This window comes from Perognathus longimembris, chromosome 3, assembly GCF_023159225.1.
Source record: "Perognathus longimembris pacificus isolate PPM17 chromosome 3, ASM2315922v1, whole genome shotgun sequence".
In the NCBI taxonomy this organism is placed as follows: Eukaryota; Metazoa; Chordata; class Mammalia; order Rodentia; family Heteromyidae; genus Perognathus; species Perognathus longimembris.
In genome coordinates, this window is record NC_063163.1 from 41,763,859 (window position 1) to 41,835,947 (window position 72,089).

The following is a 72,089-nucleotide window of genomic DNA, read 5'->3' on the forward strand; positions in this document are numbered from 1 at the left end:
TTGAAAAATAAGAGCCTTTAGATTGTGAGTATCTGCTCATACTTCATAGCTCCTGAAGCATGTTATAAAATCCTTCTTGGTGCTATAAAATGTACATAGGTTGATGTTAAGGATTAAATGAGATAATGTGGGGTAGAAGACATACTTAATGAATATCAGGTAGATATTAGTATGTGTGTGTAATCACTTTAATTTCAGTACTTTAGGAAGTCTGGCAACTGTACCCAGGAAGGCTCCAGAGAGAAGACAATGGATATAAAGGGATGAGAGGTAGATGGAGCTGTCACAGGATACCTTCTATGATACTTGGTTGGGGTAACTATTAGAGGAACTACATCAAAACAGGCTAGAGTCAAAATTGATTGGGGTTGACAGCAGACAGACAGACAGACAGACACACACACACACAGAGAAATAGAGAGAGAGAGAAAGAGAGAGAGAGAGAGAGAACAAATGGCACTCTTACTGCATCTGGCAATTACTTGAACTTCTGACTCATCAGTATGTCATTTTAGGTGTTTGGATTATAAAAGCAGTACGAAACCCTGCCATCAAAAACAGGATGTTTCATTGTAAATTAAAGGTCTCCACTGAGTAGGTAACATCTCTAAGCTATTTGTAGCTAGCACACACTAAAATAAGATATCTGCCCCTGAATAGATTCTGCTTCTACTCCGTGACTTTAATTGGACAGCAAGGGCATGTACAACATCTTGAATTTTATTTACTAGTCCTAAATCAAGGAGGAAAGTTTCCGGAAACACAGAGACAAGTTGAATAAGCAAGCCTGCTCTAGAAGTGCACTGTATTGACTCAGTGCTAAAACACAACTGAAGAGTTTTACTAAAACATGTCTGTTTAATCAGCTCTGAAGAGGATTGTGAAAGTGATAGAAAGTCTGTACAGTTGTACTTCTTGAATCAAAGACCTCTATTTGCAGTTTGGATAGCTTGGGTTGCATGGGAAAATCTTGATTTGTTGGAATTCCTTGTGCACTCTTGCAGGAGAATATTCACAGGAGAGATTTAGTACCAATAAATTATTCATTGAAAATGCAAGGTGTAAAGCATATGACATGGAGCCTTTTCCACATCTCTCGAATGTACCAACTGAACATTGCAACAATCCTCTAGGACCAGCAAGAGCTCCTGTAACTGCAGAATAATCTTAGTTTCCCTTTTTCTTTTCTATATACAAAGAAAGGAATGTAGAGTAATAAATTAGAGAAGGGCCTTCCTCCCCCAAACAAGTGCGTAAATTTAAAGAAAACAAAATGCATTTTCTAATTTCTATCACATTAAGATGACTAATTGAGTCTCTCCTTGAGTGATGTTTGAACATCTCATTCAAGAATATGAACATTACACATGAGTACATTCTGAAAGCCCTCTGCAGAAGAAACACAAGTTATAGTTAATTACACAATGCTCTATTGTTTGCCATATATATCCCAGCCTTATCACAACTGAAGAATTCTTAGGGGAGCTGCATGTACAGTAGGGCCGAACTACAAAGCCTGCACAGGACAGAAACAGAGAGTAAGGGAACAGGGACCCTCCTCAAGGAATAGGGATAAAGAATAGGTTGGGATGCTCTTGCAGGGAGAAGTGTGTGCAGAATTTTCTCTCTCTCCTCTCTTTCTCTCCTCCCTCTCCTCTCTCTTCTCCCCCCCCCCCACCTCCTTTCCTGCACAGGTTTAGGAGACTGGGAGGAAAGCATCAACTGAGTTGAAGCTTTACTTCCTAGGTCCTCCTTTCCGTGAATGATCCATGAGAGACAGGACAGAAGGTCGAGAAAAAGAAAAGCTATAAACTCAGGCTCAGTGTAAGTGACAAGGATAAAAGGGATCATGAGGTCAGTATAGGAATGGTAGTTGGAGCTCAAAGCCAGAGGCCATCTAATTCCATAGTTCACAGCTGGAAGTCACCTCAATATGCCAGATAAAGAAATGAATAATGGAGAAAGGAAGAGGGAGGAGATTTATTATATGGCCTGGGCATACCCTGAGAAGAGGGAAAGTAAGCACTTTGCCCATCATTAGGGCATAGACATGAGCTTCTGGTTTAAATAGAGGAAATGGAACTTGAGCCTGGGGAAGAGAAATATGCATAAGTTAACAGTCCCAGGCAAAGTCTGGTCTGGCTGATCATTATCTCAGCTCTGGTTCAGTAGGGGTTCCAGAGGAGTTGTCATTGCCTTCATCACTTGAGGGGAGCAGTCTGGTTCCCAGGAGATAATGACTCCTGCCCAAGGATGCAGCCTTATTATCATAGATAACTATCAGTATTTGTGGGGTGGTCTCTCTTGAGAAGCTCTGCTGTTTCTTTCCTTAGTCATAGTTTTGCTTCCTTGTCATGAAAATATTATTGGTAACTCTTGTCCTTCTACAACCAGAGTTGAGCAGCAGAGAGAGAGAGAGAGAGAGAGAGAGAGAGAGACTCAGAGCAAGGGAAATATGCAAAACAAAGGCAGGGTTGTCAGGTTTGCTTCCTGCTCTTAGTAACTTTTAGGCCCTAGTTAGGAGTCAATTTTTTAAAATAACACTACTTTTTAAGTATCTACTATAGAACTGGATGAGTTTGTTAGCTATGAGAACATGGAGCTACTTGAGTATCCAGGAATTAAACTTGCCTAATGGGCCCCTAAATTAACTAAGGGTCTCGTGACAAATTTTATTTTCTCTGGCATCTGTTTTAGTCTTATCTAAACCACCCTTGCTATACTAGCCTGTAGAGTTGACTGTGGTCAATTTTAGAGAAAAGAAAAAGAAAAAGAAGTCAAGTGTTGGTGGTATATGCCTGTAATTCTAGATACTCAGGAGGCTGAGATGTAAGAATCATAGTTCTAAACCAGTCCCAGTACTGACACATATCCATGCATAAACCACCCCCCGCCCCAAGAAAAAGCCAGAAAACCTTATAGTCTATCCAGGAAAATGAACTCCACGTGTAATATTTAATTTTGCTTTCCAAATATCTGACCTTTGAAACAAACCATTTTTTTTTTTTTTTTTTTTTTTTTGGCCAGTCCTGGGCCTTCGACTCAGGGCCTGAGCACTGTCCCTGGCTTCTTCCCGCTCAAGGGTAGCACTCTGCCACTTGAGCCACAGTGCCGCTTCTGGCCGTTTTCTGTATATGTGGTGCTGGGGAACCGAACCTAGGGCCTCATGTATCCGAGGCAGGCACTCTTGCCACTAGGCTATATCCCCAGCCCGAAACAAACCATTTTTAAGTTGGAGTTGTAATGAGCTAACTATATTATATGCACAAATAGATTGGTCTCCTGTTTCTATCAAACCTTAAGCATATCACCTTTGGGAAATATGCTTCCAAAAAATTAGATCTGCTTGATTTCATTCTGCACCACCTGATTACTGCTTGCATGACTCAGACTTATCTTTGGAGACACATCAGAGCATTGGCGATCATTGGCAAACAGAGTTGTGTCTTTATATTTTGGTAACTGCTTATTGGTTTTGCTCAGTGAGCTTCATTTCTAATCTAGTCTTATGAAATATGTAGAGGAAGGGGTACTATAGCTTAATGTATGTGGCATACTTTTGTATGAAGAACTAAGGCCCAGATGGGTTAATCAGCCTGGCCAACATTACTTGAAAAGTTATCGTCATTACTTTTGGGCATTATTAATTTGAACCACAGCCCTTTTGAACCAAAAGGGGGTTAGGAGACTGTTTTCTTTTCTTTTTTCTTTCTTCCTTTCTTTTCTTTTTCCTTTTTTTTTTTTTGGCCAGTTCTGGGCCTTGAACTCAGGGCCTGAGTACTGTCCCTGGCTCCCCTTTTTGCTCAAGGCTAGCACTCTACCATTTGAGCCACAGCGCCACTTCCAGCCGTTTTCTATATATGTGGTGCTTAGGAATCAAACCTACGGTTTCATGTATATGAGGCAAGCACTCTTGCCACTAGGCCATATTCCCAGCCCCGAGACTGTTTTCTAAAAGTACTTCTCACAGAAAAGAAATCTGAGGTTATCAAGGTCACACAGCCAACTGTTGACAGTGTCTACACACACACACACACACACACACACACACACACACACAATTCACACTCCTCAGGAGCTGGTGGCAATTGTTTTACTCAATGAACAGGGAATGATGGACATTGGTACATATTAGGAAGGGATCTATGGGCTAGTTCTAATATTCAAATTATTGGGCACATGTCTACCCTTTAGGAAAACAGGTCCTTCCAGTTTGTAATTGGAAATAAATTGTAATGATAGTTTGTAATTATAATCAAAGTACAAGAACTTCTTTTAAAAAAAGCTTTCAATAATTACCAAAAAAATCTTGATGGTTTATAAAACCAGCAAATTTTGACAGAAAGAAGAGTGTTCACTCTTCCACCAGGGAACACGGAAGATGGACTAGCTGTGTGAGAAAATAAATACCAGACTGGCAGGAGCAACTGTCCTTTCTGTCTTTTGGATGTAGTCATAAGAGCATTTTGTCTGAGCAGAGGCAGCTATCTTATAATCATGAGAAGCCAAGCCTGAGATAACTATGCTAAGGACACAGAGAGAGAAAAATGCAGGATGACTTGAGTCTTTGATGACATTGTTTTATCACCAAATTTACACCCTCCCAGTTATTGATTTCTTGACACGTGACATGCTGGAATCAGCTCTTATGGTGAGAACTGATTATGTATCTCCTAATTTTACATTTAGTTGCTATGGCTTGTAGCATGGAATTATCCACAGAAGGTATAGATATACCCTGGAAAATGCAAATACCAGAAATCAGAGCTTTGTAAGCCACATTAAGTTGTAGGGGCTGCAACTAGCAATTGAGAGCACCTTAATTGATACAGTAGCCTGGTCTTGAAGAGCTTATCTCTGCCACTCTTAACAGTAGCTCCAATCATCCCATGGAATTAATCACCCCAGGTGGCTGCCACTCTGTGGTGCATTGCAATTAAAGACCCATGTCTCACACTGCCATCAGAGCCAGATGATTCAAGGCTATCTCCTTCAGTTGGGGCTTCCCCACTCTCTATTGGCCCGATAGCTTCAGGATTTAGGAATGCATCCTAATGTTGGTAGGTGTACAGTAAGAGAAAAGACGAGAGAGCTCTGTGAGAAAAGGACTTCCAAAGATGAGTGGTATCCACAGTGTAGGAGGTTTAGAAGAGAACCAGCAACTCTGGGTTCAAGAGCTCTGTGTTCCCTGAACAAGACCAGGAACATCCTAAAAGTCCTGCAGGGCTGTGCTGATTACAGCATGTGGGACATTGACCTTCAAGTTGCTCATGGGCACAAAGGGTTGGGACTATACTATGCTTCTCTTCTCCTTTCACAGGATGATGACACTCAGTCAGGTACAAGGAAGGCCTGAGGTAAGCAACCTACATAGGCATAAGAGCCAGATGCTTAGTTTCTGCAAGCCACAATTCCAGCCTTGTTTTGTATTGTGTGAATCATTCAAATTATTTGTCTCTTGTGGTATTTTTTAATTGTAAAGGTGATATACAGAGGGTTACAGTTACATAACTAAAGTGAGGAGTACATTTCATAGTCAACTATTTTTTAAGTAATCCTTTCATTGGTGAAGATGCTTATATAATTCCATAAAGTAAGTTATCACTTTTGTTTATTCCATGAGTGATGAATGGTATCTGCATAGTGTACAAGTTTTCATGTGGATATATGAAAGCACTTTCATAGGATAGGCACTATTGTACCTGGGTACCTCCTCTCTTACTTGTGAAGTGGCAGAGTGATATGTGCATAGCCCATATGCTTGCAGAAGTGACTAAGATAAGATAGTTCCTAATATTTTTATCTTGTTTGAAAGGTTTCATTATAAGTATCAGTATCTCTACTCTCAGAATATTTGTCATTTTGGGGCTGCTCAGGATCTACCTATATCCCTTACCGTCTTCACCTACAGCTTGCTAAGTTCCCTCTGAAGAGAACGCTCCATGAAAATTAGTCTTAGAAGAAGAGTGCTTGTTGGTGCTAGCCACTCCCATGGCTGCCTCCTCCTGCCTCACTTAAGGAATCTGATGGAGCTTGGCTGGCTAAGCAGATATTCCTGTCAGGGACTTCAAATCTCTGACTATATAGCAATGCAGTCAAAGTAGCAGTGAAAATATGGAGGCTAGTTCCCACATAAAGGCCCACAGAATCACGTGATCCCTGCCCTGGGTCTAGGGCTGTTGCTTCTAATACTTGGCATCTAGGATTCCCTTAGCTTTCTGATTGTGTTGTTTTACTTGTGGGATAAGTAAGGTCTTTCCAACACTTTCAAAGCATGTCCTCACCAATAAAATGATGGTGTTGGTCATGAACCTTTCATGCCTACCTTGGAAAATAAAGTTGGAACTGTAAAGACAAATATAAAGCTTTGGGGAACAAGTGGGATGATTAATACATATTCAGAACAATCTAAGGAAGATTGTTTGAAGTTCGATGTTAACTGGAAAACTGTTGGCTCTTGTGAGTTATTCTCGGGAACATGGAGGCTCAGGGTTTCTAAGCATGCCATGAAAACATGCCATAGACATTCTCTGGAGACAAGGGAGAAGTTCTGTGTATCATAAGCATGAGAGGCTTCAGCTTCAGGTTTTTATAGGTATAGGTGCAAGACCAATTGTCTTTGCCAGGCAGGTGTTACCAATAAACTTTGATGTGAGACTTTAACAAAGTCTTAGGAACCTAGCATTCAAATTCTCTATTTGTGGCTCTTGGCAGTGGAAAGTTCTGTCTCTAACAGAAACTATGCTGTCTTTTATCTACCAAGGTGAATCATCTGTCTACCCCAAGCATGTTTTATTGATTGAGTGTTTAACATCATTTGCTAGGAAACAATCAGTGGGCTAGGATGACATTCTGTATTGAATTTTAAGTGTAAAGGACATCATGTTATTTACTCAGGGGCAATATGGCCAAACTGTATTTAGTTTCACATTATTTATTTCTAATGCTTTTTCAGTACTGGTTTTAAAATTGGACAAAGGTTGCATACTGCCTGAGATAGCAGGATCGAGGAGTTATACCCTCACATTGATATCAAACTCTTCTTCCCAAGATCTTGTAGTTCAGGATATGAATAATATCAACAAACTAGGAAGAAAAGGAATTATAAAATGTGACACGTGTAGCCATCATTTCGAACCTAACAGCAAGTTGGGTGCCCTTGTTATTTATAATTCATAGAGGAATGGTTAACACTCAGAAGGGTTAAGAGATACCTTCAGGTTCACAGAATCTTTAAGTGATTTGGGTTATATCTTTCTACCATGTTAGTGTCAGGAACTAACTTTCACATCCCACCAGCGCTGAGACCTCCTGTTTCATCTATGTGACAGAGCAAATAGTGCTTTGCCATTGCTTGTAGGAAAGCTATGTTGTAAACTTGACTTCTAAGTGTTGGAAATAGTTTTCCAATGACTATGTCTTCCTTGGCAATCTGTGTGTCATTGCCAAGAATAAAGAGACCAAAGGTAAGTTAAAATCCCCTATTCCCCATAGTATCATTGCCCCAAGTGGACAATTTAGGGAAAGAGCAGCATATATAAGCAACACCAAACTTCACAAAACCCCTGATAATTCAGGGCTTAAAAAGAGACTGTAGACAAATCTTGATTTTCCAGAACACACCTTCTCCCCAACTTTAACTGTGTGTCCTGTGCTCTATCAATTGCAGTCATCAAGCAAATCTAATATCCAACAGTACTGCTGCTATCAAAGCACAGGATAAGAAATGTAAGTCTAGAAAAATACTTGGGAATAACTGTATTTAATTTCTCTAGAACTGCCTTTATTCTATGTCATTTGATAAGCAGTGTGATTCATTCAAACGTTGTCACAGTCAAAATACACAGTCAAAACTTCATATATGCCACTATAACATTTTAAAGCAATGACTAGCATGGGATATATTCATCCACTTTAAAATTCTTTTTTTATGATTCTGTGGTGTCCACTATACTAACAGCTGTGAATCCATCATTAGTACCCTCATTTTAGAAAGTTTCATCACTGAAAGGGAAGTCCATACCAATAAACTGTCATTTTCTCTTCCTTACTTCTAAGACCCTAGGCAAGCCTCAGTTCTCTTCATTCTTAATAGATCTATCTATTCTACACATTTTATCTAAATGGAATCACAAAATGTGTCATATTGTGTGACTACTTTATTTTACTAAATGTTTTCAAAGCTCATCCATATTTTAGCATGAACTGGTACTTCGTTCTTTTTTTAAAAAATCATTATTTCATGAAATGGATATACCATGTTTTATTCATCCATTCATATACTGATGATATCCAGATTTGCTTATACTTGCTGGTTTATTCTTGTTGGACTAATATTGCTGCAAAAACCCACATACAAAATTTTGTGCATTTTAATTTCTTTTGGTCACATATAAAGGAGTGGAATTTCTGGGTCATGTTGTGACCGTCTTTTAAAAATTATTTTTAAATTATTGTTACGTAGTTCTACAAAGGAGTTACCTTCCAAAACTCACTTCATGAGTACAATACACCATGATCAATGTCACAATTTATGTATATATATATATATATATTTTATTATCAAACTGAATTACAGAGAGGTTACAGTTTCATACATTAGGCATTGGATACATTTCTTGTACTGTTTGTTACCTCGTCCCTCATTCCCCCCTCCCCACTTCCCCTTTCCCTCCCCCGCCATGAGCTGTTCAGTTCATTTCCACCAAACAGTTTTGCAAGTATTGCTTTTGTAGTTGTTTGTCTTTTTTTACCCTGTGTCTCTCGATTTTGGTATTCCCTTCCAATTTCCTAGTTCTAATGCCAGTATACCTGGTTTCCAATATACTCAGATAAGATACAGAGACCATTTTTATCATTCTTTCCTATGCCTCCCTATACTTCCCCTCCCCTCAATTTTCTCAGTCTTGTAGGATGTGCATTGAATTTTATGACTTCATTCTCTTCATGTGTCTATTTCTCCACCCATCCCCCATTTTCCTGGTAATGATTTTGTTGGACTGAGTTGGCCTTTCTAAAGAATGACACTGAATTCTTTTCTGAACATACCATGTTTCAGTAAATACATTTGTTTACATTTGTGTACAGCCCCAAACTGTTTTCTAGTACATAAATTAGTTCTAACTTCCACATATGAGAGAAAATATTTGTTCTCCATATAATGACAGTCCTTTTAACTCTTTAAGTAGCTGCCAGACTGTTTTACAAAGTGGCTGCAACATGTGACTCCATACTTTGAAGGTGTAAGAGTTTTGATTTCTCCACATTTAAACTAACCCACTCCTATAGGCACCCTATCCTCCTTTCCCTGGGGTTACTGTTATGATAATCCTAACAGAAATGAAGTAAGTGGTCGCTCTCACTGGGGTTTTGATTAGCATGCCCCTAACACTTGGCCATTTATATAACTTCTTTTGAGTGTCTATATTCAAATTAATTGCAGAGTTTAAAAAGTGGGTTGTCTAGCATGTGCAGTGGCTCAAGCCTGTAGTCCTATCTACTCGGGAGGAAGAGATCAGAGTGTCATGGTTCAAGGCCAGCTAGGGCAAAATCAAGTTCATGAGTCTCAATTTCAACCAGTGGATGGGCACAGTAGCTGGGCACAGTGCTGCTCCCTGTCACCTCCAGCAAGACAAGGAAGCACAAATAAGAGGACTGCAGCCTGTCCTGGTGTAAGCATAAAGTGAGAACCTAGTTTCAAAGAAAAAAATGCAAAAAGGAGCTGGAGGCAGAGTTCCATAGCCAGGCACCTTGTGACAGGAGGAGGCCCTGAATTCAATCCCTAGAAAAGAAAAGAGAAAGGGAGAGGAAAGGGAGAAGAAGAGGAAGGGAAGGGGAAGAGAAAGAGAGGAAGTTTCCTTATCTATAGTTTGGACTCTTATATTTAGATCTGTGATTAGCTTTGAATTAATTTTTATGTGGACATGGGTAAGGTCCAATTTGTTCTGTACATTTGTTGAAAAAAAATACTTTCTTAATTGACTTGTGTATTCATTTCCTAAGGCTCCTCTACCAAAATGCCACAAACAGTGTGGCTGAAACCACACATATTCATTGATATGGAGTTAGATGGCAGAACCAGAGGTGCTGTCAGTGCTAGGGTCCTTCTGAAATCCTTAGAAAATCCTTCTTTGGAGTTCATAGCTCCTGGTGTTTGCAGGAAACCGTGGGTATCCCTTGTAAATGCATTGCTCCAATCTCTGTCTCTCTTGTCCTATAATGTCTTTTCCCTGTGGATCTCTCTTCCTGTAAGGCCACTAGTCCTATCAAACTAAAGTCCCCCCTGCCCCAGGATAACTTTTATTAATGAATTACAACAGAAATAAACCAAATTCCAAATAAGGTAGTACACTGAAGTAGTGAGGGTTAAGACCTAAATATGACCTTTGAGGAGGAACACCATTCAGTTCTTGTCAGTGCTGTGTTTTCCCCCAATTCACATAATTTTCATGAGAAAAATAATGTCACCACAACTTAATATCCACATGAGTATTAGCCATTCTGGTATCAACTGTGGTATCAATAACTCAAAGTCCCAACTCATCATCTGAACAATCTAAGTGAGCTGTGAATGAGACTCAATGTATGATACATGCTAGAGAAAAACCTCTGGGAACCTAAAAACCAGACAAAAAGCAAGCTGCTTTTAAAATGCAATGGTAGGACCACCATGGAGAGAAAAGAAAGGTTCACAAGTGGGAAGCCCATCCTTTTCTTTCAGCTGCATTCCTTCTCTCTCCCCTGTCTAAAATCCTCACAATTGTACAGGTTGGAATACACTATTTCCTATTGTCCTACAGCTTTTGAAGGCTGTTAATTTGCTCAATTTTTCTTTCAGTTGAATACTATCAATGCACCATTCACTGATTTTTTTTTTGGCTACTTACAGTCACTGCTGAAGAAGGCTAACATATTTTTTTTAATTTGAGCTATTAGATTTTTATCTGAGGAATTTGTATTAAATTGTGTTAAAAGTAATTTCTATTTCATTTTTAGGAATATCAGTTGCCTCTATTTTATGAACACTTTTTTCTCTGTTTAGTATCCTGTCATATATAAGTCATTGGCTTCTGGCACTAAATAAAGCTTTAGAAAAACATAAATTCAATTTAGTACTGTTACCTCTGATACTTTTCCTCCTCTATCTGGACACCTAAAGAATTATTTTTTCCTAAGTTTGTTTTGGGTATGCCTTGTGATGCAAATTCACTTACAATTTTCTTATAATACAATGTGCTGTTTACAATACTCACATGCCCACGTTTCCTTCTTATTCATTTTAAAAATGTTTTTTGGTAAAATCTAAATCATTATTTATATTGCTTTTTAATATCTCTGCTTTAGGAACATCGGTTATCCCTATTGTAGTTCATTCCATCTTTTTTCAATACTGACAGGCTTCTCTTTGGTTGCATGATCTTTAAGATTTTAAAAATTCCCTTTTATTTTATCTGACTTGTGCAAGATTTTTTTTCTATGCCAGTAGTTCCATTTTCAGAAATGTCTCTTCACAGACTGTTTCTGTTTTAGCTTCATGTAGTTCATAAATTTTATAACCTACTTTAAAATTTTATTTTCTTGCTTAAAATCTTATCCATTAACTTTCACTTTATTGATTTTAATTTCATCATGAAGCTCTTGCTTTATTGAATATTCTAAGAGCTTCCCTTGTTGCTCTAATTATGGAATATTCACTTCCCATTTGAGAAATTCTTTCTCCCAGACTGTGTACTTTAGGTTTTGTATATGCTTACTTGCTGTCTTTTTTGGCTCTAGAATAATTATATGATTCTATGTTTTTCTGTTCATCAATTTTCTTCCATTGTGCTCAGCTATCTTATTTTCTTTTAAACATGAATGACTCCTTGCATCTCTTGTTAATTTGTTGTTTTCCTCTGAGCTAGAATTCAAGGCCTAAGTATTAGTTTCCTGATCAATGCAGGTTAGTGAACTCTGTTTCACACATACTCTCAGGTTTTTCTATGTCATTCCCTGGTTTCCAGTACTACTGTGATCCAGGAAGAGAGAGACCACAGATAATCCATACCTGTTCCCCAGTGTTTTAGCAGATAAAAGACATGTGTCAGTGATGTTAAAACACCCTTGATCAGAAGTGACATATGACTTCAATATAACCACCTTAGAACTTGGAGGCTATAGGAATACTTATGGATAATTACTGTCTTTTCAGTAGCACTTAGTGTATAGTCACAAGAATAGGATTTTCTGTTTTGGAGTACATTTCTGTCTTTTATATTGACTTTCCTATCAAATGTACCCTTCCCAAGAGAGGACTAATACAAATCCATTCTTACTTCTACCTGTGTAGTTAGCCCATTGCTGAGAGAGGTTCTTTGGCCAATGGTTCTAATATATCCCCTGAGACATATATGATCAGTGTGATTTGGGTCCCTTCTACCTCACTCAAATACTTGTGGTCTTGGGAATAGAGTGTTATGATTGGCTAAGCCTAGGTGCCAGTTCTTCTAGAGCTGAAAATATCAGTCACATGCCCATCACAGGGATACAGGTGTTAGACAACTGGGATGATGTCATCAGAGAAAATGGAAGGGAAACTGTGCTTTAAATTAGAACATATTATTACGTGTTTATTTTGTTGAATTTTGACTTTGCCTTTCTAAGGAATTACACTACAATTAAAGCTACCATTTTTCAGTTAATACATTTGTATATAATTGCATATTAACTAATGCATTTACTTATAAGTTTATTAACTAATTCTAGCTTCTACATATAAGGGAAAGCATGCATCCTTTGTCTCTCTGGGCCTGACTTACTTAACTTAATGTATTTTCCCCCTAGGTCTTTCCATTTTTTTTTTTTTTTGGCCAGTCCTGGGCCTTGAACTCAGGGCCTGAGCACTGTCCCTGGCTTCTTCCCGCTCAAGGCTAGCACTCTGCCACTTGATCCACAGCGCTGCTTCTGGCCGTTTTCTGTATATGTGGTGCTGGGGAATCGAACCTAGGGCCTCGTGTATCCGAGGCAGGCACTCTTGCCACTAGGCTATATCCCCAGCCCCCATTATTTATTTTTTTTACAAATGATACAATGTTATTCTTTTTAAATCCTCAAACAATAACCCAACTACTAAATGGGCTTATGAGCTAGAGTCTTGTTAAAAGAAGAAGTAATTAAGATTTCCATTAAAAATAAGGACTCCTCAGAAAGCTAAAATATTTGAGTACAATAAAATGTATTATTTTTTTTTCTTCTTTTGTGTTAATACTGCTATTACTGGGGCTTGAACCCAGTGCCTGGGCATTCTCCCCTCACCCCACCCCATTTTTTGTTCAAGGATGGTGCTCTAGCATTTTTGGGCTTTTTTGCTGGTTAACTGGAGATAAAATACTCAAGGTCTTTTCTGCTTTGGCTGGCTTCAAACCATCATTCTGAGCAGTTAGGATTCTAAATGTGAGCCACTAGCTCTTGGACATTGTACTTTTGTAGTTGGGAAGAAGTTCCATCAGGATTGCAAGAAATGGCTCATCACACACTTTATGGTTTTGTCCTTTTGTAATGTGAATTATAAGAGGTCTTGCTTGTCTGAAACATAAGGTAGCAAGTACCTAGATCTTGACACACCTCATATTCTCCATGCTTATAAACTAATATTCAAACATAGTAGCTTATTACTAGATTATCCTTAGATTTGAACATGACAGTTTAATTGTATATTGTCTCTAAAAGTGGAACAGTTTTAGGCGGGTTACAGCTTTTGTAGAGTAGAGATTTTTGTTAGAAATTGTTCACAGTGTCTTGGAATCTATAGGAACCCTAAATCTTAATGTCACTATTAAATGAATTTATTCTAATGTACTTGAAGAATAAAACCAATAGGTTCACAAACAGCACTCATCACTAAATAGTTAATATATAATACAAAAAAATCTTATGTATATTCATGTTCTAAAAACTGCAGCAATCTGAAAAGTTGTCAAGGAAATATGTTTTTAAAATGCCAACTGTCATGAGTTGAATTGTACCCCTTCAAAGAAGATAAATTGAAATCCTATTGCCCAGGACCACAGGATGTGCCCTTATTTGGAAACAGTAACAATGCACATAGATAAAGTTAAAATCAGGTCAGATTAGGTTAGGGAGAATTCATCATATTAAATATGATGGTATTATGATAAGAAGGCTGCCCTGTAAAGAGAGGATGAGAATGCTATGTGACAACAAAGGCAGAAAATAGAGTTGCACAACTTCAGATCAAGGAATTTCAAGGATTTCTGACTAACAGATGCCAAGAAGTGGTCAAGTTTCTCCCATAGACAGTATGATCTTCCTTTGGAATTTGAGTGGAAGCCTCAGGATACCAGGTCTCTTAGATTCTGCATGCCTACAAAACCAGTTTCATGTAGATAATGTCAAAGTCTGTTACACATTAATTATTATCCATACCCCCATGGATTAAGACTAAAGCAGTTGGAGTGCTAACCTTGTATAGATGAACCCAGGAAAACACTTTTCTAGGCAGCCTTGTGTTTCATCATAACATCCCTCAAATGTCTATACGGCAGCAAATTAATATTTGTACCATATATTGCTTTCTTATTCCTGCTTCTCACCCTTTTCTTTATCTTCCCACCCCCCAAGCAGTCTCTGTTTTTCCTACATAGTCTTGGTTGTTTTGTTTCCTAGTATATTCTACAACTTTGAGAAAAGATTGATACACTTGTCTTTGTGAGGATATCTTAGTTTACTGAACACAATGCTCTTCATTTCCATTTGTTTCCCAGAAAAGGGCATCATCATTTAATTCTTCTAAAAATTAAAATTCCCTGTGTTTATAAACCACATTTTCTTTGTTTATATCCATGGGCATCTAAGTTGATTCCCTAATTTGGCTGTAATGAACAGTGCAAAAAAAAAATCCCCACAGGTACACAGGCATCTCTGTTTAGGTGACCTTTATTCTTTGGGTTAGATATGAGAAATGGTATCACTGGCTCCTGTGGAACCTCTATGTTTATGAGGAACTGCCAAAGTGATTTCCATAGTGGATGGACTGATTTACATTCCCACCAGTAATGAGTATTTATTCCTTTCTCCTGTACATCCTTGACAGCATTTGTTATTTTCTTGATAATAGTGATTCTGAATGGTGAATCCCAACACAGTTTTGATTTAAATTTCCCAGAGGTTAAGGATATTAGGAATTTTTAAAATACATTTTCATTATCTTTAAGTAGTTGTACAAAGGAATTGCCTTTCAACAATGCAGTATTTTTCACTTTCCCATTGATTGTTTGACCTTTTTTTTTTCAAATTTTTATTATCAAACTGATGTACAAAGAGGTTATAGTTTCATACGTTAGGCATTGGATACATTTCTTGTACTGTTTGTTACCTTGTCCCTCATACCTCCCTCCCTTCTCCCCCTTTCCCTCCCCCCCCCCAGGTGTTCAGTTCACTTACACCAAACAGTTTTGCAAGTATTGCTTTTGTAGTTGTTTGTCTTTTTTTACCCTGTGTCTCTCAAATTTGGTATTCCCTTTCAATTTCCTACTTCCAATACCAGTATACACGGTTTCCAATATACTCAGATAAGATTACAGAGATAGTGTAGGTACAACCACAGGAAGGTGATACAAGAACATCATCAATAATAGAAGCTACAGATACACATAGGACGTTGAAAGTAGTTACAACTGTTTCCATAACATGGAGTTCATTTCACTTAGCATCATCTTATGTGTTCATAAGGTTATAGCTATTGGGCCTTGTGATGCTCTGCTATGACTTGCCTAAACCTGTACTAATTATTCCCAATAAGGGAGACCATAGAGTCCATGTTTCTTTGGGTCTGGCTCACTTCACTTAGAATAATTTTTTCCAAGTCCTTCCATGTCCTTACAAATGGGACAATGTCATTCTTTCTGATAGAGGCATAAAATTCCATTGTGTATATGTACCACATTTTCCTGATCCATTCGTCTACTGAGGGGCATCTGGGCTGGTTCCAGATTCTCACTATGACAAGTTGTGCTGCAATGAACATTGTTGTGCTGGTGGCATTACTGTGATTTTGTTTGTGGTCTTTTAGATAGATACCCAAAAGTGGGGCTGCTGGGTCATAGGGGAGTTCTATATTTAGCCTTCTGAGGAATCTCCATACTGCTTGCCATAGTGGCTGAACCAGTTTACATTCCCACCAACAATGAAGTAGGGTTCCCTTTCGGCCACATCCCCTCCAACAATTGTTATTGTTAGTTTTCTTGATATATGACATTCTTACTGGGGTGAGATGGAATCTCAATGTTGTTTTGATTTGCATTTCTTTTATGGCCAGTGATGTAGAGCATTTTTTCATATGTCTCTTGGCCATTCTCATTTCCTCATCAGAGAAGTCTCTTTGTAAGTCTTTAGCCCACTTGATGAGGGGGCTATTGGTTCTTTGTGGTTTTGTTTTGGAAAAAGGCAATTTTTTTAGTTCTGCATATATTTTAGAGATGAGGCCTTTGTCTGTTGAATGTCCGGTAAAGATCTTCTCCCAGTCTGTGGGCTTTCTGTTTATCTTGCAAGCTATGTCCTTTGCCGCGCAGAAGCTCTGCAGTTTGATGCAGTCCCATTTGTCCAACCTTTCTTTGATTTGTAGCCTTTCTGGGTCTTTGTTCAGGAAGTTCCGTCCTGCGCCAAGGAGCCCAAGTGTTTCTCCTACTCCTTCCTTTAGTGTTTTTAGGGTGTCTGTTTTGATTTCAAGGTCTTTAATCCATTGATCTTTTATATTTTGAGTTCTTTATATTGTAGATGTTAATCTCATGTTGAAATCGGGCAAAGATTTTCCTCCTTTCTTTAGGTTATCTCTGCTTGATTAGTAATTATTTTACAGTTAGAAACTTTGAAAATTTGGAAAAATCTCATTTCCTTGCTTTTAAATTTTATATTTATTTGTTTATTTATTTTTTGCCAGTCCTGGGGCTTGGACTAAGGGCCTGTGCACTGTCCCTGGCTTCCTTTTGCTCAAGCTAACAGTCTACCTCTTGAGCCACAGCACCACTTCCGGATTTTTCTGTTCATGTGGTGCTGAGGAATCAAACCCAGGGCTTCATGCATGCTAGGCAAGTACTCTACCGCTAAGCCACATTCTCATCCCTTAAATAATAATAATCCAGCTTTTTTTTTTTTTTTGGTTGGTCGTGGGGCTTGAACTCTGCACCTGGGCACTGTCCCTGAGCTCTTTAGCTCAAGGCTAACACTCTACCACTTGAGCCACAGCACCAATTCCTGCTCTCCTTTCTATTAGAGAGTTTTTCAGACATCCCTTGCCTATGCTTACCTCTTGAAATGTTACTAATAGATTTTGCTCTATGAGTTCCAAAGTTTCAGGTATTAAGATCTTTGATTTGATTTCTCTACAAGCTGAGAAATAAGATTTAGTGTCTGTCTTTCTATCTTCTGGGGGGCAGGGAATTTGTTATGTTATATTATTAAGTGCACTTGTTTGTTCTCCAATACTTAATGTGTCAATAATGTCATCAACATACTTTCTTTTGTAGATCCTAATTTGAGACTCCTTACTACCTTCTGAGTTACTGTGGAACCTGAATCTTTTCTCTAGTATCTTAGCAAGCTGATTCAAGTTCAGTGATTTAATTGACAATATTCTTATAAGATATATCAGTTCTTGGTTAGTTTTTGACTGCTGATTTTTTTCTCCTCTTTTTTTTTTTTGTTTTTTGGTCAGTCCTGGGGCTTGAACTCAGGGCCAGAGCACTGTCCCTGGCTTCTTTTTTGCTCAAGGCTAGCACTCTGCCACTTGAGCCACAGTGCCACTTCTGGCCATTTTCTATATATGTGGTGCTGATGAATCGAACACAGGGCTTCAAGTATATGAGGCAAGCACTCTTGCCACTAGGCCATATTCCCAGCCTCTTTTTCTCCTCATTATAGTTTATGTTTTCCTCCTTTTCTCAATGCCTAGAAATTTTTAATGTGAAAGTAGGTAGGTAAAATTTTTTATATTGTTAATTACTGTTAATTATTGTTAATTACTTTTGTCCACTATTATAGAATGTGACTGACTTACTTTTGGTGTATTGGTTTTTAGTTTAAGAGCAATGTTTCATGAAGGGTTAGTCCCCTTTCCCCCCAAGGCTCCTTCTATTCTGAGCTCTCCATCTAAATATTCACTCAATTATGAAGCTGTTGGTCCTAACTGGCTCCTACAACAAGTACTCCTTACCCCTCTGGACTCCAAACATGTTAAGATTTTATTTTATTTTTATTTTTTATAATTACTTATTTCTTGTCAAGGTGGTGTACAGAGGGGTTATAGTTTCACACGTTAGGCATTGGGTACAATTTTTGTACTATTTGTTAACTCCTCCCTCATACTCCCCTTCCCCTCCCCTTTTCACTCTTCCCCCATGAGTTGTTCACTTGGTTTATACCAAATGATTTTTCAAGTATTGCTTTTGGAGTCGTTTGTCTTTTTATCTTTTGTCTCTCAATTTTGATATTCCCTTTCACTTTCCTAGTTCTAATACCAGTATATACAATATCCAGGGTACTCAGATGAGATACAGTGATAGCACAGGGACAACCACAGGAAGGGATACAAGGGATACAAGAAAAGAAGTTATGGTTTCACATGGCATGTTGAAAGTAATTACAACAGTGATATAACAGTCATTTCCATAACATGGAGTTCATTTCACTTAGCATCATCTTTTGTGTTCATAAGGATATAGCTATTGGGCTCTTGTGATCCTCTGCTGTGACTAGCCTAAACCTGTGCTAATTATTCCCTATGAGGGAAACCATAGAGTCCATGTTTCTTTGGGTCTGACTCACTTGGAAAAAATTATACTAAGATTTTCTTTTCAAAATATGGTTTTAGTTTCCTCATACATACTATGTTAGTTACTTTTGCATTCTTGTGACAAATTACTTGAGAAAATTTAAGAGAGGAAAACCTTTATTTAAGTTTTCAGTTTTTTAAGTTTCAGTCCATGGTCTGCTGGCACTACTGTTTTGAGGCCTCTGGCTATGAAGAAACATTCACAATGGAATGGACTAGCAGAGGAAACTGCTCAGCTCATGGTAGCCAAGAAGCAGAGAAAGGAAAGAGACCAGGGACAAACCTTTCAAAGATTCCCAGTGAACTACTTCATTTAGCTAGGGTCCATTCTTCTATGAACTCATCCATGAACAAAACCACAGATGAGCTCAGCACTTTTATGATTCAATCAACAGTGCCACAAGTAGAGCATTAACCCTTCAGTGCATGAGCTTTGTGTGGAAACACTTAGTAGCTATAATCCATATACAATGGTCAATTCTAGGATAAAGTTTTCATGATGACCCTATGTAGAGAACTCTCTCCCCTTCTTCGATTGCTAACCTATGGATACCACCAGCCTCTGCCTGTTTCCTTTTCCCTCCTACACAGAGTTTGGAAACTCTCCCAAGCAATCACTTACTTTTTATTTCTCAGGTATAACTTTCCTGCAATGCAAGATATCAATTATGTTAATAAATTTTAAAACTTTAAAAGAATTTTAGGCTGGAGGGTGAATTTGTTAAAGTTAAGTCAGAAAACAATTTAATTGCAGAGGATCACAAGAGCCTAATAGCTATGCCCTTATGAATGCATAAGATGATGCTAAGTGAAATGAACTTCATGTTATGGAAACGAGTGTTATATCACTATTGTAATTTCTTTCAACATGCCACGTGAAACTGTAGCTTCTATTGTTGATGATCCTCTTGTATCCCCTTCCTGTGGTTGTACCCGCACTATCACTGTATCTTATCTGAGTACATTGGAAATGGGATATACTGGTATTAGAACTAGGAAAGTGAAAGGGAATATCAAAATCGAGAGACAAAGGATAAAAAGATAAACGACTCCAAAAGCAATACTTGCAAAACCATTTGGTGTAAATCAACTGAACAACTCATGGGTGGAAAGGGAAAGGGGGAGGGGGTTATGAGGGAGGAGGTAACAAACAGTACAAGAAATGTACCCAAGGCCTAACATATGAAACTATAACCTCTCTGTACATCACTTTGACAATAAATACGAAAAAAAGAAAGAAAAACAAAACAAAAGGTTAAGGCAGTTGACTGTTCCAAAGATTTGAAGACTATTTGAATAGCTTTCAAGTAGGAATGTTAGTTACAATTACATTAAAATTATAATAAAAGGAAAAAATTCATTTTTGGAATATGAATTAATGTATTTTCCCTCATATGCCCCTTTACCTCTGGCTTCACTACTCATTTAAGGAAAATAGCATCCTAGAAGATGTGAATGAGGACTTGGTTAGAAGCAGAGATTAGTCATGGGTATTAGGGTACTCATAGAAGATGAAGCATGAGCAGAGAATAGTGGCTAACTAGTATCCAGGCCTTATGATGTCATAGTTTCACCAAAATGTTGAACTTAGATCACCCAGGTACAAAGTAGAAAATCCTTGGGTTTCCTCCAATACTATAGAAATATGTGAGTCATATTACTCTTTACATATAAAACATCACCCATCTTTTAGAGTATTACCTAACAGACAATTAGAAAAGAAGAATTGTGTATTTTGGTGAGGGAATGTTTTAGCCATGTGGGATAGAGATGATTATGACTTATAGGAAGTGTTGGTAGAAAGGGAAGTCCTTTTGGAAATTAAAGAACTGGAAGGAATGAGTTTGATCACAAAGAGGTGAGAAAGGAAGGTATTCCAGGAATCAGAGAGAAAAGATTCAAGACAAAGTTAGTTAATGTTCATAGAACAGAAGGTTTCAAGAGTGTTTGGGGTTTAGCAGGCCATAATATGTTAGAGTGCAAAATTCACAGCATGGCTGGGAATACTGCTGCCTCCTACTTTCTTAGCAGCCAGCATCAAACCATATGACATTCTGTTCAGTTGGGTCCAGCCACATCCCCACAGTTCTCAATTTAGGCTTCCAAGTTTGCAAGATAAGACTTGTTAGCATGTCTTGTCTAAAGTTACAGATTCTGATTTGTAACTTGACTTTGGATGCAAGAATTTTCGCTCTTCTATTAGAAGAGAAATAATATATTGCCTCTCATCAAAAGCAAAGGTATTTTAGTCCATTTTTTTCTATTTAGCAACTTGACAAAACCTATAAGGTAATCTCAATCTATAACAGTACCTTGTATTATTCTTTGCTGTTTATAAAGCAGAGAATTAAGAAAAATAGACCTATGTGAAAGGTTGAGAAAAGTTATGGTCACAGTCACAGTCTATAGCTGATTTATGGGAGGACAATAGAGGTTAAATGCTTCTCTCATCATCACAAATGTACAAATGTCTCTCTATGTTGTATTTTGTTCCAGTTTAGTTGATTTTTCATAACTACAAAAATAATTTTTGTCTCTGTTTCTCATCTTGTGCTCTGTAACACAAGTAAAGCAGAATTACTCTGCTTATGATTAAGGAATTTCAAATTAGTCAGAATCCTACTTGTGAATCTCACTTGATTACTCATTGTACAGTTCCTATTTGGTATAATTTAGTTTTTGTAACAACTCTGGGGTAAATGTTGTAACTGTTTTATGCATGGGGAAGCCAGAAATGGAAGAATTTTAATAACTTACCTAAGATGAAACTGTTAGTAATAGTTCTAATCACACTATGATAAAATAATTCTGTTAGGCATTTTATGGGCTTCAACTTCTTTTGACCAGAGTTCTGTTAATAGCTATGTGTGCTTTTAGTTATTCACTCCTTGTATATTTATTTGGATTCTTCACTTCTGACAGGGAGTATAATAGGCACAAGGAATATCCTGCCTTTAGTTGCTTATTCCTTGCATGTGTATTTAGACTGTCATTCTCTGCTCACAGTCAGAGACAATGACAGGAAGAACAAATGTCTGAATTTCTTATGTGTTCCTTGTTCTCTACCCAAGACCAAAACACCTTGGCCAGTTACTTTGCCATGACCTGCAAACTCACTTGTCTCTACCCAAGACCAAAACACCTTGGCCAGTTACTTTGCCATGACCTGCAAAGTCACTTGTCACCACAGGAAAAGTCAGAATCTTATGTTGTCAAGTTGTTAATCTTAGGTCTTGCTTAGTCCTTCTGAGATTCTCTTTGTTGGTGGGGGGGGGGGGGGGGAAGGGGAGGTGTCTCTCAGTATAGATGATAGATCTGTAGGGCACTGTGCCTTTTAGCAGCCTGCTATTTGCTGGTATGAAAATGTGCTCATTTCACTGGTGCAAATTTTGTCCCTCAAGGGTAGTGCCTGGGCAAACTGACAGAGCGTGGGTGGTTACTGCCGCCATCTGCATTTTGCCTTGTAGGAAATCTTAGAGTATCACCAGCTGTTAAATATGATTGTGTGAAGCTCTGAGTACTCAGGGAAGTAGAACATAAGGATAAAATATCTTCTTTGCTGTAAAGGAAATGTAAGCATATGGAACTGGGAATGGGGAGAAAGGCAAAATGGGCCCCACATTTGTTACAGTGAGAGTTTGCTTTTGTGTATGCTTAAGTACTGCCAAGACAAGAGAGATGCATGCAAATTCAGAGCATAGTGGCATGGCACTTACATTTGTGTTTGGCTGGTGGGAAAATGTCAACACATTGAGTATTCAAAGTCTCACCAATGTTTCAGAAGAGAAGAGAAAATACAGGATTCCAGGAACCTGGGGTAGAACCTGAAAAAGGGACATACACTTTTAGTTTTTCTAATCTACCAGAAAAAGATTGATGTATCTTTCTATTAAAATATGAAGATAATACATTTTATCAATACTTCTAGAAAAATGAATGTCCTAGCTTTCTTAGTATGGCAAAGGCTAAAGATCTGGCTTGATTTTGCTGATAGAAGTTAAGAAGAAATGGCTACAGCACTTCACATGTTTTGACAGTCTGTCACTGTAGGCCTTCAAGTTTCCCAAGGGCAAAGAGCCAGATTAGAGTTGACATAATGGCTCAGATGTACATCATCACTATGTCATGAAGGATTTACCTGTTGAGAAGGATTTTGCATGTGGTTCATCCTGCACATAATTCATCTTCTCAGATTTAGTGCTTGGCACTTAAAGCTTCAGGATATTGGGTTGTAAATAGGCATGGTTCTTAAGAGCACTACTTTGGCAAGACAATCCCCAGTGTCATCCCTGTGTTGAAGTAAATCACTATTGTCCTTGGGTGTATCTCTCAAGGTCATAGTGGCCCTAGCAGGAGTAATGGAAGGGTTTTAAAATTGAATCCGTTTTGCAGACTTGAGGATTATATCTGAAATAGGAATTGTATTGAACTCAACAAGACTTTTAATGGAGGACTAGTTAACAAAACTTCAAAAACAAGAATTCACTATCATTAAATTTGCACATAGGCAGTGAAGAAATTCTCTCTTTAGTTGTTGGCATAATGTCAGATTATGATTTAATAAAAATAACAGACAATATTGATTACTGAACAATGTTTAATGTTATTAGAATGTTTGGCCATTTTTCAATTTGTTGTCATCTATTTTATGAGGGTCAGTCAATAATATTTGGTTATGAGTTGAACATGTGTAAGAGATATGGAGCTTGAGATATTTTTGTTATCTCAGTACTGAGATGTGTTCACAAATAGTTTTATGACTAAAATGACTACATATTGACACTATATGTGCCTAACTACATGTTTCTCTGAATTACTATAAGTATTTTCCAACTAGGAAATAATATTTCTCAATTTCCTGTATCACTATGCTTGGATGATTTTTAAGTACTTACCTTTCACATCATCAAAATTTTAAACAAATAGTAACTACAGCTCCTATAAACCAGACTCTGACCTTTGTAATAATAAAATTCGTAGTAATGACTACTAGTATGGAGTTGTTCTCTGTGTCAAATGGTGAGCCAAGTGTTGTATATTATTCATATTAACAATGGTCCTATTACAGGACACTATTATTATTTCATAGGTGGGGCACTAGTAGATCACTGGTGCAATGTAAAACCTCAAGGCCATAAAGCTAGAACGTAGAAGAGGTAGAGTTTAAACCAGCCAGCCATTCCTGTAGCCTTCCTTTGCTGTCCTCATGTGTTCACATCTACTTACAGAATTGCTCTGATGGGTACTCCATAATTTAGTTCATTGAATGAAAATAAGAAGCAATATATCACACTTGATATGTCCAATATATGTATAGATTATACATAACTTATTTGCCAATAAACATGCTCTGATTGCTTGGTGTCTTTGGTCATTCCAAGGTGCCATAACAGAATACCACATAGTAGATAATCAATAATGACTGGAAGGTAAATGGCTCATAGGTCAGACATGAAAGTTTAAGATCAGTTAGCATCTTCTTGCTGCATCATCCATGGCAGAGAAGGAACAGACAGTGAGAGGTGGAGGATGAGGGTCAAAGTCTCTCTTTCATAAGAAATCCAACCCGGGGACAACAGCATTCATCCTTTGAAGGATTAATCCCTCGCAAGACCCTAATTCCAAATATATGAAGTTGGGGGAACACATTCGAACCATAGCTCTTGTCATCCTGCCCTGGGTGATTCCTATGCTTGACTCTGTTCATCATTTCTGCTAGTGAGACACTTTTCTGCACCCTCATATTCTGAGACATTTTATTGCTTACTTTTTTGAGAAATACTCTAGCCATGATCCTCAAGCATGCAATCCAGGCATTTTATTAGATTCATCTGGGTAAACTTTGTGAAGGCAGAGAATCTTGCTTCTTCTCTCTCAGTTAAAAGGATTAATGGTCCTCTTGAAATTAAATATAATGTTATCAGACTAACTCCATTCATTTGTTCATGCATTCTCTTAAAGTCTCCTTCATTCTTTCAAAAAGTGATGCTCTTTTCAGAGCTGACTTAATATCTCCTCTCAAGGAGTTCATATTTAATGGCAGCAGTTAGAAAGGAATTTGGTCATTTTAATAAAATAAATACTGACATTTAAGCACAGGCTATCCTGATTTGCTCAGGAATCTGGGGTTTCATTATTTGTGGAACTTTCATTGTCCACATGGTAAATAGAACATTTGTCCATTTTAGGCATGGGAATATAGAAGAAACCCATGACACAGCTTGAAAAGAGAAGAGGCCATTTCCTAGCAGACGTAGATCTAACACTAGGAATAAGGGCCGGGCTGGTGGAAAGGTCACTTTCTTAACAGCCTGACCCATGAGGCTGACTCCATAGTCTCTACGGACCCCAGCAAGGTGTTGGACTGCACATCCCTTCCTCTTCTGAAACACACACACACACACACACACACACACACACACACACACGATGAGGAGGGAGAGAGGACAGGTAGCTTTGCCTTTTGTGTGTGTGTGCAGTGCCTGGGGCTCAAACTCAGTGCCTGAGCTCTATCCTTGAGCCAAAGCTCCACTTCCAGCTTTTTGGTAGTATATAGAAGAGTTTCGTGGACTTTCCTGCCCAGGCTGGCTTTGAACTTCAATCCTCAGATTTCATCCTCCTAAGTGGGTAGGATTGCAAGCCTGAGCAACTGGAAACCCATAGCTTTGAATTTTTGAATGAAACAAAGGTCTTTAAAAGTTAGTTGCAAATGATGGAAGGGACAACATTGATCAAGATGTATTGTACTCATAACCTGACTTGTATAATTGAAACTCCTTTGTCTGACTACTTAATGAGGAAAAATAATAATGAGATAACTCTCAGACATAATACATTGTGATTGGAAAAAATAGTCTTGCCTTTTAAGTTTCTCAAAGGCTATCTTGTTTTGCTTTGATTTTTTATTTTTCTTTTGTCAGTCATGGGGTTTGAACTCAGGGCCTGGGTGCTGCTCTGTCTACTACTTTGAGCCATAATGCCACATCCATTTTTCTACTGCTTAATTGGAAATAAAAGTGTCATGAACTTATCTTCCTGAGCTGGCTTTAAAATGTGATCCTCAAATCTCAGCCTCCTAAGTAGCTAGGATTATAGGCATGAGCCACCTGCTCTCAGCTTGAGAACCATCTTCTAATATTTCATCTTTTTCTTCTATATTCACAGTCTGAGCCATATTGTAGGGCAGAATGCTTTTAGGAATTTAAAATCTGCTACAATTCACCCTGCAGATATCAAAGAATGAAGAACTCTTATGAGCCCCAAAGAGCAGCTGCATATGGAATGACCCCTTTGTTTTCTGGGTGACACTGACTCTGATGATGCTTTCTGGGTTAAGCTGAGTAACAGCTGAAGGGCTCCTGGGTTCCCCAAGCAGGAGCTAAGGTTGGAGTCTCTGCTGAGGACAGATGCTCTGTGTTCCAGAGGCAGGACTAAATATCTGGAGGTTTTCTGTAGTGGAGTGGCACAGAGCTGCCAGAAAACATAATAATTGCCATGATTATGATTATGAGCGCCTTTTAATTGCTGCTCCATCATGCCAACTATCTTGGGAAGGAAAAGTGGGGCCTTATGAATAAATGATCACTTAAATATTTAAATAGATGATTATAATATACAACTTTGGAATACTTGGCTTTCTATTGCCCTTGGAGCTGAGTGCTTCCTGCCAAGTATGGAAAATTCATGTATAATGGCATGATGGATGTCTGGTAGCTTGAAATACATACATGCCTCTTCCTGTTTTGATTTTTTCCCCCAAAAGCTTCTGTAAGCTTGAGCAATGGATAAAACAGAAAGTATTCAATTATGTAATGTGTATGTTTAGTGTGCTTATTTCAAGAGCATGTGGAGAAGTAATTCCTATTGAGAAATTATCTATTTTTAATCCTTCATTTTCAATGAAAAGCTAGACGTCAGAGTATTATGGTTTCTGTGGAAAGATGGACAACCTCTCAATTCTAAAGCCTCCCCCTTATATAGAGAAATACAATTCTAGGGCAAGACTGAAGGATTTTCTTAAGAACCATAGTTTAGAAGATTAGAAAACATAATCCATCATCTTTTTTGCTGAGGAAAAATAAGAGGGAAATGTCACTAAACTGACAAGTTGCAGCCTGGTTCCTTAAAGGGAGGTTTATCACCTCCATCCAATCTCCTGGGGCTCAGGCAATCCCAACCCAAGAAGTCCAGCTAAATTGAAAGAGAAAAGAATGCATGAGCCACTGTTATTTCTAGGGTCAGCATGACCCTCAGCAATAAAGCGCCATGGAGCAGAGGGAGGTGTTTGTTTTGTTTTGTTTTGTTATCAGTAGATGAATCTCAAATACTCTAGAATGTTTCATGGATTCTGTAAACCATGCCATGAATCCAGAACTTCCTAAAATTCATGCAAGCAATCTGGAGAAGGCCCAAGAATAGAAGGAAATGGCTGCAGGATTGGCAATCTACAATCCATAAGTCAAATCCTGTTGCAGTCTTTTTATGGCCCTGAGGTAAAAACTTTTTTTACAATTTTAATGGGATTGGGGGGAAAAAAGGAAAAAGATGGAGGGTGAAGAGAACCAGAAAAATGTCTTACTAAATTTATATGTGGTCTGTAAAACTGAAACTATTCCTTGGCCTTTTGTAGTAAGTTTGCCATCCCTTGTTCAGCATAGTTCTGACACTTAGACATTGCACAGAGAAGATGATGATTGCTATATTAAGGATGGAAGTGGGGGCAGCCAGGCATTTGCTAGATAAGCATTCTACCACCTAGCCATGCCCCCAACCTAAATCTGGAGGCTTTGGCAATTTATAGCAACTAAGGTTGCTATACACATCTCTGTAGGGTTTTTGTGTAGATACTTACGCCTCTGAGGAAAGGTTAAGAGATAGGATAACTTGTCCATTTGCGTTGTTACTACCAATAAAGGAGAACACATGCCTAGTGTTCTACACCCTTGTTAATATTTATAGTTAGTGTTAGAAATTTTATCCATTTTATCAGGCAACTAGTCAAATCTAGAATGTGATTTCATGTACAGCCTGCAAGTAAGGTGAAAGTTTTCCTCCATCTCTTTAGGATAAAGTACCTACTTCTTAAGCTTATTTCTAATTCTTTTGCATAGGAGAATTCTCTCTCTTGTTAGCTTATTTTTGTTAGCTTATTCTCTCTCTTTCTTGTTCTCTTTCTCTCTCTTTGTCAGCTTATTCGATATGCTTTTTACCAGTTTAGACTCTTGAATGGTTTTTATACTTGAGTTAGAATCCCGTTTTACTTCACTTATTTTATTGCTTGGAATTCCCTAGCTTTTCATTCCTGTACCGCTTTGGACATGCCTACAACAATGGCATTTTAAAAATGAGTAATTCCCTCCTGATGCTCTAGTTTCATCTTGTATAATTTTCACTGGGTCCAAGATATATTTAAAAATCATTTTGAAAACCGAGACATATGATTTACATATGTTCATACCTATTGGACATTATTTCCCTTACACTGTCTCAGCTGACACAACAGAGAATGACTCCTATATGAACACCTATCTACAGATATTTCTATGTTATTAAAGACATGTTCTTACTAATAACTGTAATTTTAATCCATCACTCTATCCATCATAACTTCCTACTATTACTTATCTGTAAACTCCCCAACAATGAGAAATTTGACTCCTAGCATCTAATGTCCATGTCTATATTTGTTAAAATCCACTGTTCAGGTATATCAGCATCAGAATTGTTAACTCACTATCCTATATGAACAGCTAGAGTATCACCATTCCATTCATTTCCACAAGAATTTATGTTTTCTTACTCTCTTGTGAGGTTATTTCCTAAATTTATGATATAATTGGATTCCCTGTCAAATTCTCTGTCTGTTTTGAGAATCCATTTCCCAATTAACTAATTTTGTAAAAATCACATCCACTAAGGCTTGGTCTTTGTGTTGTACAATTCTTGTGGGTTAAATTGAATGTATAGTGTCACACATCCACCAATACAGTCTCATACAGGTTAGTTTTACCACAATTCAATTCCCTGGCCTTTGCATATTCCTCTCTCCCCTCCCTTGAAACTGCTGGAAACAACTGATCTGGGTAGTTTTTCCCATAAGAGAAAAGAAAAATGATGGTGATTTTTGTTATATGATTGGAATAGTACAGTATGTACCTTTTCAAACTCGTTTCTTTTGCTTAGAAATGTGCATTTATGATTCCTTCATCTTTTTATGGATGGTACCTCATTGCTTGTTAGCTCTTAATAATGCTTTGTTATATAGATGTAATATATCCAGTTATTTAATGAAAACATGTTGGTTACAGCCAATTTGGAGTGACAGAAACGAAACTTATAAATATTTGTGAGATTTTGCATGGTCATGTATTTTATTTATTTCTTTCCTTTTTTCTTTGGAGCTCTACCCATTGAGCCACAGTTTCACTTCCAGCTTTTTGTTGGTTAATTGGAGATAAGGATCTCACAAGCTTTTCTGCCTGGCTTCAAACTGCAATCCTTAGATCTCAGCCTCTTGAGAAGCTAGGATTAGAGATGTGTACCATTAGCACCCAACTTGGTCATTTACAAGTAATACCTTTGCATAGTCATACCAGGTAAAACTGTGCTTAGATTTGACAGAAACTGTCAAATTGTCATGCAAAGTTTCTTTAACATTTTGTAAACATTTAGCAGCTTCTGTTGTTCTACATCCTTGCCTCAATTGGTATTACATGTTTCTTTAAAGGTTGTAGCCATGCTAATAGGCTGCTTCTCATAGTGGTATCTCAGTTTCACTTTAATTTGCAACTCCTCAGTGACATATAATATTTTGCAATATTTCATATGCATATTTGCCATCTGCATATCCTCTTTCTTGAAATATATGTTCAGATCTTTTGTCCAAGGTTTAATTGGGTATTTGTTTTCTTCCTGTTTAATTTTAAGAATTTTCTGTATATTTTGAATATGAATTATGTATTAGATATGTTTTGCAAATATTTTCTTCTTGTCTGTGTACTGTCTTTAGCATCTCTTAATGATACTTTCACATTGAAGAATTATTTTTCATTTTAATAAAGAATGATTTATGTACTTTTTCTTTTAGGAATTGTGCTTTTGGTGTTGCATGCAAAATGTAATCATTGGGCCCAACATCACCTAGATTTTCTTGTGTTCTCATGTTTAGAGATGAGAAATGGGGCATCACAAGAAAATCCAGAGGATCATTTGGAAATACTTCAACAACCTCTATTTAGGATACTGGAAAATCTAAAAGAAATGAATAAACCTCCAGATGCATATGGCCTACAAAATTTGAGCCAAGAAGATTATCAGTGACCTAAACAGATCTCTAACAAAGGATGAAATTCAAGCAGTCAAAAAAGTCTCCCCAAAATGAAAAGACCAGAATTAGATGGACATCACACCTTTAAAGAAGACTAACACCAATGCTCTTCAAACTGCTGCAGAAAATGAAAAGGATAGAACACTATCAGAGTTATTCTATGAAGCTAAGATCACTCTGACACCAAAACTGGATAAAGACACAATGAATAAAACTACATAACAAGTTTCCTGATGAACATAGAGACAAAAACTATCAATACCACTTGCCAACAGAATTCAATATGAGAGAAGAGGATTGTATACAGTGATCAAGTTGGTTTCCTCCCTGGGAGCAATGATAGGTTAACATATGCAAATCAACAGATATCATGCAGCACATGAAGGAAATAACCTAATCATTTCAATAACTTCTCTCAAGATAAAAGCCCTAAAAGAAATTAGAAATAGAAGAAAAATATCTCGATATAATGGTGGCCACAGTAAAGAAACCTATAGCCAGCATCATCTATGAACCTGTGAAAAAATCAACTTAGAAAATGAGTTGTAAGTCTTAGTGTACAATCCCAAACTTTGAAGCTGCTAGAGGGAAACAGGAAGGAAAAAAGCCCTGAAGATGTAGGCAGAGATAATGCTTTTTTGAATAGAATTCCAATTGCTCAGGAAAGAAGAACAAGAATTGACAAGTGGAACTACACCAAATTAAAAAGATTCTGTACAGCAAAGGAAAAATTACCATGATCAAAAGAAAAACCTGTAAAAGGTGAGAAAAATCTTTGTCAGCTACTTATCTGATAAATCATTAATATCCAGAGTTTCTAAATAACTCTAAAACCTAATTACCAAAAGTAACTGAATGGATACTTCTTAAAAGAAGTACAAATTGCCAATGAATGTATATGGATGTGTTAAACCTCCTTAGCTATAAAGGAAATGTAAACCCACACATGCAGAGTCCAAAGGACAGTGGGATCCCATCTCTGCTAGTTTGAATAGCTATCCTCAAGGAAGCAAACATCAAACAGTGGTGAGGATGAGGTCAGATTTTCCTTTAAAGATGCTATGTAGTCATGAAGTATTATATAGCAACAAAAAGGAATGAACTATTGATATGTGCAGTAATAGTACTCATTTTCAATTTTATTTTTGCTCAGTTGAGAAGCCAGGCTCAACAGGGATATTTCATGATTCAATTTCTATACTTTTTGAAAAGGCCTAACTCTAGGGACCAAGAAAAGGTCAGGAACCTTCAAAGGCTCTGATTGAATGAAAATATTTTTGAGGGTAATAAAAAAATTGTCTCATGATAGATAAAAATGTGAGCTTTGCCACTGAATTTAAAACCACCGAATTATACACTGCAAAATGCAATTTTATGGAATGTGAGTTAAACCATAAACAAGAATGATATTAATATTAATAATATAATGTTTTCTATGGAGTAGAGAAAAAATAGGTCTTGGCATCATTCCTTCCTGAAAAATAAAGTAGAGCTAGTTTCTTGAAACAATTCAAGGTGAAATAAAATGCTCATGAAATTAATTGATCTCAACTTACATTGTAAGATGTATTCAGCTTACATCTGAGTATGAGCCCAAATAAAAAGTACAAAGCTGGAGAAAGGTATATAGCTCAACAGGATAATGCATAGATTATGAAATTGTCAAAGGATGAAAGTGCACGGCAATACAAATAAGACATTGTTGTAGCCCACAGCCTTTGTTAACCTCATAGACATTCAGAGCAAAAGATACAGGGAACAGATGGGAAGATCCAGCAATGGAACATCCAACTGATCTTGTCAGTACTGGAAGAGTCCTGCAATACTGTGCAGATGGAAAGCCAACTTCATGACCAGCCTTAACATGCTAATCATATTACACTCCATAGAGTTTAGGCCTAAGCTAACAACAGTAGAGAAGGCAGAAGGCAAGTGGCTTCTGGGGGCACATTCTGAGTTACAGGAGGGCAAGAAGAAATGTCCTAATGCCTTGAAACACTGTCTCTCTTGTACTAAGTAATGATCACAGTATATGAAAATAAAAATTCATTAGTTAAAAGAATCTGCACAGCAAAGGACACAGTCATGAAAGTAAAGAGCCAAAAGACTAGGAGAAGTTTACCAGTTATCCATCCAACAAAAGCCTAATATCCAAAACATACAAGGAGCTGAAGAAACTACCCTCACCCTTAATAACCCAATCAATACATGGAAAAAGGGGATAGATAGAAACTTCTTAGAAGAAGAGGTAAAAGTGGCCAATGCTCAGCATTCATGGCCTTAAAAGAAATGCAAATCAAAACAACAATGATGATTAGGCTAGTCATAGTAGAAGATCAAAATACCCCAATAACTATACCCATATGATCACATAAGATGATGCCAAGTGAAATGAAATCCACATTGCAGAAACAAGAGTTATATCACTGTTGTAATTATTTTCAACATGCCATGTGAAACCGTATCTTTTTTTCTTTTTCTTGCCTGTTTGTTCAATTGTTTTGTCTAGTTTTGTTTCTCTTGTGTTCTCTCCCTGTGGTTGTACCCCGCTACCACTGTATCTCATCTGAGTACCCTGGATATTGTTTATACGGGTATGAGAACTAGGGAAGGGAGAGGGAATGTCAAAATTGAGAGACAAAGGATAAAAAGACAAACCATTCCAAAAGCAATACTTATAAAAACCAAACCAACTGCACAACTTTTGTGGGGAGAGGGAAAGGGGGAGGGCGAGGGGGGAAACGAGGGAGGAGGTAACAAGATGAACAAGGAATGCACTCACTGCCTTACATATGAATCTGTAGCCCCCCTCTGTACTACACTTTGATAATAAAGAAAAAAGTTAAAAAAATAAAATTTAAAAAACCAACAACAATTGGGTTCCATCTCACCCCATTAAGGTTGCTCACATTAAGAATTTGAATAATAAATGCTGGCAAGGATGTGGGGAAAAAGGAACCCTATTACATGGTCAGTGGGAATGTAAACTAGTATGACTACTCTGGAAGAGTTTCGAGATTTCTAAAATAAACAAACAAAAACCCCCAACTAAATATAGAACTACCCTATTGTCAGCCACACTTTCCACAAGACCCACGTTATGGTAATAGCCTAGATGCCGTTCAATAGATAAGTGGATCAAGAAGAGGTGGTATATATACACAATGGAATTTTGCTCACCCATTAGAAAGAATATTATATCATCTGCAGGGAAATGGATGGATCTAGTACAAATCATGTTAAGTGAAGTAAATCAAACTCAGAGAGATAAACAGTGTGTGTTTTCTCTCACATGTGGAAGCTAGATATAAAATAGAAATAGGCATGAATAACATATACAAGGCTTAATGAATTTATACTCAAACTGACTAAAGGAAGTTATAATTAGGGGATGAATTGACAGGTATAATTCCCCTGAACTATTAATTACTGTTTATCAAAGCAAATACCAGGAAGTGGAAACATGTTTGGGGAAGTGAGCAAAGTGGGATGAGGGTTGGGGGAGGTTGGCCACAGGAATGGAGGGAGGAAGGATGAGTAAATGTCATATCAATGTACATTATGTAAAAAATGTACTATGTATATACAATACACAGGGTACCAAAATCAAGTACGACAACAGGGCCTAAACCATAGGAAAGAAAAAAGAAATAACTTCACATTGTACATTAAAAATAACAACAATGAAAAACCTACCCTGGGTATTATATATGGGAGGAAATAAGGGAGGGAGTAACAAGTATGACAAGAAATGTACTCAATACTGTACATACATAACTGTAATCTCTCTGTACATCACCTTGACAATAAAATTAAATTTAAAAAAGTACTATGTAACTTTAGGGTAGGAAAGGAGGAGGAAAATGAAGGAAGGGTTGACTTTGACCAAGAAAAGGATTATACTCATAACCTGGCTTATGGAATTGTAACCTCTTTTTACAACTACTTAACAATAGTAACAGAAATTCACTAGTTACACATTAAGATTTATGCAAGTTATATATTCTCTATGAACATTATAATTGTATAATACAAATTAAAAATTATATAAATCTTAGAAAAACATTTGTACTGTTTACGGATTGTGATCTTAGCAATTTTTAAATTATATTTATTATCTTTAGTTGTGCAAAATGGGTTACAATTCAACATGTCAGTTTATGAGTACAATGCATCTTGGTCAATATCAACATTGTGTTTGTGTGGGTTCTGAGGCTAGAACTCAGGACCTGGGCACTGTCCCTAAGCTTTATTGCTCAAGATTAGTGCTCTACCAAATTTGAGCCACAGCTCCACTTCTGGATTTTTTGGTGGTTAATTGGAGATAAGAGTTTCACAGACTGTCCTACTGGGGATGGCTTTGAACTGTGATCCGCAAATCTTAGCCACTACTATTAGCATAGCTAGGATTACAGGGATGAGCCACTGGCAACTGGCTCAATACCAACTTTTTTTTTTAATATAGTCTGAGCTTGGTGTTCTTATATATACAGTGAAAATAATAGTGCTTGTCTCCTGAGCTGTGGTGAGGTCTGTGTAAGGAACCTAGCAGAGGCAAACACCAGGGAAGTGGTTTTCTCAAGAGAAGAGTTTCTGTTTCTGGAATTTCACTTCCAAGAACTTGAGGCATGCATTAGCTGATCACAAGCCAATGAGTGGCTTGTGGCCACTTGTGATGTAAACAAAGCAGGTAGCTGTGTCCAGCAGCCCAGCAGGGTGAGCCAGAAAACTGTTGAGAGCTGTTGAGCTGGTGGGCAGCAGGAAAGTGTGAACCCACTTCATTTACTTCCTCTTGTGCCTTCGAGATGGTCAGGATTCTCTGAAATTGAATTCCGGATTATCCTTTTAAAAAATCTATTTTAAAAAAACGGACTAGGAATTCTTGTGGCTTTTGGAGGCAGCTTGGCAGAGGTCCAGGGATGCTCCATCTGGAGCCAGCACTGTGCAAGCAGTAGTCTCCTTGATTCTTCTTCTTGCCTCTCTTTACATAATGTCTGGTATAAATTTTGCATCTTACTAAAATGTATAGGAATATATGTGTGTGTATTAGTTTAATTTTATTGTCAAGGTGATACGGAAAGGGATTACAGTTACATATGTAGTGCGTATATTTCTTGTCAAACTTGTTACCCCCTCCCTCATTTTTCTCATGCTTTCCCTCTCCCCACCCTCACCCCCAGGTTGTACAGTTAATTTCCAGCATATTGTCTTGTGAGTAATGCTGTTGCAATTGGTTCGGCCTTTGTCCTTTGTCTCAACATTTTGATGTTCCCCTTCCCTTAGGAATCTGTTTTTTACAGGGTAATGCAGAGTGAGATTTTGTGAGGATTAAAATTATTTAGAAGAGCTTTATAGAATCCCCCATTATTTCTATTTTAGTAGTAATAGAATTTGAATGCATGGCCTCCTACTTGTTAGACAAGGACTTTTCCACTTGATCCATGTCTCCAACCTGTTTGCATTTCGCTTTTCAAATAGGATCTTATTTTTGTCCAATCTCACCTGGACAACTGTGATCCTATTTTTGTGTTCCCTAGTTGGGATGGCAAGAGCATACCTCTATGCCCAGCTTTTAATTGGTTGAAAATGGGATCTTGGGAACTTCTGCCTGAGATGGCTTGGGGCTGGAGTCCTTCCAATTCCTACTTCCGGAAGAGCTAGGGTTTAAGGTATAAGCCTCTGTGCTGAGCTGATTTTTTACTTTTCATTATACATTTAAATTTGTTTTAAGCAATGCACAAAATCATTAAAATTATACAAAATTGTGGAGTACCATGTGGTGATTTTATACATGTAAACAGTGTATGAAATCAAATCAAAGTAAACATATTTATCTCCTCAAACACTTAGCATTTCCTTATGGTGAAAACTTTCAAACTCATTCCTTCTAGCTTCTTGAACTATACAGTACATTGTTGTCCTAGAGTGTGGTATCATACAAGAACTTCTTATTGGAATCGAAGTGCACTTAGAACCCATCAAACCACCTTTCCTCATCACTTCATGACTGTCATTCTCCCAGCCTCTGGTAACTACCATATATCAGCTTCTCAGAACTCAACTTCTTTAGATTCCCTCTTGAATGAGATCGTATCATATTTGTTTTTCTTTTCATGGCTTATTTCACTTAATTGAATAATCCTCATCCATGGCACAAGTGACAGGATTTCATTCTTTTAGGAGAATTGTTGTGAAGGAGTATGTTCCTATGCTACTTATTATGAGACTCATTCTAGCTCCCATGTTACATGCAGATGTAAGATTTAGAACCCAGATATAACTCTAGCTCTATACCATAAAGTTGTATAACCTTGGACAATTTCTCTAATGTCTCTGCCTCTAATAAATGGGAATAAGTGATATATACCCTGCCCCAAAGGTTGTAAAGAGTTCCTGAAAATGTACATCCAGAAGCATGGTTCCCTAATAAATGTTTCATAGGTGGAAGTCTATGCCTTTCATCTTCATTCAAATGGCTTCTCACAGCTCTCAATGCTCACCTTGAGTTTGGATAGTGAGGACAGAGACAGACTGACAATATACTGACTTCATCCACTCAAACCAGTCAAGACACATACACACATCTTCAGCCCATACTAATGTGTCACCTCGCTTGTGTTTGGGTCTAGATGTAACACTCGACCATCGGGAAGGGCTCTGTACCTTCAATACATGAACCCTTGAGAAATGCTAAGTAACAAAGCCATTAATTGCCTCAAGGAATTAGGCAATTCTTGCTTGTTTCTGGGAAAATCAATAGTTTCGTGCCAGGCTCTTCTAAACTGAAGCAACTGAGATTTACAAAACACAGAAGATTTTTAAGGCTTGATTTTTTCTGCTTTTTTGTGTCTATAAGTCTCACAGAAAATTTCTGCATGGATCCAAGCAGATATGGCATTTAAATGACATTGAAAAGAATTTCTAATTTATTTTGCACAAAGACTTAGCCATGTGTTTCATAGGATCTTTAATAGTTTGAATTCCATTTGTGGCATTTAATCTACTGTTTTGATGCTAGAAATGATATAAAAATTTAGCTTTATTTAAAAGTGGTTCTTTGAATTAAAGCCTATGAGGGCCTTGATGGCCTTTGTCAACTGGCTGGAATAAGTAACTCTGGATTTTAAGTAATTAGAGCATCTCATGTTCTTTCCTAACAGTGCTACCTGCCAAGGTAATAACCGGCTAGCTGGGAGATACAGTGAGGGGTGGGGGCGACAGAAGGAAGGGTCTTGAGCTGTGTTCAGGGGAATGAATGCAACAGTAAACGATAGATTATAAGTGGGGAAAGCAGAGAACAAAATACATCCTCCATACAGAGGCATGATTGCACTGACTAAAATCTAGTATATAGGGGTGTGAAACTCCATGGAGTAAACCTTTCAAGTAACTAACAGACAGAATAACAAAATGAGTATCAGAAAGTTGAAATGAGACTGTGAAGAGGATTGTGAAAGGGGAGTAAAGAAAAGGAACAGGGAACAAATGCAATCAGAATACTTAGTGCACATATGTAATCATGGAAGTAGGAAACAGAAAGCAATATGATGGAGGAAAATGATGGAAGGAGTGACTCTGATCATTAAACACTGGACACTTAAGCTGGACACATCTATTTGTAACCCCTTTGTACATGCTTTGAAAGTTTAGGAAACTAAAATGTCAGTCTTGGAAAGAGTTAAGTTACAAAGATAGGCTGTCATTGCTGGAGAGCAAGATGCATAATGTGGGCTCAAAGGACATGCTGCCATTGTTCAAGGAAATCCCTGCAAGAGTGATGGGAGTGGGTGGCTAAGAGAGGGTGGAAGGTGAGATCTCTAAAACAGGTTAGGGAAGTCAGAGGCCAGAACAACAGGAGAACTGTCCACAGGGTAGTGAGAGGAGTTATTTAGGAATGATGATGGATTAAGGCATTGAAATGAGAGTCAGATGAGGATGAAAATGAATCTATCATGATACTTGATTTTAAAGGAGAGTAGAAAGGAGCAAAGCTTTCTATCATGCTTACCATTTAGCAGAACTGGTGCTAGTAGTAGGCAACTCAGGCAATGTGCAAATTTAGGGAAGATGGGGTAGAGAAGTAGAGGTGTTTGTATGTCATGCCTGGGTCTTGAGCTCAAGGCCTGAGTGCCCTTCTTGAGCTTTTGTTCTCAAGGCTAGTGCTGGTAGAATCACAGCTCTACCTCCAGCTTTTTGGTGGTTATTTATTTATTTATTGCCAGTCCTTGGGCTTGGACTCAGGGACTGAGCACTGTCCCTGGCTTCTTTTTGCTCAAGGCTAGCACTCAACCTCTTGAGCTACAGTGCCACTTCCAGTCTTTTCTGTTTATGTGGTGCTGAGAAACCAAACCCAGGGCTTCATGCATGCTTGGCAACCACTCTACCACTAAGCCACATTCCCAGCCCTTTTGGGTGGCTAATTGGAGTTAAGAGTCTCACAAACTTTCCTGTGCTGGCTGGCTTCAAACCACTACCCTCCTATCTTAGCTTTCTAAATAGCTAATACTAGAGAGATGGGCCCCCAGGGCCCAGCTTGATAAGCTACTTGACATGTAGTAATAGGAGGTTTGAACCCAGCTTAGGAAAAAGTTACCCAAATCCTATGTCAAAAATCAAGCCAGACATGATGGCATATGTCTGTAATCCCAGCTACTCAGGAAGTAGAGTTAGGAGAATCATGGTCTTAATTCATCTGGGGAAAAGTGTGAGAGAGATACTATCTTTAAAAAAAAAAGTAATAGAAAAGCAGAAGAATCAGGATCATAGACTGCCTACGGATGTAAATTCGAAATCAAATTCAAGCCCCAGTAGCACAAAAAGTAATAATATTTTTAATAGCTTGAGTATATGGTACTGGAAGTATATTTAAGAAGATGTATCCAGAAAAGTATTTCTGGAGATAAGTGCTGCTAAATATGTCGAGTCTGGATAGCTGATATCAACAACAGGGAGAGGCTGGCTAAGAAGAGCATGTTGGAGTAAAGCAATAAGTATCCAAAGAAGAGCACACAGCACACACTCTAAATCACACAGCATTCTGACAGAGTCAGATAGAGAAGAGTTGAGCTCTGATTGCATAGGCACATACAGAAAAAACAACAACTGGAGAAGACCCAGTTAGAGCATATCCTATAATTTTCTCACAATTACTACTCTCTCCCCGTCGGCTCATGCCTCTCTTCTCCCACCCTGTGCAAAAGGCTCATTCCCTTGATGAACCCAGTGGGCTGGTAGGAGCCATGGCATATGCCATATCTACGCAAAGCCTTTAATTATCAATGCATAAGGCAGCTCTGCTCCTTTTGTTCCTGTCATCTGCTAGGAGACCAACATGGCCAGACAGTGTCCAGTGCTTGGTGCTTTGTCATAAGTCCCCAAACAAGAAAATGCCTGGAGCCCTACCAAAACTATGGCAAACCTGTAATTCTCACACAATAAAAACAAGAAATAAATATTGGTCTGGTAAGCCATTTGGAGTGGCACAGGGATGGGTAGGCAGGGGAAGATCTGTGCAACCCAACTCATACTGTGGTATGAAGGGAATTGTCAGGGGGAAAGACCATGAAGAAAGAAAGGTATCAAATTCTGAACTGAAGGGATCACAGTAGAAGAAAGAACCTGGAAAGATCACTTAAGTGTATGCACAAGATTTTTCAGAGACCCACTAGATTTCCAAAAACCATTCACCAAAGATTTGGAGAGGGGTATTAGATGTTAAGTGAGCAAAAGGCAGATAATTGCTATCAACTGGCCATATTTTTAATGCCCAGTCTGGCAGAGCCAGTGGGCACTGTAGATAACCCAGGCTGGCACCATGATTTCAAAGAAAGAGATGCTCTTTCAGGACAGCTGAGCGTCCTCCCGTCCTCACACATCCTTTCGATCATTCCACCATCCCTAGAGCCTGTGTGAAATGCCTCATTACAGTTTTACATCCTCTCATTTTTGAGATTCAAAATTCATTTTTCCTTAGAAAAAGAACTGCTATAAAACTTTTATTGGGTAGTGCTGATCATAAAGAAGCAAATAAAGTTTTTTTTTTTCTTAAGGCAGCAGATGTAGGGGAGCATGAAGATAGAAACATAGTGTATGAAGTAGTGGAAGAGCTCATCACAGGAAGGTGGCAAAACAAAGGTTGAGGTCTGGAGATATATGAAATACTCACAGTGCAGCTGAGGCTTGGAACTCTCTCTCAATGAGCATAGTAGAAATGCCCACACCTGTAGATGTTATTTCAAGTGTTCAACATGTCTAAATTGTGTGTGTGTGTGTATGAGAGGGAGAGAGAGACAGACAGACAGACAGACAGAGACAGAGAGATTTTGTTGGTAATATTAGCAGTTCATGGTTGACATTGCAGGGTGGGGTTCTCTGCTTGTGTGGGCCACATTAGCTTGTGACTTTCAAGACCACCCTATGTGTAAATATCGAGTTGCTTTAATGCGCTTGCTGTAAGGTTCCCTTTAGAGATTTCTTGAGCTTCAGGGAGCTGTCTTACCTATGGCTCCTTTATAGAGTGGCCTGTAGCTGCCATTTTGGCTTAATCTGAGCTTGCCTGATAGCTGTTTGCACCCTTCAGCAACATGAGTCTGACTGACCATGGAGTAAGTCACAGTTGTCATTAAATTAACTTCAGAGTTTGATTTATTCCCCTCAAATCCTGCTTTTCCTCTCCATTCCATAGGGATTTATCCCAAGGAATCCATAACAGACATTCAAAGATATATACTTAAAACAGAACTCAAAGAAGCTTTCTTAGAATTGCTTTGTAGCTGTCAATGGGAGAAAACTGAAGTTTCCCGTGATGTGACATGAAAAGGGTACACATGTTGGTGCCAACACATCATTTGGCTAGTGTCCAGTCATCTGTCCAGTCCTGCCCCTGCTCATGTTATGAAGAACCACAGATACTCAGGAACGCCCATGGCTTATGCAAGATTCTGCAGCCCATTCTGTAGTTCAGATGGTCAGATTCGCATCCTGCCAAGTAAAGTGTGCACTTTTATTTGCACTGTAGACAACACCGTGTGATTATCCATCTCAGCCTTTTATCTTTGTGTCAAGAAACTTTGTACAAATGTAGCAAATTATAGTATGTAATCCTCTATAGAATATTTTTCTCCAGTTTTTCCTCCCTAACATGACCTACTCTTCTGATTTGTCTTTGCCCTGTGCTCTTTTTCTTCTCTTTTTCATTTATATTCTATCAGCTGGTTGTGTTCCTGCTACAAATTGCTTCAAATTCCTTTCTTTTTCAGGATGAGTCAGAAAATATGCAAATAAGCCAATAAATAAAAGCATGATTCCATATTCTTTATACGACAGGATCCTGTTACAAGCCTCCATTGTGGTAGCATTACAGGAACATTTCTATTGCATTATAAAATGAATCAAATAAACACTGAAGGACACACAAGGCAACTGTTAAATAGAATGTATAACTTCCAGGCAGGAAATGGCAAAATGTAATTTATGACTTATAAAACATTTTTTAAAGAAGAGACACCAATTTGTCATTTATTTCTAAAGAATTGTTAACACAGTGACTCATGTTATATACTCTGGCCTGTGCTATCATTGACAGGACTTGAATGTGGAGAGGTTACTTCCCATAGCTATATAACAATGGAGAAGGAGGATTGTCTGCTTGGGATTTTTTTCATTCAATCTAGTAATTTAGAGAAGCATTCTCTCTATAGGACTTCAAGGTTTATAGCAGGATGCAAATATATCTTCTCAGTTTGTCCTTTCAAAGAAAAAAATTGCCTACAGTACCTAGTACTGTAGTTCAAGTCCTCATACCTGAAATCCTAACTACTCAGGAGACTAAAATCTGAAAGACTTGTTTAAAACCAACTGGGGCAGAAGAGTCTTTGAAATTTCATGGCCAATCAACCAGAAAAATGCTAGAGATATGGTTCAAGTGGTCAAATGCCAGCCAAGAGCAAGAAGAGTGAGAATGTGAGACCTTGAGTTCAAGCCCTGATACTGAAAAACTCTTAGAATGATTTTTGCATCTAAATTTTAATTTTATGCAATCAACTCCAAAGATTGTAATGACTTTAGGATACGGTCTCTTAATTATAAAGGGTTTCCATACTTCATAATTCCTCCATGACTTTTTTCATAATTTAAAAAATATATATGTAATATATAATACATGCAGTATATAATATATATTTTATATATATGCATGGATATCTAGTGTAATGTATTCTTATATAAAGTGCTAGTTTAGATCCATTCTTTTTTTAATGTGGCTACCTAATTATCTCAATACCATTTATTTATTTGTTAGTATTGCTCCACTGATTTAAAATCCCACTTTTACTACTAAATTACCATTTATATTTGCTTGTAGGTTCTATTCTGTCCCATCAATATCTATTCTTCAATTTATATCATAATCCTGCCATTATTTAGGTTTTATGGTAGGCTTTAATATCTAGTGAGGTTGCTTCGTCCCTACTGTTGATTTTCAGAATATATCTATGTTTGACTGTGTGAGTCTTCATGTGAGTTATAATCACCTTGTCTCATTGCAAGAGCAAATCCTTTTGGTATTTATCTTGAATCCATGTTAAAGACACAAGCTGACTTGGAGCATTTACATTCTTTTGATGTTGTGTCTTCTTTTCCCACACATTCTGCTTTTCCATTTGTGCATGACTGCTTTTGTCCTTCTGAAGTACTTTGGGGTTATTTGTTTTGGATTTTCGCCCATAGAACTTCTTTATTTTTTATTTTTCAATTAATTCTTTTGAATATCTTAGAGTATTTCATATTACTCTATTTATTGGTGATTTTACCACCTCTTTAAATTATCCAGGCCAATATGTTAGCATGGTATGGAGGTGTGGGGAAGAAGTGGACTAAACTATACTGAATGCCTCTTCTCTAGCCATTATCAAGTTCCTTTGCCTCTTCAAATGTACTGCACTCCTCCAGTCATAGGACATTTGCCTTACCTATCTCCTCACCCAAGCATGTTCTTTCTTCCAGGTTTTATCCTGCTGTCTCCTCCATAGCATTCATGGTTTTTAAAAATATATTTTTATTGTTATTGTAAAGGTGATGTATAGAGGAGTTAGTTATTTAAGTAGGTAATGAGTACATTTCTTTTTGAACAGTGTCACCTCTTCCCTAGTTTTCTCTCAGTTTTTTCCTTCCTGATCCCTCTCTCCCACAAGTTGTAAAGTTCATTTTCAACATACTGTCTAGTGAGTATCACTGCTGCATTTGTTCACCCTTTGTCTTGCCATTTCTGTTCCTATGCTTTACTTTCCCGCAAACAGATAAACTTACACATAAGAGAAAAGGTATAGAAATAAAAAACAATGGAGAAAACAAACAAAAACCCCCAAAAGAAAAATGACAAGAAAACCTCTTGCTTATATATCCTGGAGTTCATTCCAATAAGCATCATTTTATCTGATCATATGTACATACCTATTGAGCATTTGTGATCCTCTCCTAAGAATATCCTTCTTTGGTCTTATTGTGTGAATGTCTAGATTTGTCCAAGTGTAATTTTTTTTTTGTTTTTTACCATTTAGTGTGTTTGTCGTGTATTTATAGGCATATTCTAGTTACCACAAATGAGGGAAAGCATGCAACCTATGTTTCCTGGTTTTAACTTAAGCACAAACTTGTTAGTAGAGAATCTCAGGTCTAGGAGTTAAGCTATTTCTACACAGAACTTATCACTTCTGACAACTTCAAACTCAGTTGAATGGTAGTGAATTTTCTGGTATTGCACATTAGTAAATCTGTAGGGTCTAGAAAACTCTAAACATTAATTTTTTTTCTCTTCTAAGTTTGTCATAGGGGAGCTCTATGTTTAGCCTTCTGAGGAATCTCCATACCATTTTCTAGAGTGGCTATATCTTATCTGAGTAGATTGGAAACTGTATATACTGGTATGAGAACTAGGAAAGTGAAAGGGAATACCAAAATCGAGAGACATGGGATAAAAAGACAAACAACTACAAAAGCAATACTTGCAAAACTGTTTGGTGTAAACCAACTGAAGAACTCATGGGGGGAGAGTGAGAGGGGGAGAGGGGAGGGGGAATGAGGGAGGAGGTAACAAACAGTACAAGAAATGTATCCAATGCCTAACGTATGAAACTGTAACCTCTATACACATCACTTTGACAATAAATAAGAAATAAAAGCTGCTGGAAAGATATGGTCTAGCTGCCTCCTTCTTGGATAAATGTGATTTAAAGGGAGTTTCCTTTCCTAATAGGCTTATAGAAAGGAGGAATTTCTATATTGGCCTTTCATAGATCATGTGTTCATTTATGGACCAATTACCACACATAGACAATGAATATGTGCTTTGATTTACCATGTTGTGTTCAGATTCCCTTGGTGACCACTATTTCCCATGTTGCTTAAGGGTTGAGTGCAAGAAAAATGAATATAATTTAACAAAGTACCTACCAAGTCCCCCATAAGCAATAACTGAAGTCCTAGAATTAGAAATCTTTCTGTCATGGACATATTATTTAAAAGATTATATACATGAGAACTAAATTACATAAGAAGATCCTCAATTAGATAACAGTCACAGCTTATGTTTTGATATGCTTGTCTTTATCTCAGCACTTTTTGCTTTTTATGTCCATAGTGTTTTGAGAATTTGGCCTAGATTTTTTTAGCAGTATTTATTTTTATTCAAATCTTGTCACTCTGTTATTATAGTCTAAAAGTCCTAATTAATTGTTGAACTCTCTCACTACTTTCCCAAGAAAAATTAGATTTATGGAAGAAGTCCTGTGAGCTTCTAGCTGTCATGAGTTGCTGAGAAATTTTTGTGAGGAAGAAGGGAGACTTGTGGTGTGAGTATTTTTTATGTGATGGATGATAGGTGTTTCAACGTTCTCATTACATAAGTCCCAATATCAGTACAGAACATCTCATGAAGAGTCACACCAAGTATCTAGTATGTGATTGAGAGAAATACAATGTTTGACCCTCTCCAGAGGTGCTGAGCTCTCCTGTAGACTCCACCAACCACTCTCTTTAAAACTGTGGGAAACCAAGACTTCTCAGGTCATCAGATTGTCTTTGACAAAGATTTTCCATGTAAATCCCTCAGCACAGTGGAAAGAATATTCATTTGGATATAACAGATAAATCAGACAGCAGTAAATACGCTCATTTTAAATAATGATCCTTAAATGGAGCTGCCTTAAGTAACAAAAAGGGTCATGAGCAATACTGCAATCATGAACAGATGAGGTTCTCACAAAATTCATATATTTTTCACCTGCTCTTTTCATTTTTCTAAGAGTTAGAAATGCCTTGCACAGTCCTTGTTTTATGCATGTACAACTTTTCTTCTCAGAAAGGATTTCTAAAGCAAAACTAACATGATGTATATATATAGATAGATTCAGTCCTATCATTGAGTCTACTGTAGAACAAGGTACCTAGCAGCAACCCCATAAAGGCACACACAATCAAGTGTTTCATCAGAGAGTGAGCCAAGCTGGACTTGAGGTGGTTGAGGAGGGGATTCAGGGAGCACTAGCAGAACTGGAGCCTCCTGTTGTCAAGGTCAGTAAAGGTTAAGCAAGAAACAGGATATCAGATAGCCAAAATAGGAGTCACTGCTCAAGCTCACCCTCAGCATCACCTTTATAGTTCTAACAGATCATGAGTAAAACTGAGAAATGAGTGAAATGGAGGAAAGAACTGGACTTTGTAGAGCTTTCTAGAATGGCCAGAGTGGAAAATCAATGTGGCTCCTTTCCCATCAAACCTTTAGAAAAGCCTTACATCCTTGACTTGTCACTGGTTTCAGATAATGAAGATGAAGATGGTCTAATTCCGCCCATCAGGGATTGCCTAAAAGAATCAACTGCCTCTGGGTTCTCCAAGGTTGGATTTGTTTCCCATCGCTGCTGTAAGAAATTGCTACACACAAAGTGTCTTCAGGCCACACAAACTTATTATTTCCTAGTTCTGTGAGTCCTAAGTCTACACTCAGAGCCAGGTATGGTATCTCAACCCTATAATCCTAACTGCTTGGAGATCACCTTTATGCCTAGGCATGAAAGTTTGCAGGGTTTCACTAAATATAGACCTACCATTTATCCAAAAGATTACAAACTAGGATACACTAAGGCCATCTGTGCAACCATGTTCATTGCAGCACTGTTCATCATAGCCAGGGTATGGAATAAGCCCCTCAATGGAGGAATGGATAAAAATGTGACACACACACACACACACACACACACACACACACACACACACACACGTCATTTTACTTGGAAAATATGGTATTGCAAAGACCTGGGTTAAAACCCATGTTAAGTGAAATAAGTCAGGCTCAGAGAGACAAAGGATGAATGTTTTCTTTCATATGAACATGCTAGAATTTATAAATACAAAAGTACACACAAATGTATGTATGTATGTATATATGTATGTATGTATGCAAGTATACACAAATATATTAACTAAATATGGTATATTCAGGGGAGAACTCAAATTCTATAATTCCTTAGGCTAACTCAACAGACCAACAAAATAGACTCCAGGAAACAGGTACTGGAAGGTGAGATGATATCAAAGGGAATGAGATAGACAAAGAGAAGTAGGGGCAGGCAAGAATGAAATCATAAAATTCAATGCACATGCTACAAAACTGAGGGGAGGGGTTGGATTAAGAGGGATGGGGAAGAATGATGAAAGATACTTCATATGATCATATAAAATGATACTTATTGAAATGAATTCCAAGAAGTATAAACAAGAGTTTTTTTATTTTACTTTTTGTGGTTCTTTTGTTATTCTATTTTCATCCTTTGGTTGCCATATTTGATTTCTGTATTTTTTGTCTTATATATAAGTTTATGTGATTTGGGGAGGGGAAGGAGAAATTGTGGGACAAAGGATGAACTAATTCAGTAATGATACTCACTAGACACTATGTTGGAAATGCACTACACAACTTGGGGAGGAGGAGAAGAGGTGGGAGGGAAAAACTGGGGGAAAATGAGGGAAGGGGTGATACTGTTCCAAAGAAATATACTCAATACCTTACCTATATAACTGTAACCCCCTATATATCACTTTTATAATAAAAAAGAGATTCATTGTATTTATATACTATTCTGTTCAGTGGCAACTCCTTTGCATAACAACTTAAAGATAATAAAATATATAAAAAAAACAAGTTTGCAAGATTTCATCTTAACCATTGGGTAGATGTGGTGGTATGTACCTGTTGTCCCAGCTACAGAGGGGCAATGGCTAGCCACAGGGCGAGCACCCCTGTGTTCCCTAACAGCTGGGAGAAGCACAGAGAGGAGGATGTCGACCCAGACAGGAAGGGGCTCAAGTAGTAGGTAGAAGACCCGACTGGCAAGTACACAATTCTGGGTTCAATCACCAGTACTCTCATAAAATTCTACCCTCAGTCTTGGTGACCCTAACATCAAGGAGTTGGCAGGGCTGGTTTCTTCTGGAGACTGCACAGGGTTGTAGACTTTACATCTTTCTCTGCTACTGCCATCTTAGTACCTTTGCCCAGACTTTGACTCTCATATGTAAAGACAGCTGTGGCACACCTGGCTAGCCCCATATAATATCCTTTCCTCAAGATGCTGAACCTACTCTCATCTGCAAAACCTCTGTTAGCATGTAAAATAAGTCGTAGGCTCCTAGGATTAAGCCTTAGATATCTTTGTAGAGGCTATTACTCAGAATTTAACAGGAGTCTGAAAGCAGGGGTAAGGGATGTGCAGGGGGGAGGTAGAGAGAGAGAGAGAGAAAGAGAGAGAGAGAGAGTGTGTGTGTGTGTGTGTGTGTGTGTGAAAGAGAGAGAGAGATCAAGAATATGAGTGATCTAGATGGTGACAAGAACTGCTTCATGTAGTGCCCACCTCTTACTGACTATAGTCAAGTGACTGTCACATCAAATCAATTACTCACTTAGAGGCCAAGTCCAGGCATTAGTGGAGAGACTCTGGGAAGCTAATTTCTATGCTCCCCAGTGAGGAAAGATGCACCCAACTTCCAAGAGAAACATGGCCAGTGAGATGGTAAAGGATATTTCCCTGGAAGAATAAAGGGAAGAGTGGCTGAAAAATCAGTGTGCCTCCCTCCTTTCCAATCTGGAAGAGACCACAAACCACAGGCTACTTGCTGCCTCACTGCCCTTCCCCTCTCATTTGTTTTCCCCTACCCCCCATTCCCTTTCCTTTCCCAGTCATAGTGAGAGAAATAAAACAAAGACTTGAAATCAATAGGGAAAACAATAAGGATTAATAAAGAGGAGTCAATGAGGAAAGTAAATCTGAAGCAAAGAGTGAGGAGTTTTGGGAACTGAAATGCAGAAAGCAGAGAGCAATCCTGTCCAGATGGTAATTTGCTTTCAGGCCCCCAGGCAATTCTGTACCATAAAAATAGACTAGGAGCTACTAATGTTGCTGGACATGTTCAATTTTCTAGTCTGTATACTCAAAAGGTAAAAAAGAAGCCCATTGTAGTCAAGTTACTATTATTATTTGCAATAGATAATAATAAATTATAATGAGATATTTTGCATTTTTGGTCTGCTAAATGAATTCTGGTATCTATTCTGTAGAGTGCATTACATATTCAAAGGGCTTCAAAGGCACCTGTGGCAAAGAGCTGCTCTGTTGGACACAGTTCTAGGAGATTGCACTGAAATAACTGGCATGTAAAAATTGGATGTAATGAGCAAGGTGCTCATACCTGTAATCCTAGCTACTCAGGAGGCTGAGATCTGAGGATCATGGTTCAAAGCCAGCCTGGCAGGAAAGTCCCTGAGACTTTTCTCTCTAATTAACTCCCAGAAAACCAGAAATGGCACTATGGCTCAAGTGGTAGAGTTCTAGCCTTGAGCTGAAGAGCTCAGGGACAGTGTCCAGGCCCAGAGTTCAAGCCCCATGACTGACAAAAAAAAAAATGGATGTAATCGTATACAATGTATATAATTGTATTTGGTGAGGTGAAACGTGGTATTTTGATAGCCATACAGATTATAGGATAATTAAACTGAACTAATTAATGTACCCACCTCACACACTTCTGTGCTGAGAACATTTCAATTCTATTCTCTTAGCAATTCTCAAACAGATAATACATTATTATGAACTATTGTCACCATCCTATGCAAAAGCTCTCCAGAACTTATTCCTCTTGTCTCACTGAAACTTTATATGGTTTCCTTCTTTTCTTATTAGTATATGCTAATTGTAGCAAATAAGGAGTTCATTATGACATTTCCATATATCCCGATTATGTACTTGCATCCTATTTCTTATTGACATCTCCCTAATACCTTATGCTATCACCACACTGCTCCTATGTTTAAAAAATAAAACCTCGGGGCTGGGGATATAGCCTAGTGGCAAGAGTGCCTGCCTCGGATACACGAGGCCCTAGGTTCGATTCCCCAGCACCACATATACAGAAAATGGCCAGAAGCGGCGCTGTGGCTCAAGTGGCAGAGTGCTAGCCTTGAGCGGGAAGAAGCCAGGGACAGTGCTCAGGCCCTGAGTCCAAGGCCCACGACTGGCCAAAAAAAACCTCGGGCTGGGAATTTGGCCTAGTGGCAAGTGTGCTTGCCTCATATACATGAAGCCCTGGGTTCAATTCTCCAGCACCACATATATAGAAAATGGCCAGAACTGGCGCTATGGCACAAGTGGCAGAGTGCTAGCCTTGAGCAAAAAGAAGCCAGGGATAGTGCTTAGGCCCTGAGTCCACCAAGGCCCAGGACTGGCAAAAATAAATAAATAAATAAATAAATAAAATAAAATAAAATAAAACCTCCACATATGAGTGAGATCACATAGTATTTGTCTTTTCTGCCTAGTTTACTTCACTTAACATAACGATGATTTCCAGTTCCATTCAAGATGTTGCTTCAAAAAATCAGTTTATAGTGCAATGCATTTTGATTGATGTCACCCCTTTTTATCATTCTACCCCAACCTATTACCTTTTGTCTTTCATGTAATAACTAGCTTGGTATGTGTGAGGTGACTTTCTATTGTTGTTTCAATTTGCATTTCTCTGATGATTAGTGATATAAAAATGTTACAATAAAGCTGAAGGACTATACTATCATACAATAACTGGAGGGGCCCTGAACACCTTATTTTCATCGAAGACATCACTCAGACAGAAAATCAGCAAGGAAAACAGTAAACTTAAACAACACATAAGACCTAGTGATTCTGATATGCATCTACACAACATTCCACTTTCAAGTGTATACCTAACAGTTTTCTTAAATGCACATAAAATATTTTCTAAGAGAGATTACAGGTGAAGTTGCAAAATAAGTCTCAACAATTTTAACAAAACTCAAATATCAACCGTTGTTTTTGAACACAATGTCAATAGTAGGAAAATTCTGGAAAACTGACAGGTATGTGGAAATTCCGTATCTTGTTTGATATTCTTTGGGGGAGTAGGTAGATATAATTTCCCTTCCCCAAAGTCAAACCAGACCGACTAAGAGAGTGAAAAAGACAAGAGAAATTAGCTTTCTAACCTAGATTCGCTTTGCAACCCACTGGAACAGAGTCTCTCCATTTTTCTCTAAAGGGAGCTGCTATGGCTTTTTTGGTTCCTTCAGTTTGGGCTGGGGCTAGCTTTGAACCATGATTTTCAGATCTCAGCCTGCTGCATAGCTAGGATTACAGGCCAGGCGTGAGCCACTGATGCCTGGCTTGGTACTTCAGTTTTATAATCCTTACAGTGAGATCAGCAGCAATGAGAAAAGATTCCAAAAACACTGAGAAATTTCTGGAAACAGATGCTGCATGAGGTCTATTTAGTTGGTAGACCTGTTTATTGTGTTCTCTTGTTAAGAACAGTATGAATGTTAATACTTCCTGTGCATCTCAGTTTTTAATCCTGGTTGTGCCACTTGAAGTTGCCTAAAGCTGCCACCAAGATGACTTAATGTGTTGCTAAGGCAATGGATTCTCCTGGGAAGTGAAAACAAGGAAATAGCAAGACAGTTTGTCTTTCACTATTACATCCACATTTGCTATGTGGAACCTTGTTTTGCTTCCTCATAATGGCTCAATTTATTTATTAGTCATGACATGAAGCTTTAATTGTGGTGTGGCTGGATATCACCTTATCAGCAACATAAATAGGCCTCAGAGTGACCTGCTAGGATCTACTCTCTGAGGTGATATCCACTAAAACAAATAGAAAGGCACTATGCAACTATCTGGCAAGGAAGATCAGTGTAGACAGCTAAACCAAGCCACATATTCAGTGCTTCCTAACCATATTTTCCATTTTGAGACCAGAATTAGTAGAGAAACTATACAACGAGGACTTTGCCAGGCACTGGTGGCTCAGACCTATAATACCAGCTAGACAGGAGGCTGAGATCTGAGGATAACAGTTCAAAACCAGCCTGCTTCCATACTATTCTTACCTCCAGTTAACCACTGCCTCCTTTACCACCACCATCACCCCCACCCCCAGAGGTGAAGCTTTGGTTCACATGGTAGAATGATAGCCTGGAATAAGAAAAGCTTGGGGACAATACCAAGGCCCTGAGTTCAAGCCCAAGACCAGAACAAGAAAAAAAATAAAAACAGAACAAACAAAACCTAGGGCTTTATGCTACTCCTAAATGCTATGGGTTGGGGGCAGGCTAATTCCTAGACCCAGACATCTGCCTCTGTTCTACTGACTCTGATCCCTCTCAACATCAGAGTTCAAGGGATTTTTTTGTTAATACTGGTTATGGGCAGCAGAATATTTTAATTGAGAAGTATTTAAGATTGGTCAAAATAATATGTTTTGGAAGTCCTAGCTATATTTGTGTATTTACCAAGATTTCCTGCAGAATACCTACATTGGCAGCTAAATAAGAACCCCAGGCTGGCCAGTGAGCCAATATCAATGGCAGCCAGCTTCTGGCAAAACCAGGATGATGAGAGAAGGAGACAATACTGATGGGAAGTGGGATGTTAACAGAAAAGTGATGTTTGTGTAGAGAAGGGACATTGAAGGAATGACTCCTGCAGGCTTGAGCTGAATGAAGTGAGGGGAGACTAGCATTGGTTTTGCCTCTAGCCATCTTAGTTCCTTAAAGTGCTGCTCACTCCTACACTGTGGCCTGGAAGTTGGTAGGACAGCCCCCAGGGTAGGTGTCCTAGGTCCCTGGAGCAATGTTGCATGTGGTGGAGAAGATTATGTGGAAGGCAACTGGACACCCAGGAGTCTAACCTCTTATTGCTATGGCTCCTCCTCCCTGCTACGAGGAAGGGGGACTTGTCATGAGTCCTCTGGAGTCCTTGGGAGTTGGCCTAGGCAAGACACTGAGCAAACAATTGAAGAAATCACTTGCCATATGAAGGATTGCCTACTTTATCCCTCCAAAGTAGTTATCATCTAAGAAGGAGGCTGGACTATGATCTCTGGTTCTTGATGTATTTATACCAAATCATATTATCACTCTTTCTCCCTTTCCCTTCCCTTCCCTTTCCTTTTCCCTTTCCTCTTCCTTTTATTTTCTTGGTATTCTTGGAGCTTGAACTCTAGGCTGTCATGTTTATGTTGAGCACTCTACCACATGAGTCCCCACTCCTTTTCTCTTTAGTTACATCTTAGATGAGGTCTTGCATTTTGACCCTGGTGTTGGCCTAGGACTATGATCCTCCTATCTTTGCTTCCCAGTGGTAGCTGGTTTCTCAGGTGTACGTCACCACTCCAAGTTGTTCATTGAGATGGAAGGTCTTACTAACTTTTTCCCAGGCTGGTACTAGGTACATGAGCCACCACAACCAGTCTTTCTATTACCACGTAATACAAAAAAAAATTATTCTGACGGGTCTAGTATGAAGTTATAACAAGCCCTTAAGCTAACAAAAATAGTATGTAAAGCTGTGATACAGTGTTAAAATGAATTCAAAATTAAAGCAAAATATCAATAAATATATTTCACATCTAGAACAAATGTTTAATTCTTTTTTTTCCAGTCCTGGGGCTTGGGACTTAGGGCCTGAGCACTGTCCTTGGCTTCTTTTTGCACAAGGCTAGCACTCTACCTCGAGCCACAGTGCCACTTCTGACTTTTTCTGTGTATGTGGTGCTGAGGAATTGAACCCAGGGCTACATGCATGCTAGGCAAGCACTCTACCACTAAGCCACATTCCCCAGTCCACAAATGTTTAATTCTATATCACCATGAATATTGGCTGATCTCCCTTTATTTCATTCAGTAATAGTAAGAATGTTGGGATTCATTTTTGCAGAGAAAAGGCCAGATGGGAATTAATTGCAAATATTTATTAAGTACTGATTAATTGCCTACTTCTATATTTGACAATGAGGAAAATTTGGAAGGGTGAGGAGGAGGCATAAAAGAAAATGGAAAAGTGAGAAGAGACAAATCAAACTCTTGTTTGAAGTACCAGCACATTTATAATAATGTGACAAATGAGGAGATATGGACTGCAAGAGCCATAGGAGTTTAGGGAGAAACAGAGACAGACAGACAGACAGACACAGACACAGACACAGACACACACAGACACAGACACACACACACACACAGATATCAAAATAGGTCATATGAACAGGACAGAATTCATTAAGTAGGCAAGATCTGAACTAGGATTTGAGTGATAAAGCCAATGGATATAGATTTCCATAGGCTCAAGGGTATACAATTTCAGCAGTCTAGGACCACTTGCACAAAGGTGAAAAGGAGGGCTGAGAATATGGCCTAGTGGTAGAGTGCTTGCCTCGCATACATGAAGCCCTGGGTTCGATTCCTCAGCACCACATATATACAAAATGGCCAGAAGTGGCGCTGTGGCTCAAGTGGCAGAGTGCTAGCTTTGAGCAAAAAGAAGCCAGGGACAGTGCTCAGGCCCTGAGTCTAAGTCCCAGGACTGGCAAAAAACAAACAAACAAACAAAAAACACACACACACAAAAAAAAAAAAGTGAAAAGGAAGGACTAATAATGAATCTGAGATCAGAGTAAAGGGTGCCCTCTTGAAATCTGAGGCTTCATGTTGGATAGGTTGCCAACAGAGTTGATAAATGGGATAAAAGTAAAAGAATGCCAGACCTCTAAGGAAAAATTTTAATTCCCACGATAGCAACAGGGGAAATGTTCATTAATGAAGTCTGACTCAAGATGAGAGAAAATACCTTGGGGTTTTTATAAAACATGAGAACCACTGACTAAGAGTACTAGCAAGTCTCATTTCAGATTATGTAAGGACAGGCAGTGCCATGCTGTTAGCAAGGTGAGTGTGATATCCAGAAAGTATAAGTTTCTGGTGAGGTCATTGTTGCCACTAGGAAAGGGCTGTTTCATATAAGTCCTGAGGGCAGTCTGAAAAGGGAGCTAACAGATAGGCTACCTAATGAATGCAATGTTAAGAAAGAAAACAAATACATATTATTCTGCATTTGTTTTGAGCAAGTGAGAAAGGGCCCAAGTAGACTTCACAGAAGACTGATAGAAAGTGAAATCCAATAGAATGTTCTGTTGTTTACAGAGAGTAAAGGAAAAGAAAAGACAAACTCTATACTCAGGAGAGGAGAGGGGAGGAAGAAAGCTGGCATAAAGGGTACTAGGGAAAGGAAAGAAGATGGAACCACAGACTCAAACTACCAGGGTTTAAAAACATAGTTGTTTTTTTTTAAAGACTCTACTGAACATTCACATTCCCTTGCTATTCTGTAAATAAAAGGGTATGGCAACTGTTTAAACAAAATTTACATCATATTATGCCATATAAATAATCTAAAGAAGATTTACCATATATGTGAAAATGTGCCTAAGTTATATGCAAGTATTAGGCTATTACATATAAGGGCCTTGAGAACTCATGGATGTTGGTACCTCTTATGGGGTCCTGGAATCAATCTCCAGGGATACCAAAGGATAACTGCCATTTGTATTTGAAAACAACCAATGCCTGGGCAAGAATACAAAGTACTTTGAGATTCTGCTTCTCCATAGTGTTTAATAGGAAAGCAATTGGCAGTTACCAATGGTACTCCTGTAACCAGAAAGGGAACTGTTTCTAAAACTTCCTGATTCGTGCAGTTGCAGAATACTAGAGCAAAGAATCTTGGCAGTATGAATCCCTGTGAGGAGTGTGATCCAGTGACACACGTGCCAGACAGAATGATGGGATCTGGATCACATCTTACTCATGAGTTTTGTGTTCCTAGGAAAGGAGCCCATACCACTTAACCTCTTTAGTGAGCCTCTATGACTAGAAAGGAAGACAGGTCCTTCCCTCTCAATAAGAAAGCATAATAGGTTGAAGTGGTTTGTGCAAGTGCTTTGTAAATGTAAAGATTTGATTGTGTTTTATTCATTTGTTTTATTTAGATTCACTTTGAAATTGCTGCAGAAAGGGTCTGAGAATGTTATGGGTGTTTAAAGAATAAAACAAGATACGATAAATACACATAATACCCTGGGAGTTGCTCATTGTGGTCACTCAGGCTATCCCAGTCATTGTGCTATGGGTTTTGTATGCTTTTTTTTTTTTTAACAGATTAATCCCCCAAAGCAAGTACTATTTGTATCAGAATTTTCCAAACAAGGAAATGAGGCTTAGAGAGGAAATGAAAAGCTCTTAAGGCAATGTTGACAGAAGAATATATACCCATGTATAAGCTGGACACTGGTGGCTCACACCTGGAACCCTAGCTACTCTCGTAGCTGAGATCCATTGGATCTTAATTTGAAGCCAGACCAGGGAAGAAAAGTTAGTGAAACTCCATCTCTAATTAGTGAGCAAATGCCAGGCTGGGGTGTGGCTCAAATGTTAGATTGCACACTAGACAAGCAGACCAAATGAGTGTGAGGTCCTGAGTTCAAATTCCAGTGCTGCAAATAAAATGAGAACAACAAAACTCATGTGTATCCAACTCCAACAGAAAAATAAAAGAAAATGGAGTCAGATATTAGGTTATATAAACTCTCACTAGAATTCATTAAACCTGCTGTCAGTAAGATATAAATTAGACTGAATTTTACGCAGAAAAGAGAATATGATCAGCTACACAATTTACAGGGTCAAGATAAAATCAAACCATGAGCTACAGAAAGATAGAGTTGTCCTAATAACAACTCTAGAAAAAACTGTCTCCCAAGGGCTCTCACTTCTTTCCATATGCTCTTCATCTTTCTCAGCAATATCCTTAACAGACACAGCAAGGAATACCAGATAATGTAGTATTACCATCACATATGTAGCAGGATGTTAAACCTAGTTTTCACCAAAAACAGAAATACAATGGCCTAGATCTGATATGCATACATATCCAACCACCTTGAATTCTCAGCTATATCAAGTATATAAACACTTGGCAGAGTGGTGAAAAGGGGCATCTTTGGAGGCATGAACATTCTGCTCTGTTATAATGCTGGCAGCCCTGCCTCTTCTCCAGAGGGCAGGGGGGCAGGTTGTTGGGCTTGTGAGTGGGAAAAGGGTCACCTGGACACCTTAGGTGTAGTGGGCAGTTAGGGTTCAGCATAGACAGACATCCCTGTCTGATTGCCCTTTGCCATGACTTTCTTTAGCAATCTGATCTAGAGTCTGGAAAGAAGAATTGCATTTGCTTCCTTTCATGAAGATAACAGAGAAATTATGGAGAACAGAAACTGATCGTGGAAGACGGGGAGAATAAAAGTAGCCCCAGAAATGAGTGATCCAAGGGCTCCTAAAGTCACTTCCAGGAAGTGAACAGGAGGAAGGTGCTGACATGCAGCCTTGATAATGTTATTGATCCATGACCTAGAGCTCTGACTAACCAGCTCTGAATAAGGATCCAAGGGGGAAATGATGCTGTAGTGGATTGAATAAGCTGTCTGAAGAAAATATAGGAGATCTGCCCAGGGCACATCCTCAACTACACCCCCAGCAAGGTGCTGAGGGCTGAGCTGGAAGATGTTTTATCCATACTTTGGACCGGAGAAGCAATGTCCTTGGTCTCTATTAGACATTGATTACACCTTAGCAACAGAAAGATGCTTCTCTACATGTCTTTCCTAATAAAGACTTCAATCAATTAGTGAAAACCCAATGAGCATCAAATAATGGGCTAGATTCCCTGTGAGAGATGGAACAACAAGCCACCACAGGTTTCAGTTTGAAATGGACAAGATACAAAGTAAAGATGTACACTGTGATTTACCTGATGCCTCAAGGGCCAGGTTTCTACAGAGGTACACAGGAGCTTTAAAAAATGCCGCTGTAAATACCACAATTTCAAAGAGCTTGTTTTAAAGAGGAAGTAATTCATCAATCATGGAACTTCAGACCGGAAGTGATTCAGGGATTCTGTTACTTCCAAATATGGAAGTAGCACAGAGAAAATTTCTGGCAGGTTATAAAGTTGTCTCATGAAGTCTGGCTGCTGGAGAGCTGCTAGTGATGTGTGTTGACTGCCTCTAGTAGATGGAACATAATTTTTGTTTTTCTTTAAGCATTTGCAAGAAATAATCCACATTATGTCTTGCTGATGTTTGCAATTCAAGCAAGGTTAAGTAAGGTCACTGATGAGCTGTCATTGTCTTTTTCTGCTCAGGGATCCTTCAGGTCTGATCTCTAATTTAATTTACTTGTTATCACTTATCACCAGGCCAGATTCTTTGGTGGGAAGGCTCTTTTAGTGATTGAGAAAGCCCTTTTGCTCCTATGAGTAAAACACATTCAGGGCAAATCCACCAATCGGAGTTGAAACTCCAGGCAGTGCTATCTATCCATGCTCCTGTGTGATCTGGGAACCACTCCTTGGATTGTCTCTCCTAAAATTGAATGTCTGCTTCTTCCCTTATGGGCTATAGAATCATATTCGCAATTGTCCATTTACGTACTGAAACCAGCCATTTTCATTATTCTTACCTTTCTAGTGCTTAGTAATTGAATTTTTTTGGCTAGTGTATCTCCATCAAGGTCTGTCTGAGATCAGATCCTTTGCACAGAGCCAAATAAGAAGTAAGAGCTCCTATAAAGAAGGACTTCAGCACTCATTTATCTGTCTCCTTCGACTTGAAATGATCTTTTTGCTGAGTTAGAGCCATTTGTGGAAGGAACTAGGCTTTCTATTATGCAGGACTATGGCCGGGAGCCATGACAGGGCTTATTGTTAAATCCTACACTTTGACTTTGAGCTTTCTATGCATGTATCATGTGTCTGATATTCTGGGAAAGTTCCAATTCTCCCTTAACCTATAGTCTTAGCTAGACATTGAATATTCTGTCCACATGCTCACTTCTCTCTTCCCTTGATTTTCATGTCTGAGAACAAAAGCAATTACTGAGTGTCTGTCTTTATTTCTAGCTTACATCTTATAGGGAATTCAAGTTGTTATGAAGGAGGAACCTTCATCACTGCCCAGCACTGGGGCTTGATTTCTATGCCATTACCTCTCCTCCATCCATAACCACCAAGGACCTCAACTTCCCTCTTTGTTTTTCTAGAGCTAAGCCACTACAAGAAAGTTAGATGAGAACCAATAATGTCTCACTGGAGGGCAGCTGTGGACAGACCTCCCCTGGGCAGATAGACATGGGTCAGACATTCCTGCCTGGAGCAGGAATTTCACATATCCTAGCTCTTCATTTTTTCCCCCTCATACACTGGCTATATTAGGTCATGCCTTTTGTGCAATGCTTTTCAAAATGGTTACTTATGTGATCAAATGTTATCTTATAATCTGTGTGATAGTGGAGGGAGAGTAAGTGAGCCAGACAACAGAATGGTGGCTTGTTCGAGTTCACACATATTTGTAAAGGAAAGCAAGCAGGAGAATTTATTCTTCAGTTCCTAAGTTCTGAATTAATAAAACCTAGCCCTGACTTTCACTGTAACCATAAAAAGTAAAGTATACCTTTTCATAAAAACCAGCCTTTCCATTTTCTCTGCAGAAATATGGGAATCATCAAAATAGTTAGTGACTTGTCTCAAGAAGTCTTAGATTTCACTTGACAATTGAGATGAATTTCTATAGCTTCCATTAGCAGTTAGAATAGCATGTGTATATTTTCTCTGATTTGTAAAGAAATGGAGAAAGGTGTTTGCATTTGGTAAGCCTCATCTTTCAAGGGATAACAGCCCATGAATTCAATTTGCCCTTTCCAAGCACAATTTAAGACAGCTTTGCTGGGAGAAAAGCTCAACTAATCTTTGCATGTCTGGTTAACCTTTGTTTTTATACTTTGCACATATCCAGTGCTTACATACTTGTTGCACTCATACCTTATTTTAAAATAGGTTTTCTGTAAAGAAATTTGATCCAAACACTGTCATTTGAAGTGGCTGGTCAATCTTTTAATGAGAAGGGTTTCATTATTTACATTTGGGGGTCACAATCAATCTCACTGTAGCTATTTATCGTTTACCATAAATAGTACTGCACAAGTTTCTACACAAATGTTTAAGTCATCTCTGTTGAAAGGGTTGTGACAGAAAATCATTATTTCTCTCTCTCTCTCTCTCTCTGTCTCTCTCTCTCTCTCTCTCTCTCTCTCTCTCTCTCTCTCTCTCTCTCTCTCTCTCTCTCTCTCTCTCTCTCTTGCCAGTCCTGGGCCTTAAACTCAGGGCCTGAGCACTGTCCCTGGCTTCTTTTTGCTCAAGGCTAGCACTCTGCCACTTGAGCCACAGCACCACTTCTGCCCATTTTCTATATATGTGTTGCTGAGCAATCGAACCCTGGGGTTCATGTATACGAGGCAAGCACTCTTGCCACTAGAAAATCACAGAAAATCACTATTTCCATGATATAACTCGAAGCGTTTCATGGTGACTAGTGCCAAATACAGTATGTTCTTTGTTCCTTGATCTTACAGTGAACGATCTAGCTTTCTCTTATTGATCCTCAATTCTGTAATTGTTTCACAGGTGGCTCTTTTGAATCTTTCCTAATGACTGTGGGGTTCATCCATCTTACCATTTTCCTAAACTATGTTTGGATATTAATGCTTCTACTTCCTTATTTACTAGTAATAATTAAAATAAAAACATGAATAATCAAACCATCAGGGCTGGGGATATAGCCTAGTGGCAAGAGTGCCTGCCTCGGATACACGAGGCCCTAGGTTCGATTCCCCAGCACCACATATACAGAAAACGGCCAGAAGCGGCGCTGTGGCTCAAGTGGCAGAGTGCTAGCCTTGAGCGGGAAGAAGCCAGGGACAGTGCTCAGGCCCTGAGTCCAAGGCCCAGGACTGGCCAAAAAAAAAAAAACAAAAAACAAACAAACAAAAACAACAAACCATCAATATAGATATCTTATTGCACATTGAGAGATATATAAAAAATTAAAGCAGAAGTTAAAAACATAAAATAGTTGTAGACTGGTAACTTTGACTAATTTTCTACTGCTCTTATTAATATTGCTAAATTTAACTTCAGTTTTCCTTATGCTGATTTAAGAAGGACATTTATGTCTCTCAAGTGATTAAGAATAAATGTTCACTGGCAGTCCCATTTGCTTGCAGCCTACTTAGCTCAAGCTTACTTTGTCTCCAAAAGCTACACCCCCATCTTTAATTACCTGCTTTAACATCATCAGAGAGAAAACACTAAGTTCATCTTTAATATTCTCAATTAATGTCTTAAGCTACCTACTACCCACTTGCCTCCTCTGCATCATTGTCAATTTTGCTACAAAGTCCCTGCTCATCCTTCCTGGCTCTCTAGCAACTGTGTGCTCATGACCAAATAAAAAACACACACACACACTTAAATAGAACCTAATAGACCTGGACTATGGACATTGTTGGCACGTGACCACCTTGTGATACCATTCCAACCTGGTATCTGTTGTTCTCAGAGCAAAAGATACCACATTTATGATTGAACCTGGATTGAATGATTGATCAGCGTGGACAAGACCCACCACAGAGAGATGAGGAGAGGGATTCACAAACCACTCCCAGAGGCAGCCAGAAGATAATGTTAAAAGCAGCTACTAATTCCAATGCTGGTGTTTTGGATGAATCTTTTAGAAACAGTGCTTTCTGTTTCCTAGACAATTAGACAATTATTTCTAATGTGCTAGTAAATAACTTTAAATAAACAGACTTTAAACATCAAAACAAGACTGGGAATATGGCCTAGTGGCAAGAGTACTTGTCTCATATACATGAAGCCCTGGGTTGGATTCCTCAGCACCATATATAGAGAAAAAGCCAGAAGTGGCGCTGTGGCTCAAGTGGCAGAGTGCTAGCCTTGAGCAGAAAGAAGCCAGGGACAGTGCTCAGGCCCTGAGTCCAAGCCCCAGGACTGGCAAAAAAACCTTTCTCCTCTCCTTTCCATTCCTTTCCTTTCCTCTCCTTTCCATTCTTTTCCTTTCCTCTCCTTCCTTTTCCTTCCCTTTCCTTACCTCTCCTCTCCTTCCCTCATTCCCTTCCCTTTAACCTTTCTTTACCTTCCTTCCTCTTCCCCACTCCCTCCCCTCTCCCCTTTTCTTTCTTTGCCAACAGATATCTGGAGATGTTGAATGCTAGCATTTATGTTAAACACTCCATGCAGATCAATATTCTTAGGAACCAATAAAACAAAGAATTTTACATAAGCTAAAAATGATAGAAATTTAGGGAATGATTTTTGGGGCCCTTAAGTCCATTGCTAGTATTAATTGAAAGCTTTTATACACAATTATTTTATATGCAAATTCAACATTATTATTTAACCATACATAGAAGAAGAACTCAAAGGAAAACAGGATTCATTGGAAGCAGAGGAAAATATGAAAGAATTCTCACAGGGGAGATCTGCACTAAGTGCTGGCTGTCACTGTCTGTAGTTGGTATGGACTGACAAGAGTGTATTTAGCATCTAGAATGGAATTGCAAGAAAACTGTGGTTTGGGGATGGGGTCATTATTAATGGCAGTATCAAGAGATTCAGCTTCCCTGGAGAATCACTTCTGGAGTCAGTCTCTTCAAACCTCACTAGGAGTTCCTTTTCTCACTGATGATGGTGCCAGGAATATCACCACATTGTCATGTCAAGCCATGCATTCTGACTAATCCTAAAAATAATTGTGATAATAGCTAATTATCAGAAGTGGAAAAAAATCTATTTGAAGTTATTTCCATTTTTAATTAGAAAAAATGTAGAGATTTTATTTTTTACGATATTGCCTGTTACTCATCATTTACACCATGATATGTTCCCCAAAGACCTTGGGGAGAACCAATTGTAACACACACCTCACACTCCATGTTGTACCCACAGTGAATGGCTGGCAGTCCTGTTAGATTATTATTATAACCTTGTGAGGTTATTTGCTGAATTCTTAGGCTATCGAAGAGGCTGGACAAAAGAACAAACTAATAATCAAAATATGACATAGGATTCAATTGTCTTAGAAGTTTTAAACCAGGTAAACTATGGTGATGGAATTCATGATAGTGATTAACTTAAGGGAAGAAGGGGGCTTAGGAGGGAAAGTAACATGAGAGTTTTTTGGTGCTGATTATTTAGTTTCCACCTCATATTAATTTAGCTGTTATCTATTACTTTATCTATTACTTTACCACAAAAGGAAGTTATTTAGAACAAGAATAATCATTTATTTTTTAAAATTCCAAACCTGCTAGTTGGGGATATTTGAAAGAGATATATTATCTCCACTTCACATAGCATCCAGTAAGATAGAGAGAAGGATTAGGGTCTCTCAGTGATGGGGCACTAGAAGGTGCTGAAGGGTTGCTCACACATAAAAATAAGGAGAAGCCTATAACTAGCTAGTGGCTGGGACTTTATTCAATTTAAGAAGTCTACATAGGTCTGCTGCTTACTCACTGGTGCTTGGGTTCTATTAGTATCATCAAAAACATGGAATACAGCCTTCCTGTTCCTTAAGACCTGAGCTCAAATACTGGCATAATATCCCTTCTGCCATATTATGTTGATCTAGGTTCAAGAGCAGGTGACATAGATCCCATATTCTTCATAACAAAAGAATTAAAGGTTTGGGGGCCATGTTTCAAATCTCTAAACTCATTGATGAAAGGGAAATGAGGCCTCCCCAACTAGGTAGGAGATGGCAGTCAAGACTAGCTCTAATATGGCAGGAGGATGACACGGTATTACACATGTGCTTTTCTGGAACATAGACAAGTATAATACCCCATATCCAGTCAAAAGGGGGAGCCCAATCACAGGGAAGTGTTCATGCTCATGCTATAAAGTAGGGGAAACAATCAGGAGACTCTCCACAATGCATATCCACCTCTTGACCAACCAGACCAGGAGCATGCTCTCAATGGGAAGAGGCAAGGGACCCCATCTATGGCAGGCCTGAGAAACTGTGAACCTCCAGTTCTGGGACCCCCTCTCCACATTGCACAAGGAGACTATTTCTCTGTTTCTTTCATTTTTTTCAAATGAGCCTGTTCTATCTGCCTTGAACACTGTCCTGCCTTTCATTTTTTTAATCAGTGAAGAAAAATCCCTAGCCCTAGACAGTATTACTAATTCATCAAATTATTGTAAATTCCTGAATGTACCATGTATTCTCCTAGGTTTCATGAATATAGAAATGGATAAAATAGATTAAGTTTCTTCCCTTACAGTAGAGACAGAAAAAAATGTTTTAGGAGTGGCTAGATGGATTCTTAGACTATAGCAAGTAAGCTCAGAGTAGTGGTTTTATTAAGGAATTTGGATTTTATTTTTACATAATGTAGATGACATGGCTGGGTTTGAGGTAATAAGATAATGGATTCTTGTGTGTGCCTCTAAAAGGTCTTCCTGGATTCCTGGATCCTATGCAAATTGAACAGAAAATGGCAAGGAGGGAAAATTAGAAAGCAAGAGACAGAGTTAGCATGGCCCTAGATGACAATGAGAGTTGGATAAATGTGGATGGGTTCAGAATATATCTTCAAGATAAAGCATGGGTCTGGCCAATGGAATGGAGATACACACACATAAACACACACACACACACACACACACACACACACATCCTGTGATAAGGTGAGAGGAAAAAATAAATCATTGGTAATTTTTTCTCTTGGAAATGAAGTGGTGCCCTTTAATCAGATGGAAAAGAGTAAGAAAGGACAGGTAGAGAAGAATAAAATTTAAGAATTTCTTGACCTTTCTATTAAGCATTCATTATTGGGTATTTCTTTTATTTTTTCTTTCATTCTTCCCCCTTTGGTTTATCCTCTGTTGTCACTTTTTAATTTTTTTATTTTGATACCTTGTGTCTTGTATATAAGTTTATCTGATTTGGGGAAGGGAAGAGGTATAACAAAATGCTGAGACAAAAGATAAAGGGTAAACCAATGCAACAGCAATACAGCAAGACATCTGTTGGAAATGAACTTTACAATGTGGGGAGAAGGGTTGCAGGGGGAGGGAAAGTAGGAGAAACCAAGGGAGGGGTAAAATTGTTCAACAAGAAATGTACTCATTACCTTAATTAGGTAACTGTAACCCCTCTGTATTTCACCTTTACAATAAGGTAAAATTAAATTTAAACAAAAAAGTTATTGGGCATATGGCCATAGAATTTAAGAGGGATAGCTGGGTAATAATACCTCACACCTGTAATCCTAGCTACTTAAGAGTCTGAGATAAAGACAACCACAGTTCAAGCCCAGCCTGGGCAGAAAATTTCACTAGACTCTATCTCCAAAGAAACTAAGAGGAGGTGGGGGAAAAACGAGGGAGGAGGTAACAAGTTGAACAAGAAATGGACTCACTGCCTTACATATGAAACTGTAACCCCTCTGTAATTCACTTTGACAATAAAAGGAAAAAAGGGCTGGAGTCATGGTTCAAATGGCAGCATGAATTTAGCAAGTACGAGGCCCTGCATTCAAATGCCAGCACTACCAAGAAAAAAAGAGATCAATATCACCAGAAGCTGGTGGCTCATGGCTGTAATCCTAGCTACTCACGAGGCTGAGACCTGAGGATCATGGTTGGAAGCCAGCTCCGACAGGAATATCTGTGAGAAAGACTATTGTCTCCAATAAATCACTCAGAAAAATCCAGAAGTAGTGCTGTGACTCAAATGGTAGAGCACTAGCCTCGAGCAAATGAAGCTCAATACTGAGGCCCTGAGTTCAAGCCCAAGGGATGACCAAAAAAGAGGTCAATATCAATAATATAGTTATTAACTTGAAAATCTTCAAATATAAATGATTTCCAAATTCATTGAGCTGGACAAAAATTGCAAGGAGATTGAGTATAGACAGGAAAGAAAAAAGAATTTAAAAATATTTAAAGTCCATAAAAAGACAACTTTGTTTATAGTGATTCTTTGATAATAAACAGAAACAGAGGCTATTAATGATATAAGTACTATAAATTCCCAAATGACTATACTGATTATTATTATTATTCTAAAACAACAATGAATGTAGCACGGAGGGTACTAGCACCCTGGGAGGACAGGTGAGCAATGAGTAAGAACACTATAAAAAGATGCTGTCCTTGAGGAAAAAAATCTCTAAATTATGTCAGGTTTCACTTCACATTTTAATTCTTCATCTAGGACAAGAGCTTACAAAATGTCCAAATTCCAAAGAATTTCCTTTCCACTTGGACTTGGGTACTCACAGACAATGTAATACCATCAATTCATTCTATAAAATATATTCACTACGCTATAGGACATATTTTTCTAACAAGGAAATGATAGACAGTTCACAGAAAGTAACATATATGCTGAGAACATATTCAGATGAGGCTGTAATCATGAACTACAAATTTAAGAGAAAATGGTAAGCTGGGTGCCCATGGCTCATACCTGTCATTCTAGCTACTCAAATGGCCTGGAGCTGAAGATTGTGATTGAAAGTCAGTTCAGGCAGGAAAATTACTAAAACTCTTACCTCCAATTACCCATCAAAAAGGCAGAAGTGGAGCTGTGGTTTAAATGGTGCCAGCCTTGGGGCAAAAAAAAAACAACTTTAGGAACAGTGCCTAGACCCTGAGTTCAAACACTATTACTGGCACAAAAATAAACAATAAGATAAAAATTAAACAAAAGGTGATACCAGATTCATTTAATTGGAATAAATAAACATACTTAGGCTATTCACTAGCAGTGGAACAAATAAATATGCTATTCACTAGCAGCCATAGGGAAAACACAACTAGCATACAGAGTTAATAGGAGGAAAACTGGTAGAACTATTGGAATTACTTAATCATGTCCAGTGAAACTGAAAATATGGACAATGTATCCTCCACCAGTTCTCCTTTTGGGCACTTCTCCTAGGATGGAAAATGTGAAAGAATATTCAATGAAGTGCTAGCCATAATAACAAAAAATAAGAAATGAATTACTGTGGTTAGAGGAGAGGTTACATGAAATCTAGCTCATCTAATCTAGCAAGGTTAGGGAGCAGTCAGAGAGGGGTTCCACACAGGATGCGGATAATTGGGAATAGCACTTTATTTATTTATTTATTTTTGCCAGGAGGGGAACCTAGCCCATGGGCTTGAACCCAGGACCTGGGAATTAGCCCTTTTTTTTTTTTTTTTTTTTTTGCTCAAACCTAATCTTTCATGACTTGAGCCACAGCTCCACTTCCAGCTTTTTGGTGGTGAATTGGAGATAAAAAGTTTTATAGACTTTTTAGCCTGGGCTGGCTTCAAACCATGATCCTCAGATCTCAGCTTCCTGAGTAGCTAGGATTACAGGGGTGAGACAAAGATGCCAGCTAGGAAATAGCACTTCTCCTGAGAAAAGACAGGTTGCAAAAAGAGATACACATCTGCTCATATTGGTGAAAAAGTTTCCATATCACACTATGATTCACCATATTGCTTATGGATAGCGATATAAAATGAATGAATGAATGAATGAGTAAAATAATGAACATGAAAAGGATCAAACAACATTGACCATACCAGTTGCCTTTTTGAAGGCAGGTATAACAAATAAAGGACATTATTCTTTCATAAAATTAAAGGTTACACCAGGTTATTAGAATTGTACATTTAGGGATTTTGGTCACATGTATCTTTGATGTTATTCTTGGTATCTTTCTGTATTTTCTGTTTCTTAAGATTTAGCTGAGCACCAATGGCTCATGCCTGTATTCTGACTCTGGAAGCTGAGATCAAAAGGAACACATTTTGTGGCCAACCTGGATCCATTTCAACGAATACCTGGGTGTAATGATATTTACCTGTTATTCGAGCTGCATAAGAGGCTGAGATTGGGAGTACCACAGTTCCAGAGAAGCCTGAGGAAAAGTTTTTGAGATCCTATCTCAGTAGAAAAAGCTAGATATTTGCCTGTCATCCCAGCTATGTGAAAAATAAAAATCTGAAGATGATAGTCCAGGTCTACCACAGCAAGTAGAGCAACATCTACCAAAGACTGCTAGAAATTAAAGATTTTTAATTTAGTAGTAGAGTGTCTGTCTAAAAATGGTAAGCCTTGAATTCAAACCTAGTACTGCCCCTACCAGCCCTCCACCAAAAAAAGAACCTCAAAGGAAAGGAGCCAAAGATAAATGAAGAAAATCCTGAAAATGTATTCAAACAGACACTTCTACTAGTAAAGCATGACAGAATTGTTGAAGAACAGAAAGGAGACAATTACAAACTGAGTTATTTCAGAGCTCTATACTTAAGTGTTCTAAAGTTTTCTAAAGTCTGCCAGGTTTGCATTCCTGTTTGTTGTACAGTTCCATGTACTTCTTAAACCAGAACATTCTTATCTACTAAGAGAATTTTTTAATTTATTAAAATCGAAAGAAAACTTTTTTTTTTTGGCCGTCCTGGGGCTTGGACTCAGGGCCTGAGCACTGTCCCTGGCTTCTTCTTGCTCAAGGCTAGCACTCTGCCACTTGAGCCACAGCGCCACTTCTGGTCATTTTCTGTATATGTGGTGCTGGGAAATCGAACCTAGGGCCTCATGTATACGAGGCAAGCACTCTAGCCACTAGGCCATATCCCCAGCCCCGAAAGAAACCTTTTTGATCACCATGGTTCTTTGAGAGGAATAAACCTTGATGATGTAAGCATCTAATTCAAATAAAAGTCCCCTTTGCTCTTTTACTATATGGATGTGATGTTTACCTGTCCACTGGCTGAGAACTTTGACCCATGCAGCTTTAGAATTCATCAAATACATAAAGTAAGGGAAAGGACCCTTCTGGTATTTTATAAAGAAGTCATGAGATTCCAGAAACTTCAAAAGAAATATTGTGGCGCCTCTAGAGGCTGATTGTAAAAAAATGCCAAGCCCTCCCCACCCTCCATAAGACACAATGACCAAACATTTCCAAAGGCTCAGATAATTATGAGGGGGAGGCTCACGTTTCCAAAGAATCTTCTAATTTGTGACTTGGTAGAAGAATATGAGGACTGCTAGACTGAAATGAAAGATTTTTAATATATAGGATTTTTAACATACAGAATGTTTCATCTTCACTGAAAGCAGAACAGAAAATCCAAATGATTTCTCATCAGTTATGGGGAGACCTTTTTTCAGCTGCCCACCTCTCCTACCTGCTCTGAATGGGTAGGGGACAAACACAACCCAACACTAGACAGCTAGATGAGAGAGGAGCAGGAGAGAGAGAGAGACAGACAGACAGACAGACAGACAGAGACAGAGAGACAGAGAGACAGAGAGAGAGAGAGAGAGGGAGAGAGAGAATGCTCTGCAGTAGGTCATAGAGTGGGATAGGGTCACATTTCTGATTACTACCAACAGTGGCTGGTATGGAAGTCAGGATTCCTGGAGTAATAAATGTTGCCATTGATAAGACTAAGTTTAGTAAAGAAAAAGAGACCTTTCTAACCACAAAACTGGGCCTCATTGGTAGCTTGCTTGTTTGCACAAGCAGAAGGAACTGGTAGTCCCTTGGTCCTGACTCATGATAACATTGACTGAAGAGAGGATGACTCACTGAAGCTGTACTGCTTCCCTTAGTCCAAATCTTTCTGTCTGCAGCACCCCTCAAACACTGCAGAGCCCCCACGCCCGTACACCCTGAGTACAAAGCGTTCTCAGTATGAAAGGCTCCACATTCCCTTTATTTCCAAAATCACTGAAACAAGGAAGGTCGAAAATGTCAGAAGATCAAGTCCCCAAATTTATCATTGCAGAACAGATCTCACACTCGCCCCAGCTCTGATATCCTTCCATTTGTAATGGAAACTCTCCTATTCCTATCTCTTGGGGGAGAGGGAGGGACAGGACTTCTTATCTGTCAACAGCTATTTGGATATGATAAGCCACAAAAAAAAATCATCTGTGCAGTCAGACAGGCCACAGACAGCTGATGAGAAGCACTATGTGTCTTCTTCTTCATGTACCAAATGATTTTGCAGGCTTTATAGGGCCAGAGGGCCAGATGTTCCCTACTCTGAATGATAAGTTAGAACTGTGACTCTCTCTCTTTCACCCATGACAACTTGGTAGCATTGTGGGTATGTATTTATGTGCATATGTGTATATATGTGAATATATGTATATGATACTTATATAATATGTGTATGCATTATTTGTGTATTTAAGTAGATATGCACATATGTATGAATGCATTCATGGTTTTTGCATATGCCAAACCCTATGTTTTAATGTTTGCATATGTATGTAGGTATAGGTAAAGAAAAAAATATGGTATCATGGGAGTAGAGGATTGCAAGTATCTTTCCTATGTTTCGCACTTCATGAGACTCAGGCTTAACCCAGGCCTTTCTTGAGAAATGGTAGTGAAGGCCTGACTGGCAAGACATTTCTTACCACCTGCTGATCACTGAAGTATTCTTGGCTAATCAAAATTAGTAAGCTGGAAAATGTAAAGGAGGCATGCCACAGAAAGTTGAGTTCATGTGTATATAATACTTTATAGTTTACTGGCATTCTTCTGCATAGATTAAACAGTACTGCTCATTACAAATCTATACCTATGCTAGAAATCACAATTCCCTTCTTTTGAAAAGGATACTGAAGTACAGAAATAAGTTGCTTTGCTCGACATTGTATAACTAGTTAGAGAAAGTGAGAGAACAAACAACTGACCCAAGGACAGTGGAGGTCACCATTTTGAAACAACATTCAATACTCCCATTATGCTGGAGGGACTAAGTAATGAAGTACTCAGCCTCAATAGCCAACACCTGCTGTACAAGTAGATCTCGTACTCTGTGAAGTTTTGGAATGGATATTGGCCTCCACACATAGTTTATTTAAGACCCAGCTTTAAAAATAAGAACACAATAAAAGCATTGGAAAGCCTACACTCTCCAACTATGCAGAAGAGGTATGGGTCAGTAGACTAAGCAGGGTTGGAGAAGCCCTGTGGACATGGAAGTTGACACACTTGCAAGGCATGTCAGCAGTCAAATTGGGGGACTCCAGGGAAGTCAATCAAGAGGATAGGAAAAAAAGTCTACATGGTATTGGCAAACAACCTCAGCATTTTGGTGCCTCTTCCCAAACCAAAGCTCCCTTTCTATGTCTCATGTAGAAGGTTTCTCATGCTACATTTTTATCACTTGTTTGCTGTAGTGCTGCTATGAGCTCACACCAACATGACCCAGATAATAATCTGGAATGTATGGGTTTTCTGGAAGAGGATTAGATATAAGATTAAACCACCATCTTAAGGCTTCTTGTAGGAAATGATATAGGGTACCTACTTCACAGCTCCACTGCTCTAAGTAAAGTCCATGTACCACCATGGTGGAGCTGAAAAGGAGCCAAGACAATTTATGAAAATGAATAAAGACTGTCCACAGAATTATGTGTTCTTCCTTGCTCTTTCCTCCCCTTGTTTCATCTTTTGCATTTATTCTTATCTTAAGAACAGATGAAACACCAAAAGATAGCTATTTACCATGGATAAATCTTTTTTTTTTTTTTCGGTTTCACACAGCATGCTGAAAGTAATTACAACAGTGATATAACACTCGTTTCCATAACATGGAGTTAATTTCACTTAGCATCATCTTATGCATTCATAAGGGCATAGCTATTAGGTTCTTGTGATCCTCTGCTGTGACTAGTCTAAACCTGTGCTAATTATTTCCTATGAGGGAGACCATAGAGTCCATGTTTCTTTGGGTCTGGCTCACTTCACTTAGTATAATTTTTTCCAAGTCCTTCCATTTCCTTACAAATGGGGCAATGTCATTCTTTCTGATAGAGGCATAAAATTCTATTGTGTATACGTACCACATTTTCCTGATCCATTTGTCTACTGAGGGGTATCTGGGTCAGTTCCATATTTTAGCTATGACAAATTGTGCTGTGATGAACATTGTTGTGCTAGTGGCTTTAGTGTGTTCTTGTTTGTGGTCTTTTGGGTAGATGCTCAAAAGTGGGGCTGCTGGGTCATAGGGGAGCTCTATCTTAAAACAATCCTAAGCAGAAAGAACAGTGCTGGAGGAATTACAATACCAAACTTCAAGCTGTATTATAATAATAAGCTATAGTAATAAAAACAGCTTAGTATTGGCACAGTAACAGGCCAGAAGACCAATGGAACAGAATTGAAGACCCAGAAATGAACCCACAGAACTATGCCTACTTAATCTTTGATAAAGGAGCTAAAAAAAGTAGGATGAAATAAAGATAGCCTCTTTAACAAATGGTGCTGGCAAAACTGGTTCAACACCTGAAACTAAAACTAGATCCTTATATGTCACCTTGCACCAAAATCAATTCCAAATGGATCAAAGACCTCGAAATTAAAACAGATACCCTGAAAACACTAAAAGAAGGAGTAGGAGAAACACTTGGACTCCTTGGCACAGGACTGAACTTCCTTAACAAAGACCCAGAAATGCTACAAATCAAAGAAAGGATGGACAAATGGGACTGCATCAAACTGCAGAGCTTCTGCAAGGCAAAGGACATAGCTCGCAAGATAAACAGAAAGCACACAGATTGGGAAAAGATCTTTACCAGCCATACAACAGACAAAAGCCT